At 53.2% G+C, this 66815-nt stretch overlaps 4 protein-coding genes and 2 long non-coding RNA genes across 10 annotated transcripts; 2 read left to right on the top strand and 4 right to left on the bottom strand.

Annotated features, from left to right (window-relative positions):
- Positions 1-4729: 4729 nt before the first annotated feature.
- Positions 4730-8986, bottom strand: TUFM (Tu translation elongation factor, mitochondrial). Its single transcript, XM_012758943.2, has 10 exons — positions 8838-8986; positions 8539-8733; positions 7941-8107; positions 7594-7698; positions 7344-7508; positions 7056-7188; positions 6868-6972; positions 6593-6744; positions 6365-6484; positions 4730-5096 (listed from the first exon to the last, which is right to left on the bottom strand). The coding sequence occupies exons 1-10, from the start codon at positions 8878-8880 to the stop codon at positions 4923-4925; spliced, it is 1359 nt and encodes a 452-aa protein (XP_012614397.1). The 5' UTR covers positions 8881-8986; the 3' UTR covers positions 4730-4922.
- A 15476-nt stretch (positions 8987-24462) lies between these two features.
- SH2B1 (SH2B adaptor protein 1) lies at positions 24463-34693 on the top strand. Of its 4 annotated transcripts, none has more exons than XM_012758933.2 (10): positions 24463-24851; positions 26879-27906; positions 28175-28276; positions 29269-29360; positions 29473-29648; positions 32243-32446; positions 32653-32864; positions 32994-33218; positions 33620-33719; positions 33912-34693. In XM_012758933.2, coding segments are annotated over exons 2-10 (2052 nt in total). In that variant the 5' UTR covers positions 24463-24851; positions 26879-26967; the 3' UTR covers positions 33914-34693. The 4 variants fall into 4 exon arrangements, with proteins under 4 accessions (XP_012614387.1, XP_012614388.1, XP_012614380.1 ...); XM_012758934.2 differs by having other exon boundaries at positions 24467-24851; positions 32994-33165; XM_012758926.2 differs by lacking the exon at positions 33620-33719 and having other exon boundaries at positions 24469-24851; positions 32994-33165.
- Positions 34694-34804: 111 nt separating this feature from the next.
- LOC105868292 (uncharacterized) lies at positions 34805-39684 on the bottom strand. The gene is made up of 3 exons (XR_012913495.1): positions 39549-39684; positions 39107-39201; positions 34805-34935 (listed from the first exon to the last, which is right to left on the bottom strand). It is a non-coding gene; the product is annotated as an uncharacterized LOC105868292 (long non-coding RNA).
- On the top strand, positions 38526-54105 carry ATP2A1 (ATPase sarcoplasmic/endoplasmic reticulum Ca2+ transporting 1). The gene is made up of 23 exons (XM_012758924.2): positions 38526-38843; positions 39196-39213; positions 39586-39668; positions 41059-41163; positions 41884-42022; positions 43876-43956; positions 44855-44940; positions 45094-45391; positions 45577-45743; positions 47905-47993; positions 48219-48321; positions 48567-48698; positions 49808-49933; positions 50059-50277; positions 51180-51515; positions 51636-51856; positions 51960-52162; positions 52354-52439; positions 52525-52658; positions 52772-52889; positions 53046-53163; positions 53425-53468; positions 53887-54105. Exons 1-22 carry the CDS (start codon positions 38726-38728, stop codon positions 53427-53429), a joined length of 2985 nt encoding a protein of 994 aa, XP_012614378.1. The 5' UTR covers positions 38526-38725; the 3' UTR covers positions 53430-53468; positions 53887-54105.
- On the bottom strand, positions 49362-50071 carry LOC142862429 (uncharacterized). The gene is made up of 2 exons (XR_012913494.1): positions 49994-50071; positions 49362-49904 (listed from the first exon to the last, which is right to left on the bottom strand). It is a non-coding gene; the product is annotated as an uncharacterized LOC142862429 (long non-coding RNA).
- Positions 54106-54121: 16 nt separating the features above from the next.
- Positions 54122-66350, bottom strand: RABEP2 (rabaptin, RAB GTPase binding effector protein 2). 2 transcript variants are annotated; one of them, XM_012758936.3, is made up of 13 exons: positions 66197-66350; positions 65473-65682; positions 62675-62832; positions 60126-60236; positions 59691-60041; positions 58460-58555; positions 58262-58360; positions 57320-57475; positions 55771-55948; positions 55645-55656; positions 55495-55550; positions 55120-55233; positions 54122-54748 (listed from the first exon to the last, which is right to left on the bottom strand). In XM_012758936.3, the coding sequence occupies exons 1-13, from the start codon at positions 66255-66257 to the stop codon at positions 54647-54649; spliced, it is 1704 nt and encodes a 567-aa protein (XP_012614390.2). In that variant the 5' UTR covers positions 66258-66350; the 3' UTR covers positions 54122-54646. The 2 variants fall into 2 exon arrangements, with proteins under 2 accessions (XP_012614390.2, XP_020137145.2); XM_020281556.2 differs by lacking the exon at positions 66197-66350 and adding an exon at positions 65938-65987.
- Positions 66351-66815: the final 465 nt, after the last annotated feature.

Here is a 66815-nt window from a genome sequence, read left to right as displayed (position 1 = left end):
GGAGCCGGAGCTAAATTCGGGGTTATGGATGGGACAAGAAGATCGAAGCATGGCATGTGGAAAGGACAACAGGCTTCAGAGGAGGTGTTTTTTCAAGGAGGCAGTTTGGATTTCTCTGTGATGCCTGACCTTGGTTTCCTTTAAAGTAGAGATAATTTCACCTTTACAGACTTGTGAGGATGAGGCTGGTGTTCAGTGGTAGGCAAGGGTGTTTCAGCTTGGACCGCAGCCCAGTAAAATGTGCTGAGACAAGGGCAGGAAGAATGAAGGCTAGATACTGGGGGAGATCCTCAGGGTATGAGGATCTGAAACTTGGTAATAGGTGGGGAGGGGAGAAGGTATATTAAGGAGGGGATTTTACTTGGTAGCCACTTGATTGCTAAAAACAGGGTTGGGGTCCCAAGTGGAAGAGCTCTCCAAAGATTGGGGGGGGGGGCATCAACTAGGGTGAGGAGTGGAGGACAATGACAGAAGCAGCAGGAGTAGGAAAGCCTTCAGTTTAGCTCAGGGTGCCTGAAGCCCACAGGTGTCTGTAGCAATGTGAATGGTGCAGGTGTTGGTGAGCAGTCCTTTTGATGGTTTATGGGAGGATTGCAGATAGGTCATCCAAGCCCCCCCCCCCAAAGGAATGCATGAAACCGCAGATGGTATGGAGCCGTATACATGCTATGTTCTTTCCTATATATACACATACTTATGATAACGTTCGATGTGTTAGGCACAGTACTCATGTACTTCAGGGCCATTCTTAAGTAAAATAAGGATTCCTTGAACACAAACACTGATACCATGACAGTTGATCTGATAACCTTGATGGCTGCTAACAGGCAAAGGGATCATTTCACATCCAGAGTAGAACAGAGCAGAATGGTGAGAGATTCCACCATACAGTGTAAATTTGAAATGTAAGAATTGTTTCCAGACTTTTACATTTGGTATCTTCAGACCACATTTGACTGCAGGTAGCTGAAACTGAAAGCCATACTGCAAATGGGTGGGACTACTGTATATTAATTTCTCATCTTTGAGCAGAAGTCTTTTCAAAGTTGGAAGGGAACTTAGTTTTTATCCAGGGAAGAATTCCCTTGTAAAACCTTTCAGCTTTGCCTTGAACAGAGGAGGAGAAAACAAAGCTGCTCCATCACTGGGCAGTACTTCATACAAAGTGCTTCCTTATATCATCCCTCCTCTCGCTTCGCTTAGTTTGCTTTTGCTGTGGCGTCCCTGATCAGGTTGAGTTTCTCAAAACATCTCTCAGATTGGGCCAGGAGCCTTCTTTTCTGGGGGCTTGTCCATTTGTCCCCACTCCCCACTGAATGCTACTTTTTTGTTTGGGATCAGCATCCTTGCCAGTCATCATTCCAAGTTTTAAAATCTCAGCATTTTGTTCCCTGCATATTAGATAAACAGCCTTTTTCTTCATTTTAAATTCTTGGTAAATGTTGAAAATCAAATTTATTCTTCAACCTCTCTTGTGGTTGGAACCAGTGATATAGCAGTGATGACCCATCAAATATGCTTCAGGAGTAATAATTTGCTGAGATTTTATTCATGTCAAGAGCCTTGGGTAGTAGGTTTAGAGATGAACAAGACACAGGCGTACCTCATTGTACTGCACTTTGCTGTATTGCGCTCCTCAGGCGTCTTTTACAATTCGAAGATTTGCGGAAACCCTGCACTGAACAAGTCTACCAGTACATTTTCCCAGCAGCATGTGTTCAATTCGTGTCATTTTTTCTTTCAGCAATAACGTATTTTTTAATTAAGGTATGTACAGGTACGTACATAGCTTTTTTACTCATGTATTGTATGCTTAATACAGTCAACCTCTGAACAAAATGGGCTTGAACTGTGTGGGTCCATTTATGTGCAGATTTTTTTCAATGAAAGTTGCACTGAGTGTGCCAGTCTCCCCTTCTACCTCCTCCGCCCCTGAAACAGCAAGACCAACCCCTCCTGTTCCTCAGCCTATTCAACATGAAGATGACAAGGATGAAAACCTTTAGATGATCCACTTAATAATAAATGTATTTTCTTGTCTGTGATTTTCCTAATGTCTTTTTTTCTCTTATTTTAAGATACAGTATGTAATACAGATAATGTACAAAATGTGCTAATTGGCTGTTATCAGGTTTCCGATCAACAGATTTTTGGGAAGTCGAGAGTTATACATGGGTTTTTGACTGCACAGGGTGTCAGTGCCCCATACCCCCTTACTGTTCAAGGGTCAACTGTAATATAAATGTGACTTTTATATGCACTGAAAAACCAAAAAAATATTTGTGACTTGCTTTATTGCAGTAGTGTAGAACCAAACCTGCAATATCTCCAAGATACGCCTACAGAGTACCTTATTAATCAAGTCAGTCTAAACAGGCTGGGCATGGTGGCCTCATGCCTGTAATTCCAGAACTCTGGGAGGCTGAGGCAGAAGGATGACATGAGGCCAGGAATTTGAAACCAGCCTGGGCAACACAGCAATATCTGTCTCTACAAAAAAAAAAAAGGGCCAGGTGCACTGGCTCATGCCTATAATCCTAGCACTCTGGGAGGCCTAGGCAGGTGGATTGCTCAAGGTCAGGAGTTCAAAACCAGCCTGAGCAAGAGCAAGACCCCGTCTCTACTATAAATAGAAATTAATTGGCCAACTAAAATATATATATATATATAATTAGCCGGGCATGGTGGTGCATGCCTGTAGTCCCAGCTACACGGGAGGCTGAGGCAGGAGGATCACTTGAGCTCAGGAGTTTGAGGTTGCTGTGAGCTAAGCTGATGCCATGGCACTCTAGCCCAGGCAACAAAAGTGAGACTCTGTCTCAAAAAAATAAAATACCAGTCAGGCAAGCTGGGTGTGGTGGCTCACGCCTGTAATCCTAGCACTCTGGGAGGCTGAGGTGGGCAGACTGCTCGAGGTCAGGAGTTTGAAACCAGCCTGAGCAAGATCCCGTCTCTACTAAAATCAGAACTTAATTGACCAACTAAAAATATATATACAAAAAAAAAAATTAGCCAGGCATGGTGGCGCATGCTTGTAATCCCAGCTACTAGGGAGGCTGAGGCAGGAGGATCGCTTGAGCCCAGGAAATTGAGGTTGCTGTGAGCTAGGCTGATGCCACAGCACTCACTCTAGCCTGGGCAACAAAGCAAGACTGTCTCAAAAAAAAAAAACCAGTCAGGCATGGTGGTATATGCCTATAGTCCCAGCTACTCCAGGAGCTTGAGGTTACAGTGAGCTATGATGACACCACTGCACTCCAGCCTGGCTGACAGCAAGACCATGTCTCTTAAAAAATAAAACTAGGCCGGGCGCGGTGGCTCACGCCTGTAATCCTAGCACTCTTGGGAGGCTGAGGCGGGCGGATTGCTCGAGGTCAGGAGTTCGAAACCAGTCTGAGCAAGAGCGAGACCCCGTCTCTACTATAAATAGAAATTAATTGGCCACCTAATATATCTAAAATTAGCCAGGCATGGTGGTGCATGCCTGTAGTCCCAGCTAGTCAGGAGGCTGAGGCAGAAGGATTACTTGAGCCCAGGAGTTTGAGGTTGCTGTGAGCTAGGCTGACGCCACGGCACTCACTAAGCCTGGGCAACAAGTGAGACTCTGTCTCAAAAAAAATAAATAAAACTAAAGGCTGGGTGCGGTGGCTCACACCTGTAATCCTAGCACTCTGGGAGGCCGAGGCAGGCGGATTGTTCAAGGTCAGGAGTTCGAAACCAGCCTGAGCAAGAGTGAGACCTCGTCTCTACTATAAATAAAAAGGAAATTAATTGGCCAACTAATATACATAGAAAAAATTAGCCGGCCATGGTGGTGCATGCCTGTAGTCCTAGCTACTCTGGAGGCTGAGGCAGGAGGATCGCTTGAGCCCAGGAGTTTGAGGTTGCTGTGAGCTAGGCTGACGCCATGGCACTCACTCTAGCCTGGCCAACAAAGTGAGACTCTGTCTCAAAAAAATAAAATAAAAAATAAAACTAAAAAGTTTAAACAGGTAACTAGACACTGACCTAGCAACTACTCAAAGAAGACCTAAGGTGCATTTGGCACCTGAACTCAGGCCATGCTGGCTCTGGTGGTAACCAAATTCATTCCCAGTATCTCCCAGGAGACTGTTCAACAATACCCTACTGTAGCATTCTACTAGGCAATCACAAAGGCTCACTGGACTAGATTTCTCAAGTTGTTGTAGCAATAATGGTGGCTTTATTTTGTTAATTTTAGTCTTTTTATTTTTTGAGACAGAGTCTCACTTTGTTGCCCAGGCTAGAGTGAGTGCCGTGGCGTCAGCCTAGCTCACAGCAACCTCAAACTCCTGGGCTCAAGCAATCCCTCTGCCTCAGCCTCCCAAGTAGCTGGGACTACAGGCATGTGCCACCATGCCCGGCTAATTTTTTTATATCTATTAGTTGGCTAATTGATTTCTTTCTATTTATAGTAGAGACAGGGTCTCGCTCTTGCTTAGGCTAGTTTCGAACTCCTAACCTTGAGCAATCCGCCCGCCTCAGCCTCCGAGTGCTAGGATTACAGGAGTGAGCCACCGCACCCGGCCTAATGGTGGCTTTAAAGACAGCTTTTCCAGCCTATACCTTAGAGATGGACTCTCGCTGCTGGAGAGTCCATGGGCTATTAAAATGGCTCTGGGCTCTCACAAGCTCCTCATCTGGTCTTCAATGCCTTTTGTATTCCTTCATCTTCCAACTTACACAAAGGACAGACACAAAAGCTGGCTTACTATTCACAGAACAGTTTATTGGCCCACCTCACCTGGCAGACCACCCCTACTGACCAAGGGGAAGTGTCCGTCTAGCTGCACTGCCAGGTTGCAGCTCGTGCCCTCAGGGCACCAGAAGCAGGAGAGAACACTGGCCAAGGCAGCCCTAAATACAAGAGAACGGGGGCAGAGGACCACAGAACCACAGACTCAACTCCACTTGATGTTCTTCTCCTCCTCAGTCATGGCTGGCGTGTCAGTGACAAGGCCGGTGCCAATGGTCCGGTTGCCATCTCGCAGGGTAAAACGCTGGCCTTTCTCTAAGATCATTGGCTGTCGCAAGATTAGGGTGAGCTTCAGGTCCTCCCCAGGCATGGCAAGCTCCTGGAGGGGACAGAGATCATGCATGGCCTTTAGGGTGTCTTCACTCTTACTGTTTGCTGACTGTCTTGCAGGTTAAGAGTCATGGGAAGGCCGGGCGCTGTGGCTCACGCCTGTAATCCTAGCTCTTGGGAGGCCGAGGCGGGCAGATTGCTCAAGGTCAGGAGTTCAAAACCAGCCTGAGCAAGAGCGAGACCCCGTCTCTACTATAAATAGAAAGAAATTAATTGGCCAACTGATATATATATATAAAATTAGCCGGGCATGGTGGCGCATGCCTGTAGTCCCAGCTACTCGGGAGGCTGAGGCAGAAAGATCACTCAAGCCCAGGAGTTTGAGGTTGCTGTGAGCTAGGCTGACGCCACGGCACTCACTCTAGCCTGGACAACAAAGTGAGACTCTGTCTCAAAAAAAAAAAAAAAAAAAAAAGAGTCATGGGAAAATGCAGCAGGGTGATGATTCTGCCTGGGGGCAGCTCCATCTATCCCAGCTGTAGGGAGATGCAAACATATTCAAAACAATGTAAAAGGGACCAGTGACGAGTGCTCCTATGGTATGTTCATGATTTAAAACGCTTAAGGGCTGGGTGGGGTGGCTCACGCCTGTAATCCTAGCACTCTGGGAGGCCAAGGCAGGTGGATCGCTCAAGGTCAGGAGTTTGAGACCAGCCTGAGCGAGACCCGGTCTCTACTAAAAATAGAAACTAATTGACCAACTAAAAAAATATATACAAAAAATCAGCTGGGCGTGGTGGTGCGTGCCTGTAGTCCCAGCTACTCGGGAGGCTGAGGCAGTAGGATTGCTTGAGCCCAGGAGTTTGAGGTTGCTGTGAGCTAGGCTAATGCCACGGCACTCACTCTAGCCTGAGCAACAAAGTGAGACTCTGTCTCAAAAAAAAAAAAAAAAAGCTTAGGAAATTCTGGCTTTATGCAAATCTCTTTATTATAGAGCTTCTGTGAGTTTTCATAGACAGTGAAACACTCAACAAGAGGACCCCTTTTCTAGGAAATCTTTCTGTGGGCAAATGCTGGTATAGCTAAGCTGCTAACCTACTTCAGCCTAGCACAGACTGGATGAGGACTCATTCCCCCTAAGACTGGTCAATATCCCTCCACCTACTACTAGCTTCACTGACAGCAGCAGCATCCAGCCCTTTCAACCAAGGCAATAGTCACCCAGATTGTCATATGACATCTTTGGAACCATGAATGAGGCACAGAGCTAATACGAAGAGTGCCCCCTCCATTCCACATTTCCCACGCACACCGTACCTTCTCTGGTGGCAGGATGATACGACAGGCCATGTCCCAAGTCAGGGAGAACATGACGGGCATGAAGTGGGATACAAAGGGCTTGTGGCGACCACCCTCCTCCTTGGTGAGGATGTAAACCTGGAGGAGATAAAGCAATGACAGTAGAGCTGGGCTTGGCTGCAAGCATTGCCTCTGTGCAGAGGACAGCGTGGCTGGGCCCTGCCCACCATCACCTGGTGCCCTCACCTGTGCCTCCACCTTCTGGTGGGGCTGGATGGAACCTGGCTTGGCCATGACCAGGCCACGCCTCAGGTCTTCCCGCTTCAAGCCTCGGACCAGGGCCCCGAGGTTATCCCCTGCCTCTGCCCTCTCCAGGCTCTTGTGGAACATCTCAATGCCTGAGGCGGAAGAGAGAAAGGAGGGAGAAGGGACAAGGAAGGAGAGTCTGAGGCAGAGGGAAGGCACAAGGGGAAAGGTCATCCTGGAGCCAGCCCCTGGGTCCCAAGGCTTCCTTCCTATACCTGTCACCACAGTACGAATGTTCTTGCTATGTCCTAGGAACTCACAGTCGTCTCCCTTCTTTAAAATGCCACGCTCTAGTGTACCTGTCACCACGGTGCCCCGGCCTGGAAGGGAACAGGACAGCATCAGGGACGCTGAGCTAGGCTATTACTCAAGAAGAGGAAGTGTGAACAAGCACGGTCCTCACCAGGGATAGAGTAAATTGTCTCTACAGGCAGCAGGAAAGGCTTCTCCAGATCCCGGGTGGGCACTGGGATGTAAGTGTCCACAGCATCCAGCAGCTTCTGCACAGACTTCAGGCCTAGCTCAGGGTCACGTTGCTGTTGGAAGACGGTGACAGGACTCTGAAATCTCCATTCTACTCCTCTTACTTACCAAGAGCCATTCTCCAGACACAGCAGAGCTCTGGACACCCATCCAGCCCCATACTCTGCAGCAGCAGCCCTGGCCAACCCCAGCCAGCCCCTGCCTTCACCTCAAGGGCACAGAGAGCAGATCCTACGATGACTGGGGTCTCGTCCCCTTTGTAGCCAAACTCATTGAGTAGCTCCCGGATCTCCAGCTCAACTAGCTCCACCATCTCTGAGTCCTGGACAGCGTCTGCCTTGTTCACATACACCACAATGTGCTCTACCCCAATCTGTAGATGGGAAAGAGACACGCATAGTATCCAGAGTGGCCCAATTCCCCCTTTCTCTTTCCACCCCTACCCAGGCTCCAAGTACCTGTTTGGCCAGTAATAAGTGCTCTCGGGTCTGGGGCATGGGGCCATCATTGGCTGCCACCACCAGGATGCAGCCGTCCAGGGGGGCAGTGCCTGTGATCATATTCTGGGTAGGAGGAGGAAAGAAAACGCTCAGCCTAGATCAGCTCCCTGTCCATCTAGCCAAGTGCAGCAGTTAGAAACTGAGGGTCTACCCCTTTTTCTTCCATCTTCTCACCCACTTTGGCCACAGCCACAAATCTATGATCTCATATCCAAACATCTTGAATACTTTAACCTCTTCCCTCCAAACCTAGCATCCTGACAGAAAGCAGCTTATGACCCAGTGTCCCTGACAACAACCCTCACCTTAACGTAATCTGCGTGACCAGGGCAGTCTGTGTGAGCATAGTGGCGGTTGGCGGTGCTATATTCCACGTGGGCTGCATTGATGGTAATACCCCGAGCCCGCTCCTCCGGTGCATTGTCAATCTCCTCATACTTCTTGAATTTGGCCCCTCCTCCCTCTGCTAGAACTAAAGGATAAAGAGAACACACCTCTCAGCTAAAGTTTCAGAGCTAGAGGCAGAACTCAGGCCACACCCCCAGGTCCCTCCCCTCTTAAATAAACTGTCTCCCTCAAATCTCTAACTTCCTGCAGAGATAACTGCGGGTCAGAAAGAAATGTTAGAGGGCCTCTAGAGGCTGCCCTCTGACTTCTCCAGGGTAAAGCCTCAGATTACAGAGCATTCCCCACGGATAGAGGGAGGCCATTCAGGGCCCCCCAATTTATGCATCAGAGTTCTTCATGTTCAGGGGAAATCTGTCTTCTGCATCTTCCAATCAACCCCACCATCCGAGTTCAGGCTCCTGGGGCCACCCACAATAAACTCCTCCAGCAGCACTTGGCTGGCCCCACCTCCCCAGCTCCAGGTCTCGCCGGACGCCCCACCCAAAGCCTGCTCACTCTTCGTGATGGCTGCAGTCAGTGTGGTCTTGCCATGGTCCACATGGCCGATGGTACCCACATTCACATGGGGCTTGTCGCGCACGTAAGTCTTCTTGGCCTCCACCGCTAGGCCGCGGCACAAGAGAGGCAATGCTGGGGCCTTCAGCGGCCGCAACAGACCCTGCAACAGTGGGATCGGGCCGGCGCTGAGACCTGCTGGGACAGAGGCTTGGAGTCAAGGCGTGAGTCCGACCCCGGATACCAGCGATGCCACCCCACGTGTCCCTGAGCCGCTATCGCCCTCCCCGGCCCCTCACCGCTGAGGCGGGGCGTCGCGCGCAGCAAGGTGGCGGCCGCCATTGTGCTCGTACTCGCGCCCCGGACACGGGGTACCGGGAGCCTGCGCGTGCAACGGAGAAAGGGCAATTGCGGCTAGAAGCCACTTCCGGCGGAAGTAGGGACCTGGAGGGCACGTCTAGGCACCTCTAGCCCCAGTTTCTATGGCCCTCTCCGCCGACTTCCGGGAGGGGGCGCTGGTGTCCCCGGGCGGGGCCGAATCGAGAACGTTTCCACCGCCCACTCCGACCTCACGGCGGGGCGAGGTAGTTCTTTCAGGCGGCGCCGGGGCGGGGGGAAGTGGAGTGTCCCATAATGCACCAGCGCCCCGAAGGCTCGCGGGCCTTGTAGTTCCAGGGGCGGCGGGCGCTCGGGGAGGGAGCCAGGCGGGGCTCGGCGGGGTCCAGAGGGAGGGTCCCGGCCTCCAGCTGGCAGAGCGGCCCCGGCACGGACCGTTAAAGAACGTTCTGGGCCCGGCAGGGAGAGGCCCCCAAACACCCTGGAGTCCGACTCACTGCGCGGTCCTCTGTGCCGCTGCTGGAGGTAGGACCAGGTCCTGGACACCTTTTGAGGGTGGGGTCGAAGTGTAACTTAAATCTCTCCGTTGAGCCTTTGTTTTCCTATCTGTAAAATGGGAATAGTAGTGTCCATTTCACAGGGAGATCCTGACGTCTGGCCCTGAGAGAAAATGAACCGGGCAGGAGCCTGGGATGGGATCCTGGGGCCTCCAAGCCCCGCAGTCATTGACCCTCAAGTTCCCGCCCATCTGGCCCACAACTTGCAGGGACCCTGTACTGCTTGACCTCACAGAGCCAGAGTCCCCAAGACAGCTTTGCTGCCCACTCCTGTAGTCCCTCAGCAGCCTATGATCAAGCAATTCCCTTGATGGTCGCCCCACTCACCCAATTTTACAGATACACTGAGAGTGAGGGGCCAGCTTGGGGAGCCTTTAAGGGCAGCCTGAGTCTGTCTTGTTCCTGCTGTGGTCCCAGCACCTAACACAGGATGGAGCATGCAGTGAGTGTCAATAAATGTCCATTAACTGAATAAGTGCAAGGCTAGTAAATGACCCTTAACTTTCACATCTGTCATCTCATGACAACTTCCTGACATCACCGTAATGTGATAATAGCAGCTGTTTAACCCTGATTTATGTTTGCGAAACTAATCAGAGCCTAAGACTCAATTGACAGTGTTTGTTTCCATGACAGATTCCCTGATACCTCCTCTGGAGGTTACAATTCAGTGCGATCTAGGCACAGACTAGGAAACTATACAGCACATACACACACAGCCTTTTAAGACTCAGAGGTGTATGGGGAACTCTCAACTTTTATTTATCAGGCACTCATATTGAGTCACAGTCGATGTTCTTAGTGCTTCTCTGTGTGGTAGAATCTATTATTTCCCACATTTTACAGGTGAAAAAACTGGCAGGGTGATTAAGGAACCCAACATGACTAAACTCCAAAAAATGTGGACACTACACTATACTATAACTTAACTGTCATTTTACTGCTCAGATAAAGTGAGGAACTTGCTAGGACTTCTGTCCTCCTGGCCCTCAACTCATCAGCTCTTCTTAGGAAAGGCTAGTACAGTTTAAAGGGTTTTCTTTCGTCTTGTACCTCAGTCACTCCACTTCTGGGATTTTATCCTAAGACACTATTAGCTACTAACAAGATGTTAGTTTTTGGAGGTAGTATTTGAACTAATAGTTTCTGTTTTAGTGGTGCCATATTATTTTAATGTGTCTTAGTTTGAAAAATACTGGTATAAATGGTCAAGTGTCACTTGATCACAGGAGCTTGAGAGCCTACAGTGAACTATGATTGTGCCACTGCATTCCAGCCTGGGTGACAAAGTGAGGCCCTGTCTCAAAAAACAAGAAAAAAAAATTATTTTTCTTTTGAGACAGGCTCGCTTTGTTGCCCAGGCTAGAGTGGCATCAGCTGAGCTCACAGCAACCTCAAACTCCTGGGCTCAAGCAATCCTGCTGCCTTAGCCTCCCGAGTAGCTGGGACTACAGGCATGCGCCACCATGCCCAGCTAATTTTTCTATATATATTAGTTGGCCAATTAATTTCTTTCTACTTATAGTAGAGACGGGGTCTCGCTCTTGCTCAGGCTGGTTTCGAACTCCTGACCTGGAGCAATCCGCCCGCCTCGGCCTCCCAGAGTGCTAGGATTACAGGCGTGAGCCACTGCATCCGGCTAGAAAAAATTTTCTTACTGGCTTAAGTAAATATCAAGTTTTAAAACATCAATTTAAAGAATGCTAGTAGATAATATTCTGGGTGGTGTGAATATATAGCAAATTTGGGGGAAGATGGTGAATGAATGACCGAAGTTTGAGAAACACTGTGCTCAAATAAGAGTTCAAAGGGAGACAATTGTCTAGACTGTTGACTGTAGCATCCTCCATAATAGTGAATGGCTTAATCAGGAGACTTGATTTATAGATAACAGATTTTACATTGACTGGGTTAAGCCAAAGAGGAATTTGTTAAGGGTGTTAGGCAGCTTACAGAACTATGGGAGAAATAATGCCAAGGCATAGAATTGATCTGACCTGATAACAAAACTGCTGCTACTGCCACTGCCACCAAACACTAAATGCCAGGATTTAGACTCATTCATAACAGCTATTTCTGGTGGCAATGAAACCACTTCTGCATCAAGAAAGTCACTTCACATTCCTCCAATCTCAAAGCCAGGCAGACTCAAAGCCTCACATGGATGTGTCTTGTTGAAGAACCCTAGATCATGTCAGTGACCAAAGGGGCTGAGAGACGTATTCTAACTTTGATGGTTTTTTTTTTGTTTGTTTGTTTTTATTTCGGCATATTATGGGGCTACAGATTTTAAGGTTTCAATAAATGCCCATTCCCCCCCACCCCCCACAAGTCTGAGTCTCCAGCATGACCATCCCCCAGATGGTGCACATCTCACTCATTATGTATATACCCACCCCCCTAACTTTGATGTTAGAAGCAGGACTGGTAGCAGGGCATTTCCCCAGGTATAGACAGTCTCTTCAAAAGATGTCCAGTTGTACCTGTGACCAATATTATTACACTGGGAGAGTAGAATGGCCACCAATATCCAGTATGTGGATATATTGGCATGAATTTTGACTCAGCCACTATGTGCAATATTAATTGGGTAGGTTCAGAGTTGCAGAGACCAGAGGAGCCAGCCACCCATGAAAACATTTATGAGCAATGTTAAATGAAGAAAAGAAGCTGGCTACTATAGAAAAATAGCAAATGGACAAGGTCAAGGGGTGAAGGGGGAGAGACTAAGGAAGTAAAAAACAATGTGGAAGCCAGGCAAGGCTCAGGTCTGTAATACCAGCACTTTGGGAGGCCAAGGCAAGAAGATCACTTGAGACCAGGAGTTCAAGATCAGCCTGGGCAACAAAGCAAGACCCTATCTCCATAAAAAAAAACTTAATTAGCCAGGAGCCAGGTGTGGTGACCCACACATGTAGTCCCAGCAACTCAGAGGCTGAGGCTAAGGCTGGAGGACCACTTAAACCCAGGAGTCAAAGCTACAGTGAGCTATGATTGCACCAGCGTACTCCAGCCTGGGCAACAGAGTGAGACCCTTTCTCCAAAAAAAAAAGTTACTTTAGGAGGCTATGAATTTGCTTGGGGAAGGAGAGAATTTCTCTCTGTCAAACATTTATTTTAAGGTCGGGCGCGGTGGCTCACGCCTGTAATCCTAGCACTCTGAGAGGCTGAGGTGGGCGAATTGCTCAAGGTCAGGAGTTCGAAACCAGCCTGAGCAAGAGCGAGACCCCGTCTCTACTATAAATAGAAAGAAATTAATTGGCCAACTAATATATAGAGAAAAAATTAGCCGGGCATGGTGGCGCATGCCTGTAGTCCCAGCTACTAAGGAAGGTGAGGCAGCAGGATCGCTTGAACCCAGGAGTTTGAGGTTGCTGTGAGCTTGGCTGACGCCACGGAACTCACTCTAGCCTGGGCAACAAAACAAGACTCTGTCTAAAAAAAAAAAAAATTTATTTTATATGATTTGAGTTAAATAAAGAAAAGTTCTTTGTGCAGAATGATTAACTCTTTAAAAAAAAAAAAAAAAGATGCTCTTGAAATCCACTTTCTTCTGGCTCCCCCAACAGTTGATTCTGCTATGTGGCAGACACTTTGAGCTCCTACTTAACAAAGCCATTTTTGTATCTTTCTATAGTCAGGGTCCTGATTTTTGTTCAGGGTGGCCCTTTCCCGAGTTCCAAGAAGAGATCCTGAGGTCTAGTCCGGTTCTGGTGGTCCAGTTCTCCTTGGCAGAGGGATGTGTTGAGGGTTGGGTATGTCACTCGTTTGGGGCCAGCAATCAGTAAGAGACCTGCTTGGGGGCCGGTGGTGGGAAGTGGTTGTTCCAGGAAAGGACTGTCCCCCTTACGAAGGAGACATGGAAGAGATGGGTCTCCTTCTGACTCTGGATATTCCTCGATCTGGATGGGAACCTGGAACTACTGTGCCCATCTTGCTGCCAGTTGATGTGGAAGCCAAAACCCAGAGGAGGGCAAAGTGAAGAGCATCTTAGAAGACTGGACGGCTTGGATGCAAGGAGATGAATGTCCATAATGTTTAAGCCAGACTGTCAGGATTGTCTGTAATTTGCAGTCAGACACATCCCTGCTCTCCTTATACATCTAAATACATGGCACCATGATTCCCCCTGCCCTTCACCCCATAGCTAACCCATTCCCCAGTCCTCGTGGTTATCTCTCCAAACTGTATCCTGAACGTGACCACTTCTGTCAACACCGTGGTCCCATCTAGGATTGTCTGTCATCTAGGTGACCCCAGGAGCTCTTCACTGGGTCTCTGGGCTCTGTTTTTGTTCCTAGTACCTGTCAAATCCATTCTCCACACAGCAGCCAGATCTGTCTTTAAAATGTGGATCAGAATGAATTCCTCCCTCAATGGCTCCTTATCACACATAGAATAAAATCCAAACTCCTAGTTCAGATGGGTGAATTGTATCTCATAGGGGTAGGTAGTGGGTAAATTACACCTCAATAAAGCAGTTATTCAAAAAAAAATAATAATTCAAACTCCTCCCCAAGGCTCACAGGCCTGAGCAATCTGGCCTCTGCCCACCTCTTTGAACCCTTTAATGCAACTTACATTTCACTCTCTGCCCCCAGCCACACTGGCCATCTTCTGTTTTGTAAACATCCCACAGTTGTTTCTACCTCAAGAGCTTTCCAGATGTTCTTCCCTCTCCCTGGAATGCTCTTCCCTGCCGCTTTCCCCATGGCTTGCTCCTTCTTTTTTTTGTTTTTATTTTTTTTTCTTTTGAGACAGAGTCTCACTCTGTTATTGGGGCTAGAGTGCCATGGCATCAGCCTAGCTGAAACTCCTGGGCTCAAGCGATCCTCATGCCTCAGCCTCCCAAGCAGCTGGGACTACAAGCATGTGCCACCATGCCCGGCTAATTATATATATATATTTTTTTTATTTTTATTTTTATTTATTTATTTATTTATTTTGAGACATAGTCTCGCTTTGTTGCCCAGGCTAGAGTTCCGTGGCATCAGCCTAGCTCACAACAACCTCAAACTCCTGGGCTCAAGCAATCCTCCTGCCTCAGCCTCCCGAGTAGCTGGGACTACAGGCATGCGCCACCATGCCAGGCTAATTTTTTCTCTATATATTAGTTGGCCAATTAATTTCTTTCTATTTATAGTAGAGACGGGATCTCACTCTTGCTCAGGCTGGTTTCGAACACCTCACCTCAAGCAATCTGCCTGCCTTGGCCTCCCAGAGTGCTAGGATGCTAGGATTAGAGGCATGAGCCACTGCGCCTGGTCATAATTTTATATATTTTCTTTTCTTTTTTTAGTTGTCTAGCTAATTTCTTTCTATTTTGTTTGTTTGTTTGTTTGTTTGGTAGGAACCGGATCTCACTCTTGCTCAGGCTGGTCTCCAACTCCTGAGCTCAAATGATCCGCCCACCTCGGCCTCACAGAGTGCTAGGATTACAGGTGTGAGCCACCGCGCCTGGACAGCTTGCTCCTTCTTGACATTCAGGTCCCACCTCAGATGTCACCTCTTCCATCTAAAGTAGTCCCTAAGTCACTCTCTTATGTCTTCTTTGGTTTGCTTCATAGCATCTAAATATCCAAAATTATCTTATTAGTTTGCTGGGATTTTTTTCCTGTCTTACCAGCTCATGACAGTAAAAACTTACTTTTTACTGTAAAAACAATGCCTAACTCTTACGAGAATGAGTATTTGTTGAAAGAATTATTTGTTGAGTCATTTCAGTTGAGCAGTTGTGTTGGGCTTAAGTTTCCTGATCTTTTCAATGGAAAGCAAATTTTGTATTCATGTTCATTTTATAAATAAAGATGAGTCACTGTAACTTCTGGGGCCTCGGCTTCATTATCTATAAATTGGGAGTGAATGTAAACTATATGATCTCTATTTCTCATAGCTCTAAAACAGGCGTCCTCAAACTACTGCCCTTGGGCCACATGTGGGTGTTTTTACCCATTTGTTTTTTTACGTCAAAATAAGATATGTGGCCGGGTGTGGTGGCTCACACCTGCCTGTAATCCTCACACTCTGGGAGGCCAAGGCAGGAGGATCGCTCAAGGTCAGGAGTTTGAAACCAGCCTGAGCAAGAGCAAGACCCTGTCTTTACTAAAAATAGAAAAAAATTAATTGGCCCACTAAAATATATAGAAAAAAGTAGCCAGGCACAGTGGTATATGCCTGTAGTCCCAGCCACTTGGGAGGCTGAGGTAGCAGGATTGCTTGAGCCCGGGAGTTTGAGGTTCTTGTGAGCTAGGCTGATGCCACGGCACTCACTCTAGCCTGGGCACCAAAGCGAGACTCTGTCTCAAAAAAAAAAAAAAAAAAAAGTAAAATAAGATATGTGCAGTGCGCATAGGAATTTGTTCATAGATTTTTTTTAAACTATAGTCTGGCCCTCCAACAGTCTGAGGGACAGTGAACTGGCCCCCTGTTTAAAAAGTTTGAGGACCGGCCGGGCGCGGTGGCTCACGCCTGTAATCCTAGCTCTCTGGGAGGCCGAGGCGGGCGGATCGCTCGAGGTCGGGAGTTCGAAACCAGCCTGAGCAAGAGCGAGACCCCGTCTCTACTATAAATAGAAAGAAACTAATTGGCCAACTAATATATATAGAAAAAATTAGCCAGGCATGGTGGCTCATGCCTGTAGTCCCAGCTACTTGGGAGGCTGAGACAGAAGGATCGCTTGAGCCCAGGAGTTTGAGGTTGCTGTGAGCTAGGCTGACGCCACGGCACTCACTCTAGCCTGGGCAACAAAGCAAGACTCTTTCTCAAAAAAAAAAAAAAAGTTTGAGGACCCCTGCTCTGAAACTTCTAAAAGGAGGATGGGGTCTGGTGTAACTGAAATGAGTACTGGGCTGGCCGAGAACTTAGTGGCAAATTGCAGACTAGGTCCCAGAGCTTTGCCCTCAGTTCCACTCAACAAACCCTTATAGGAAGCTCAAGGGCATCCTTCACTCTTCTGGCCACTAGCCAAACTGGCAGTGCCTCCTCAGAAATCTCTCCTGATAGTCCCCTTGTCATCAGCCCCATTGCACTGCCCTCCGCTGCATCACTGCGCCGGCGTCCTCTCTGCCTGCAGGCATTCAGTCTCCCCAACGCTCTGCGGCTCTAGGCACCTTCCAGACACACCCGTCACACCTTTGTCTCTCTCAGGTGACTGGAGACATCCCAACTGCAAATGCTTTGTGAATGTCACACAAAAGCTACTAAGTAAAAGGCACTTGGGAAGCAGCCATGCATGGCTTCCTAGAGGAAGCCAGACTCCCCTCCCTCAGGTTCAATAATGCACAAGAATGACTCACAGAATGACGGGAAACTCTGTACTTGGGATTAAATTTTTATTATAAGGAATACAAACCAGGATCAGCCCAATGAAGAGACACATAAAGGTGAGTTCTGGAAGGGTCCAAGCACACAGCTCTCATGTCCTCTCCCTGTGGAGTCAGAACATGCCACTGAGAACTGAACTCTGATTTTTTTTTTTTTTGCTAAAAACTCCTTCCTAAGGAGACCAGCTGGGTCAGGCAGACAAATGGTAAATTCCCACTAAGCGGCTTTTGTTAACCAAATAAAGCGGTGATTTACTTCCCAACCTGATTCCGGTATGGCATTAACATCACCTAAAAGATAAGAAGCCCCTATCTTAACTCAAGCATCCTAGCAGATGCCTATTCTTTTTTTTTTTTTTTTGAGATATAGTCTCGCTTTGTTGCCCAGGCTAGAGTGAGTGCCATGGCGTCAGCCTTGCTCACAGCAACCTCAAACTCCTGGGCTCAAGCGATCCTGCTGCCTCAGCCTCCCGAGTAGCTGGGACTACAGGCATGCGCCACTATGCCCGGCTAATTTTTTCTCTATATATTAGTTGGCCAATTTCTTTCTATTTATAGTAGAGACGGGGTCTCGCTCTTGCTCAGGCTGGTTTTGAACTCCTGACCTCAAGCAATCCACCCACCTCGGCCTCCCAGAGTGCTAGGATTACAGGAGTGAGCCACCGAGCCTGGCCCTATTCTTAAATTTAAAGCATCTTAAAACATCCTAGCAGGCACCTATTGTAAATTTAAAATGTCCTCCTGTCTGGACCTCCCAGAGTGCCCACAACCTTATCTTAAAATAAGCATATCCTTTCTGGTCTTCTAGATAAAGTCTAACTCTCTCAGCCAATTGCCAGCCAAAGAATCTTTAAACCCACCTATAACCTGTAAACCCCCCCCACCACTTCGAGATGTCCCACCTTTTTGGGCCAAACCAATGTATGCCTCTCATGTATTGATTTGTGACTTTGCCTGTAACCCTTGTCTCTCTGAAAATGTATAAAACTGAACTGTAACCCAGCCACAGCGAGCCCACTTGCTCAAGGCTTCTTGAGAGTGGCTCTGGGTCATGGTCTTCAAATTTGGCTCAGAATAAACTTCTTTCAGATATTTCAGGGCTTGGATTTTTCCCGTCCACACCACCCTCCCAGCACATCAATGCATTTGCTGACCAGGACAGCATTGAGTGTCAGTGTCCAAAGTTCTTATTGGGGGTCTCATTACTCAGGCATGATTGGCTAAGTCACTAGCCATGTGATTGATTTCAGTTTCCAGGCCCCCTCCCCTCCATGGTGGTCAGTGTGGCTCAAAATCTCCTCAACTCTCAAATCACAAGGTTTCTGAAGCTAACTAGGGGCCTATCAGTCACCTCACCAGCAAAAACTCAGGTGTTATCTAAGGGACTCATGAATAACAGACATTTCTATTACTCAGGAAACTCCAAGTGTTTAAGAAGTTCTGTGCCAGGAACCTGGGACAAAGACCAGACAAATTCTTTATTTCATTAAGTTACAGCCACTGAGGTGGCTCACACCTGTAATCCATGCACTCTGGGAGGCCAAGGCGGGAGCACTGCTTGATGTCAGGAGTTTGAAACCAGCCTGAGCAAGAGTGAGACCCCGTCTCTACTAAAAATAGAAAAAATTAGCCTGGCATGGTGGCATTGTCTGTAGTCCCAGCTATTGTGAGGCTGAGGCAGGAGGATGGCCTGAGCTCAGGAGTTTGAGGTTGCGGTGAGCTATGATGATGCCACTACACTCTAACCAGGGCAACAGAGTCTCGCTTTGTTGCCCAGGCTAGAGTGAGTGCCATGGCATCAGCCTAGCTCACTGCATGCGCCACCATGTCCGGCTAATTTTTTCTATATATATTAGTTGGCCAATTAATTTCTTTCTATTTATAGTAGAGACGGGGTCTTGCTCTTGCTCAGGCTGGTTTCAAACTCCTGACCCTTACTTGTACTCTGAAGGATAAAAAAAAGAAAAAAAATAAAAAAAAACAAACTCCTGACCTTGAGCAATCAGCCGGTCGGCCTCCCAGAGTGCTAGGATTACAGGCGCGAGCCACCACGCCCGGCCCCCAAATCCTTTAATACACAACAGATGATCACTGGGTGACTTAAGCTGAGCTAATGAGATTCAACCCTACTTCATTTGCTGGAGCTATTGGGAAATCTGTTCTTTTTCTGCCAGCATTGTTCAGCTGGTAGAATGCAGCTTGGTCCTGCTGGTGGCTATCTTGCTGCCTATGAAAGAACAACCTGCCTGAGAATGAAGCCAGTCCAGGGAAAAGAGCTAAAAGAGATGGAGATCAAGTTCAAATTGACATTGTTTGAGACTCTGGTACCAGCCATGTCTGAAGTCATTCTGCCTCTGATTTTTCAATTCTTTGAATGCATAAACTTTCCCTCTTTTCATGTTTAAGCTAGCTTAAATTCAGGTTTCTATTACTTGTAGCTGAAAGCATCCTGAGTATTGCATCCCCTGTTGCTGAGGAAGAAGTGTTTCCACCCTTCGTATTAATACCTTGGCTTAACCTGGACCCTTAACCATCCCTACCCACCTTCCCCAGAACCTTGTTCCTTCAGTGACCATCCTCTCTACTGGCTCCTTTCCCCTCAGGCTTCCAGCATAATCAGGTCTCCCTCAGGATATAAACAAACGTGAGCAGCTCAGTGCGGTACCTGTAGTCCCAGCTACTTGGGAGGCTGAGGCAGGAGGATCTCTTAAGCCCAGGAGTTCTGAGCTGTAGCACCTATGCCTATGGGGCACGAGGTTCAGCATCAACATAGTGACTGGCAGTGGAGGACCACCAGGTTGCCTAGGGAGGGGTGAACCAGCCTAGGTCGGAAACAGAGTAGGTCAAAACTCCCATGCTGATCAGTAGCGGGAGGGAGCCTGTGAATAGCCACCACACTCTAGCCTGGGCAACACAGCAAGACCCTGTCTCTTAAAAAAAAATTTAGGCCGGGCGCGGTGGCTTAAGCCTGTAATCCTAGCACTCTGGGAGGCTGAGGCGGGCGGATTGCTCGAGGTCAGGAGTTCGAAACCAGCCTGAGCAAGAGCAAGATCCCGTCTCTACTATAAATAGAAAGAAATTAATTGGCCAACTAATATATATATAAAATTAGCCAGGCGTGGTGGCGCATGCCTGTAGTCCCAGCTACTCGGGAGGCTGAGGCAGCAGGATTGCTTGAGCCCAGGAGTTTGAGGTTGCTGTGAGCTAGGCTGACGCCACGGCACTCACTCTAGCCTGTGCAACAAAGCGAGACTCTGTCTCAAAAAAAAAAAAAAAAAAAAATTTAATCCTAGCACCCTGGGAGGCCGAGGCAGGTGGATTGCTCGAGGTCAGGAGTTCAAAACCAGCCTGAGCAAGACCTCGTCTCTACTAAAAATAGAAAGAAATTAATTGGACAACTAAAAATATATATATCAACACTGCTGCTCTGCTCTGCTCAAAAAAAAAAATATATATATATATACAAAAAATTAACCAGGCATGGTGGCACATGCCTGTAGTCCCAGCTACTTGGGAGGCTGAGACAGGAGGATCCCCTGAGCCCAGGAGTTTGAGGTTGCTGTGAGCTAGGCTGATGCCATGGCACTCACTCTAGCCTGGGCAACAAAGTGAGACTCTGTCTCAAAAAAAAAAAAAAAAAATTTAAAAAGCAAACCTTTCCACCTTCTCAAACCACAACCCTCTCTCTCTCTCCTTCAGTCACATTCCTTCTCCTACCTGGCCTTCCATTCACTCCTCAAACCACTACCATTTGGCTTCTGCTACCACCATGTCCCTAATTACTCTCACCAAGGTGGCTCAGCAATCTCTTCATTATCAATGTCTTCTCTTTTTTTAATGTGATTTTCTCATCACTATACTAATGAGGGATCAATGTCTTCTGCAGCAGACAATGGCAGCACACAGCCCTGATCCCCAGGATCCCCTTTTACCATTTGTGTATTGTTTGCCCATTTCTCCCGACACATGCACATCCAAGACTCCCACACTTCCTGGTCTTTGGTATGTGGTTTTAAGTTAGGATTATAAATTTTTATTTTTGTTAGGAATGCCCTCAGGCTACTGGAGGGCTTTTTTTATTTTTTATTTATTTTTTATTTTTATTTATTTTTTTTGAGACAGAGTCTCGCTTTGTTGCCTAGGCTAGAGTGAGTGCCGTAGCGTCAGCCTAGCTCACAGCAACCTCAAACTCCTGGGCTCAAGCGATCCTTCTGTCTCAGCCTCCCAAGTAGCTGGGACTACAGGCATGAGCCACCATGCCTGGCTAATTTTTTCTATATATATTAGTTGGCCAATTAGTTTCTTTCTATTTATAGTAGAGACGGGGGTCTCGCTCTTGCTCAGGCTGGTTTCGAACTCCCGACCTCGAGCAATCCACCCGCCTCGGCCTCCCAGAGAGCTAGGATTACAGGCGTGAGCCACCGTGCCGGCTTTTTTTTTTATCAAGTACCTGGGAACTGACATCTCACAGGGCATAGTAGCCCTTTGGTCAACAGCTGAGGGATGTTTGTGGGTGAAAAGCCCAGCTCCCTTGTTTCTGGACAAATCTGAGGCATACTTATATCCAGGGCTCCCCTGTGAGATCAAACAGAACTACTCTCCACCTTATATCACACACTTGATTGGCTTCCCCTCCTTCCTTCTCCTGCTTCTCCCACTCCTTTATTTGTTTCTTCTGGAGCTCTTTCTTAATTAATCATTTGCACACAAATCCTCATCTTAAGGTGTTTCTGGAAAACCTCACCCAAGACATTATCTCAGCACTTTCTACTTCTCTTTCTTTGCCTACCCATTTTTTTCTTTCTTTTCCTTTTTTTTTTTTTTTTTGAGACGGAGTCTTACTCTGTTGCCCGGGCTAGAGTGCCATGGTGACAGCTTAGCTCACAGCAACCTCAAACTCCTGGGCTCAAGCAATCCTCCTGCCTCAGCCTCCTGAGTAGCTGAGACTACAGGCATGTGCCACCATGCCTGGCTAATTTTTTATATATATTTTTAGTTGGCCAATTAATTTCTTTCTATTTTTAGTAGAGACAGAGTCTTGCTCTTGCTCAGGCTGGTCTTGAACTCCTGACCTTGAGCAATCCGCTCTCGCTCACCTCGGCCTCCCAGAGTGCTAGGATTACAGGCGTGAGCCACTTCACCCTGCCTGCCTACCTGTTAAATGTTGATTATTCTCCAGACTAGGCCCTAGGCCCTCTTCTCTTTTCTATATATGTGGCCTGGACAATCTCATTGATGTCCATGGCTTCAACTCCTTCTCATGTCTGATCACCACCAAACTGCTTTGCGCAGCTCTGGCTATAAATTCATCTCTGCTGGACAGCTCCACCTAGTTGTCCAAGGATAGAGATACTTTCTGCACTGTCTAGTAGCCACTAGCCACCTGTGGCTGTTTTAATTTTAATTTATTTAATTTTAGAGACAGGCTCTTGCTCTGTCACCAAGGATGGACTGCAGTGGCACAATCATAACTCACTGCAGCCTCAAACTCCTGGGCTCAAGAGATCCTCCTGCCTCAGGCTCCCAAATAGCTAGGATTACAGATATATGCCACTATTTTGTTTTAAATTTTTTCTACAGATGGGGTCTCACTGTTACCCAGGCTGGTCTCAAAGTTCTGGGCTCAAGTGATCCTCCCACTTTGGCCTCCCAAAGTACTGGGATTACAGATGGCAGCCACCATGCCACACCTGTTTTAATTAACTAAAATTGAAACTTCAGTTCTTTAGTCACACTAGCCACATTCCAAGTACTTAATAGCCACATGTGGCTGATGGCTACAATATTGCACAGTGCCAGTGTGATGTAGAACATTTTGGTCATCCAGAAGATTTTATTGGACAGCTTAGACATAACACTTCCAAACCCAACTCATCATCACTAGCCTCTTGCCTTTCTGTAACCGTCAGCTGTGTGTCTCTCTCCTAGACAATGATGGACCAGTCTACAGAGAAAGGGTGTGTAACGGTATGTGGAGCAAGCGTGGGGTGGACCACAGGAATAGGGTCCTTTTCATTGACATCTTCCTCTGAACTGGGAAGAGGTATGAATAAAGCTGGTGTGGGGGCCGGGCGCGGTGGCTCACGCCTGTAATCCTACCTCTCTGGGAGGCCGAGGCGGGCGGATTGCTCGAGGTCGGGAGTTCAAAACCAGCCTGAGCAAGAGCGAGACCCCGTCTCTACTATAAATAGAAAGAAATTAATTGGCTAACTGGTATATATATATAAAAAAAAATTAGCCGGGCATGGTGGCACATGCCTGTAGTCCCAGCTACTCCGGAGGCTGAGGCAGTAAGATCTCTTGAGCCCAGGAGTTTGAGGTTGCTGTGAGCTAGGCTGACTCTACGGCACTCACTCTAGCCTGGACAACAAAGCGAGAATCTGTCTCAAAAAAAAAAAAAAAAAAAAAAAAAAAGCTGGTGTGGGCCAGGAGCGGTGGCTCACGCCTGTAATCTTAGCACTCTGGGAGGCTGAGGCAGGTGGATCGCTCAAGGTCAGGAGTTCAAAACCAGCCTGAGCAAGAGCAAGACCCCTGTCTCTACTAAAAATAGAAACAAATTAATTGCCCAACTAAAAACATATAGAAAAAATTAACCAGGCATGGTGGCGCATGCCTGTAGTCCCAGCTACTCAGGAGGCTGAGGCAGGAGGATTGCTTGAGCCCAGGAGTTTGAGGTTGCTGTGAGCTAGGCTGATGCCATGGCACTCACTCTAGCCCGGGCAACAAAGTAAGACTCTGTCTCAAAAATAAATAAATAAAAATAAAGCTGGTGTGAACAAAAGCCATCTATCTGTGAACTGATGTTAGTTTGGTTAGAGCTAGGGGGCTGAGATTGGCTGGGCCAGGCCTTTCCACAAGTTTTTCCAACTCCATCTGGCAGTCTCAGCTATGAACAAACATTCTTATGAGAGTCAGGGTATCTATCTATCTCCATTTCTTGGGTTAGTTGCTTCTGTAAGGTTCCAGGATGGGCATGTAATCCAATCAGTTGGTCAGTTCTGGAAATTTCATTGGGAATCTCAGAAAAGAAGCGTTCTCCTTCTAGAGTTGCTAGGTTAGTAGGACTTAAATTTGGAGCTATAGAAAGCCAACTTGCCACTAAGAGAGGACACCCTGCCTGAGAGTGAAGCGAAATGCATAGTTAAAGCAGGACCAGAGATGGTGAACCACAGGTTCCTCGTATCTTTTGGCCCCTGTATTCAGCTGTCTGAAAGAAGTTTGATCCACTCTGGACTTTTCAATTACTTGAGCCATAGATCCCCTATTGTTTAGGCCAGCTGGAGCTGGGTCAATGAGAGACAGGATTGATAGAGGACCTCAATATGCTCACGATTTCGACAAACCTGTATACCTTAATTGTTCTCAGTTTCAACTGGCCTTGATGCCTTTCTTGGGCTCTGGGTTGTATGTCCACCTACTTCCTGATGTCCCACAAGCACATCCAAAACTGACCTCATTATTTCTCGCCCCTATCCTTATTTCCCCTCTTAGAGAAACCAAGGTCGTAAGTTCAGGCTCCGCCTCCCCGCGGGGCCTCCCGAAGGTCACCCGTTTCTTTCCTCGCCCATATCCTTGGGGGCGGTGTCCGCGTGCCCCCAGCAGCCAGGTCAGCCAGGCGCTCTAGGCTGCAGCGGGCCCTTCAAAAAGCCTCATCATCTCGCTGGTTTCCGGTACTCGGCGGCTACTCTAGCCTTCAGCAAGGCCTCGGGACTCTGTCGCCTAAAGTGCCCTCTCTATGGTTAACATATCTCCTTTGTCCCGAATGTCCTCCGGAAGGACGTTCTGGTGCAATCCCACCCCTTCCCACAGCTGTCTCTGCGGTCCCTTTTAGGCGCAACGGGAGAAGCCCCTGAAGCCCTACGAGATTCACACCTATAGATCTTAAGGGTCTGCGCGGACTAGGAGGATGGCGGAAGTAAGTATGAGGGTACCCTTCCCTTCACCGCTCTTCTCTATGGTCGCTTCCTTCCGCGACAGGAAAAGGGGTCCTGGCGCCTGCGCAAAACCGGGCTGGGCGCTCGTCACGGAGGGGGTGGGGGTGCGCAGGGAGCGGGAGCTGCCGCCGCCGCCGGAGCTAACCGCGGGGACCGAGATGCAGGTGGGACCGGAACCGGAACCCCCCCTCTTCAAGTGCCTCTTTCCTCTCCGCGTCCCGGCCCCGGCGCCTGAGAACGAGCCCTGGGTGGGAGTGGGCGTGGAGGGCCGGGCAGCGGGGCGCTCGGCCCCGCACAGTGCAGCAGTCAGGACAGGTCCTGAGGAGGCTGTGTCCCCGGGGAATGGGCGGGTGCAGAGTGTCCAGGGAGTAGGGTCGGGTCGGAGTGGATTGACCACCGGGCCCGGAGGGTCCAACCAAGCCAGGAGCGGAGCCTGCACTCTCCACCACCCGCCCTTCGGGAAATAGCAGAACTGAGCCAAGAGGCAGGTGCATCGGGAAAATGTGTCTGAGTCCTGCTTGGCAGAAGAGAAACTGAGTCACCAGCTCAGGAGCCTCAGGGTCAGCGGACCTGAAGGGGGCTGGGTTGCCTGTGGTGCAGAGGGCTGGGTGGGCCTGTGTGAGCTGAGGTGGCCTCTGGCTGGAGATTGGTCTGTGCTGTGTCTACACCTCTTGGCTCGGTTCCCCCGTGCTCCATGACTCCTGCGTCTCCTGGCTGCTTCTCGTTGGTTTGGAGTTATCCCTATGTTTGGGGCCGTCTGAGTGTGTAGGGCTTAGGCCAAGGTGATAGAGGAGGGGTCGCTGACTTTCAGCCTGGCTGTGGGTTTGAGTAGGAGTCTGAGGTTGCGGAGGGTTCAGGGAGACTTTTCTGAGCTGCCCTGGCCCCAGTTACCTTACAGTACAGCTTGGAGGAGCACTAACAAAAGAGCCATCGTTTGTAAATTCCACGCCCAGCTCTGCCACTTTCTAGTTGTAAGGCCTTGGTAAGGGTCTTCCTTTCTTTAATTTCTCTTTTAGACTATTAGAGTCGTGATACTCTTCTCCTCCATGAAGATGGTAACAATGGCAGTCATTTATTGTGTGCTTACTTTGTGTCAAGAACTGACATATTCCACTTAATTCTCCCAACAGTTCTAGCAGGTGGGGATCATTAACTCTGTTTTACAGATAACGAAAACTGAAGCTCAGAGAGGACGTGTAATTTGTCAAGATCACACAGCTAATAGGTGGCTGAGCTGAAGTTTCAGCCTAAGTCTGACATCAGAACCCATGGCCTTTAAGCAGCAGGCTAACCAGCCTTTAGAGCACACTCCCCAGTGAGAGAAGAGGGAGGTGAAAAATCCTAGGGCCCCAGCCCCTTGTGATATTTTGGCCAGCAGAGACTTGCCCTGACCCAACCCAGTCTCTCCTCTGGTGCTGCAGCGTCTGGGCCCCAGGCTGAAGGGGCACCGAAGAAGTGGGCTGGGCTGTAGCTATTCCAAGTCTCCTTCACACAGTGATTGGGTGCTGGACTCCAGGGTGAGCTTTCAAAACAATTGCTATTTCAATCCATCATCCATCCGTCCTCCTTAATGGATGACCTCCCTCCAAAAAGCTGGACCATAAGGTGCATGAGGCAGGGTCTCTAAGCTCTGTAGTCCCAGCTCTTCTCTGGCCCCATGAGAGCTGGAGCGGTAAGGCACTCCCTGGGGACAAGGACAATGCAGTGGGAAAAACAGTAGACCTGGAGTTCTGAAACTTTTCTGAGCTTCAGTTTCCTCATCTGTTAGGCTATTAAAACCTCTTACAGGTAAAGGTAAGATAACCACGTGGAATCCTCTAGAATGTCACATGGGAAGTATGTAATGAATATTGGAGGATCCATCATAAAGAAAGAGGTGATCTGGAAAAGTTGTGGGGGGTGTTTTGGTGAGGGGGAGGAAGGTGCTCCACAGTCATCTGTCAGTTGTGGATCTGAAGCCAGGGGAAGTGGCCGGGAAGGCAGCAGGGTGTGGGCAGGCTAGACATTGGAGCACCAGTTGAGTGGGGCTTGTGGGGTGCAAGGACCTGGGAGAGGGAAAGGCGGTTTGGTTCTCTTCCCCATTGCTCTATGAGGAGTCCGAACTGGCCTAGGGAGTCTCTGGCTTGGGGTGGGACTCTCCACTAGTCCCACCTCAGCAGTGACCAGGTGTATGTGCCTCTCTCTCCTGCAGCTGCTGCCGCTCAGCCCGTGTCTTCTGGCCGCTTCCCTCTTTGCTGCCCCTCCCCACAGGCTCCCCCTCTCCACCTCCTGGGGACCATCATGAATGGTGCCCCTTCCCCGGAGGATGGGGCCTCCCCCTCCCCTCCCCCCCTGCCACCACCTCCTCCCCCTAGTTGGCGGGAGTTCTGTGAGTCCCATGCCCGGGCTGCTGCCCTGGATTTTGCCCGCCGTTTCCGCCTCTACCTGGCCTCCCACCCCCAATATGCGGGACCTGGGGCTGAGGCTGCCTTCTCCCGCCGTTTCGCTGAGCTCTTCCTGCAGCACTTCGAAGCAGAGGTGGCCCGGGCCTCTGGCTCCCTCTCACCACCCATCCTGGCTCCCCTGAGTCCTGGTGTGGAGATCTCGCCACATGACCTGTCCCTTGAGAGCTGCAGGGTGGGTGGGCCCCTGGCTGTGCTGGGCCCTTCTCGATCATCTGAGGACCTGGCTGGCCCCCTCCCTTCCTCAGTCTCTTCCTCTTCTACGACCTCCTCGAAGCCGAAGCTAAAGAAACGCTTCTCCCTCCGATCAGTGGGTCGCTCCGTCCGAGGTTCAGTCCGTGGCATCCTGCAGTGGCGGGGGACCGTTGATCCCCCCTCCCCAGCGGGGCCCCTGGAAACCTCATCAGGCCCCCCAGTCTTAGGTGGAAACAGCAACTCCAACTCCTCTGGTGGGGCTGGGACCATTGGTAGGGGACTGGCAAGTGATGGAACATCCCCTGGGGAAAGATGGACTCACCGTTTTGAGAGGCTGAGACTCAGTCGGGGAGGGGGGACCTTGAAGGACGCAGTGGGGACGGTGCAGAGGGAAGAGCTGCTGAGTTTCATGGGGGCTGAAGAGGCAGCCCCTGAGCCAGCTGGCGTGGGCCGGGGAGGTGGGGCACCTGGACCTACCTCAGGGGGAGGAGGGCAACCTCAGTGGCAGAAGTGTCGCTTACTGCTTCGAAGTGAAGGAGAAGGAGGAGGAGGAAGTCGCCTGGAGTTCTTTGTACCACCCAAGGTGAGCACCCAAGGAGGGTGGGTGACTGGGAGCGAGTGATAGAGCAGCCGGGGTGGTAACTCAGCCCTGCACGTAAGCTGTGGGGTTTAGCAGCCCATCTACAGAGCTTTGCTTACTGTTTGTTTTTAAAGCTAGCTCCTGGCTCTGTGTTAGTAGCTGTGGGCAGGATGGAGAAAGCAGTGTTCTTACCTCTAACTCCCCTAGGAGGCGGAGGGAAAGATGGTTCCTATACACCAAAAACCTGGATTTGTTCTCCCTCCCAACCTAGGCATCTCGGCCCCGACTCAGCATTCCCTGCTCTACGATCACAGATGTCCGGACGACCACAGCCCTGGAGATGCCTGACCGGGAGAACACATTTGTGGTTAAGGTAGGAGCTCCGAGGTCCCCAACCCCTGGGAGTACTTGTGTTGGGGAGAAAGCTCTCAGTACATTTAAGCAAGTGACATTAGCAGGGTGGGGTATGTACATGTCCAGTGCCTTGAGAGTGTGTGCCTGGGGCTGTGGCTTTTTGGGAAGATGATGGAGAAGAGAAGGAGATGTTCCTGTTCTCAAAAACAATGTTCTGAGGCCGGGCGCGGTGGCTCACGCCTGTAATCCTAGCACTCTGGGAGGCCGAGGCGGGTGGATTGCTCAAGGTCAGGAGTTCAAAACCAGCCTGAGCGAGACCCCGTCTCTACCATAAAAATAGAAAGAAATTAATTGGCCAACTAATATATATATATATATAAAAATCAGCCGGGCATGGTGGCTTGTGCCTGTAGTCCCAGCTACTTGGGAGGCTGAGGCAGGAGGATGGCTTGAGGCCAGGAGTTTGAGGTTGCTGTGAGCTAGGCTGACGCCATGGCACTCACTCTAGCCTAGGCAAGAAAGCTAGACTCTGTCTCAAAAAAAAAAAAAAGTTCTGCTCCGAAAGAGTTTAAATGCTTTTTTTTTTTTTTTTTTTGAGTCAGGATCTTGCTCTGTCGCCCAGGCTAGAGTGCAGTGGCATCATCATAGCTCACTGCAACCTGTCAACTACTGGGCTTAAGTGATCCTCCTGCCTTAGCCTTCTAAGAAGCTGGGACTACAGGCACATGTACCATGCCTGCCTAATTTTTCTGTTTGTGTAGAGATGGGGTCTTGCTCTGTTGCTCAGGCTGGTTTGGAACTCCTGGCCTCAAGTGATCATCCTTCCATGTCAGCCTCCCAAAGTGCTAGGATTACAGGCGTGAGCCACTGTGCCCAGCCCGTGTTTTCCTTTTAGATAGCTTACATGTCTTGTACTCATTATGGGTGGATTAAGGACTCAGGATGTGGACATGGCTTGGGGGCCTCCTCCCTGACCCTGTGCTGGGTGAGGCCCTCCTCTTGTGTCCATAGGTGGAAGGCCCCTCAGAGTATATCCTAGAGACAGCTGATGCTCAACATGTGAAGGCCTGGGTGTCCGACATCCAAGAGTGCCTGAGCCCAGGGTGAGGAGCCTGACTTCTGTTACTGAGAGGACCTGGGGGTGGGGGTGGGGAGCAGCCTTGTGCCTCTCACCTGAAGAATTTCCTCCCAGCACCATTTTCCCTGTCTCTGCAGACCCTGCCCTGCTACCAGTCCCCGCCCCATGACTCTCCCTCTTGCCCCTGGGACCTCATTCATTACAAGGGAGAACACGGACAGCCTGGAGCTATCCTGCCTGAATCACTCAGAAAGTCTGCCCAGCCAGGATATGCTGCTGGGACCGAGCGAGAGCAACGACCGCCTGTCGCAGGGTAAGGATGGAGCCTCAGAAGTTGCCATGTGAGCCCCTGCTGTCACTCTTCTCTAGGCTTTGGTGTCCCATCCCTTCCCCCAGCTGCCCTGCCCCCTCTGAATGTTCGTCTTTTGTCTCTGAACATGCTAGGCACTCTCAAGCCACACGGTTCTAAGTTTGCCACTTAGAACTGTCACCATCCCCACTACACACAGGCCCCAAGCAAACTCCATTTCAGTCTTCTACATCCAGCTGTGTCACTTTTATCATAAGTCTCCTGCAGGCCACCACTCTGGCTGGAGATGACAGTTCTCTTCTCCAAGCTGCCAGAACACTTTGTAGAAATCTTTGTTTTGCTCTTAAGTCTGTGTCTCTGTATGTATGTTGATGGCACTGAATTTTGTTTTGACTCTACTTTTTGGTCTGACCAAATACACATACCTTACCCACACTGATATGCATAAAGACATACAGTATCTGGGCCCAACTCACCTTTCCAGATTCGGCTTCCACTATACCCTTTTCTCCTGACCCTCCATTCTGAGTTTCAGCTGCAGAGTGCCTGGCACACAGGCTGTATTCAGTGAACGAACAAATGAACCGTAGAATCTTAGAGCCAGAATGGACCTTACGAGTTATCAGCTCTCAGGCAGCTAAGATCAGGGAGAGGAAAGGGCTTTTCTGGGGTCACCTGAGAGTCATTGACAAAGATAGGGGCTATGCCAGCCTGATTCCTGAGTCACTGCTCTCCACATACACCTGTCTTCTGTGCACCCACTACGTATGACATTCGTGTTGGCCCAGGCCCGCTGCTCCCCAGACACCCAGGAAGGAAGGCCTAGTACTTCCCTGGCCCTGTGCTAGTCTCTGGGGCAGGATGGGGGGCTCAGAGATGCCTGAGATGATCTCCTTTCCCTCCATGAGCTCACGGTCTAACTGGATTGACAAGACATCACTCCCTATGAAAAGCAGGTCCCCAAGGTGGAGAGTCTATGCTTAGTGTCCCTTGAGCAGCACAAACAGGAGGCATGTTGAGAGCTGAGAGGAGGAAGAGAACAGGGGAAGGTGGAAGAGGTGAGAGAATGAACATGACTTGAAGGAGGCAAATGATGAGGACAGAGACCTGAGGTGGGAGGGCCCAGGATATCTGGAAAAATGGGACAGGATGATTGGGCTGAAGTGAAGGATACATGAATACAAGTTAAGGTAAAGATCAAGAGGCTGGGCCGGGCGTGCTGGCTCACGCCTGTAATCCTAGCACTCTGGGAGGCCGAGGTGGGAGGATTGCTTGAGGTCAGGAGTTTGAAACCAGCCTGAGCAAGAGCAAGACCCATCTCTACTATAAATAGAAATAAATTAATTGGCCAACTAATATATATAGAAAAAATTAGCCGGGCATGGTGGTGCATGCCTGTAGTCCCAGCTACTCGGGAGGCTGAGGCAGGAGGATTGCTTGAGCCCAGGAGCTTGAGGTTGCTGTGAGCTAGGCTGACGCCATGGCACTCACTCTAGGCTGGGCAACAAAGCGAAACTCTGTCTCAAAAAGAAAAAAAAAGGGAGGGGGGGCTGGTCACAGAGGCTCACGCCTATAATCCCAGAACTTTAGGAGGCCAAAGCAGGAGGGTGGCTTGAGGCCAGGAGTCCAAGACCAGACTGGGCAACATAGTGAGACCCCATCTCTACCAAAAAAAGAAAAGTTAAAGATGGAATTGGTATAGGTTGGGGTGATTAATAGAAGGAGGATCTTAGAGTTGGGGGTTTTGTCCTATAGTCCACAAAAGATTCCTTTTTAATGTCAAAATATTTGAGGCATTCTACCTCCCACCTCTGCAACAGTTTTTCAGCTGTTGATTCAGAAAAGATAGAGGCATTTGGATTGGAGGACCTCCCTGCAATAACTCAGCAGTGCAAGAAGCATCAAGTTAGGAACAATTGGTGAAAGCCCAGCAGGGGTCACCACCTGCAGAGCTGTTGTTGTTTGGCCCACTCACTTTGCCAGTGCACATGGGGTCAATGCTGGAGGATCTAGGAGACCAGCCCTGTGCAAGACAAGCTTCTTTTCTCTGTCTCTCTGTCTCTGTCTCTCTCTCTCTCTCTCTGTCTCTCTCTCTCTCTCTCTGTCTCTCTCTCTCTCTCTCTCTCTCTCTCCCTCCCTCCCTCCCTCCCTCCCTCCCCCTCTCTCTCTCTCTCTCTCTCTTCCTTCCTTTCTTTCTTCCTTCCTTTCTTTTTTTTTTTGACAGAGTCTCACTCTGTTGCCCAGGCAAGAGTGCTGTGGCGTCAGCCTAGCTCACAGCAACTCAAACTCCTGGGCTCAGGCGATCCTCCTGCCTCAGCCTCCCCAGTACCTGCTACCTGGGACTACAGGCATGCGCCACCATGCCCAGCTAATTTTATATATTTTTTGGGGGGGAGGGGGGTCTGGCTAATTTCTTTCTGTTTTTTTTAGTAGAGATGGGGTCTCACTCTTGCTCAGGCTGGTCTCGAACTCCTGAGCTCCAAACGATCCTCCCACCTCGGCCTCCCAGAGTGCTAGGATTACAGGCGTGAGCCACCATGCCCAGCCCACGAGGAGCTTCTTGAGTTCTCAACTTTGCCCTCCCCGTTTTATTCCAGGGGCATACGGGGGCCTCTCAGACCGCCCCTCAGCATCCATCTCCCCCAGTTCCGCCTCCATTGCCGCCTCTCATTTTGATTCAATGGAACTGCTTCCCCCAGAGTTGCCTCCCCGCATCCCCATTGAAGAAGGACCCCCAGCAGGGACAGTTCATCCCCTCTCAGCCCCCTACCCTCCCCTGGATACTCCGGAAACAGCCACAGGTACCAGAGGTGTGAGTGTGTGTGTCCAGGCCCCCGTGCCTGCCTTCCTGAAACGCCTACCTTGGGATCCTACGGATCTGACCCAGGGGGAGGAAGATGCCACTTGAGGGGAGGAGGCGCCTTGAGAGGATAGCAGGGTTCTTTTCTCCCAGGATGGGGGAGGCTTCCCTGACACCCTGGTTTCCCTCCCTCTCTCCTTCCTGAAGGGTCATTCCTGTTCCAGGGGGAGTCAGAGGGAGGTGATGGGGACCAGCCCCTCTGCGGATATCCTTGGTTCCATGGGATGCTCTCTCGACTCAAGGCTGCCCAGTTAGTGCTGACAGGAGGCACTGGCTCCCATGGTGTCTTCCTGGTGCGGCAGAGCGAGACGAGGCGGGGTGAATATGTCCTCACTTTCAACTTCCAGGGCAAGGCCAAGGTGAGTGACTGAGGAACAGGCTGTGTGTGCAGGGTGTGTGGGTGGATGGGGGGTGCCGTCCAGGGGTGGAGGGTCATGTAACTGGCGGGAGCTGAGGCTCCTGCCTAACTGTGCTTATCCTGCCCTCAGCACCTGCGTTTGTCCCTGAATGAGGAGGGTCAGTGCCGGGTCCAGCACCTGTGGTTCCAGTCCATTTTTGATATGCTCGAGCATTTCCGGGTGCACCCCATCCCTCTGGAGTCTGGAGGCTCCAGTGATGTTGTCCTTGTCAGCTATGTCCCGTCCTCCCAGCGACAGCAGGGTGAGCAGAGCAGGTCTGCAGGGGAGGAGGTGCCCGCGCACCCAAGAAGTGAGGTGTGTGCGCCAGCAAGATGGGGCGGGGGGGCTGTGAGGAGAGGTTTGCGTGGGAGAACAGGGTAGGGAAGGCTCCTCCCAAGGGGTTTGGGAGGGAAAGAACTACGCTGATAGGATGTAGGAAGGCAGAGGGCTCCTTGCTGGAGCGGGAGGCAGCTGAGGAGGGCTGGTGCATCCCCATTCCATCGGACCCCTCTGTTCCATCGTCTGTCTGTCTCCTGGATCCATCCTCCCCGGCCTTGTCTTTGCCCTTTGGGACAGCCTGGCCTTGGGCCTGCCCTCCTTGGGGACGCTCGGTCTGCTCCCCCTCCCTGCTCCCTTGGTGTCTGATGCCCCTGTCTGCTCTCTCCCTTTCCCCCGTCCCAACGTCCCATCTGTCCCCACGTTGCCCCTCCCCCCAGGCCGGGAGCAGGCCGGGAGCCATGCAGGGGTGTGCGAGGGAGATGGATGCCACCCCGATGCCTCCTCCACCCTCATGCCCTTCGGAGCGAGTGACTGTGTGTAAGTGTGGTCCTCCTCTCACCACCGCCCATGATCCATCTTCCATGGACCGGGGGGTTGGGGTGGGGTCGCTCAGGAGATGGGATGTGGGGGAGATAGCACATGGCTCCTGGGGGGACCAGCGAAGGGGAGGCTGCCACAAGAGCTTGCCTCCCTCCACAATCAGTTTGTCTTCTTACCATTCCTATCCAGAATCGAACACCTCCCATGATCCACCCCAGCCCCCTGATCCCCCTTCATGGACAGATGCCCCACATCCTGGGACAGAAGAGGCGTCGGGGGCGCCAGAAGTGGCGGCAGCAACAGCCGCAGCAGCCAAAGAGAGGCAAGAGAAAGAGAAAGCGGGCGGTGGAGGGGTCCAGGAAGAGCTGGTCCCCGTGGCTGAGCTGGTCCCCGTGGTTGAATTGGAAGAGGCCGTAGCACCTTGCACGGAGGCCCAGGGAGGCGCTGGATCTGTTGGGAACTCTGGGGTGAGCCTGATGGTGCAGCTCCAGCAGTTACCACGAGGGGGCGATGGAGAAGAAGGGGGCCACCCCAGAGCCATTAATAACCAGTACTCCTTTGTGTGAGACGCCCTACCCACCCTTTCTCCACTCTTTGTTCCCCAGCCCTTGGTTCCTGAGACTGGGCTGGGTAGGGACATAGAGATAGAAACCCCTCCCACATGCTTCCTGACCTCATTGGCCAAGGGCATATATGTTGGTACAAGCAGAGGTTCAAGAGCCCTGTTGACCCCCCAGTTCATACACTACAGGCGCCCCTTCCCCTGGGCAGAGGATTTGGGCTCCATTACCTCCCTGAGGGGCTCTTGTGGTCAGCCCCACCCCTGGGGGCCATTTCCCCATGAACCACCCCTCAGCCCAAGGAAGGGTGAGGGAGGAAGGGCTGTCCGTGATATTAAGATTGTTGTTGTTGTTGTTTTAAACAAAATGGAGAAGCATAAATAAATAAAAGGGTTTATCTCAGTTCCATCATGATGGCTGTGGCCAGTGTTTGCAGCAGGGACTGGGACAGGCGGGTTGGGAAGGCAGCACAGTGCTGTGAGCTCCAGAGCTGACCCAGGCCTGAGTCCTGTGCTTCCAAGGTTGTTCCTGTCTGGGGCAGTCTTGTTTATTGAAAGGTAAATGCAGAGCTGAATGGTGCTTCCGGGGGTCTCCAGCAAGTTCTCTTAGTGCGGTAAGACAGTGAATGCAGGGCTGACGATCTAGGGCCTTTCCTGCCCTAGGGAGAAGGCAGGCAGACAGTGGGGCATAGCTGTGTTGGGAGAGATTTGAGGTGGCAGAGTCTGGTTCCAAAGGGGCCCAAGGGCAGACTGCCTGCCCCCTCTCAGAGCCAGGCTAGAGGACAGATGACAAAGAGCACTGGCTTTGATCCTCACAATGAGTGGCTTTGCTACTCGTTGGCTGTGAGCTGGGCAAGGTGTAGTCACTCTATGCCTTAATATCCTCATCTGTAAAATGTGACGTTTCCTCTTAAGTCAGAGCTGCTGACATGATTTGTTTGGCCTCGATAGTGCTTCCATGTAAGTTTCACATAAAAATCCAGATTACTGGTTTCCACACAGCTGCACCTTCCACTCCTGCTCCATCCCCACAGGCTCATCACTCACCTGTTGGGTTTGCAATGCCCCCCCCCTGCACCTCCGTGCCCCTCCTCCCCTAACACAGGCTCTGCTCTCAGAGTCCGGCCTCCTGAGCTGTGGCTGTGCTCTCCAACAGAGAGCACCCCTGGGCTTCCCAGCTCTGGGGCTGGGGTGTGAAGAATCCCACCTACTGCACTTGGCCCTCTCCCCAGCTCCATCCAGCTCTGCTTCTTACCATCCTGCCTCTCTCCCTCCAGGCAGCATGGAGCCCGCACCCATGCCGCTCAGCCTCGGCCCCCACCACCACGAGGCCCTACCCATGCTCATGACCTTGCTATTCTGGGCCTTGCGTCCTGTCAGGAGATGGACAGGAGACAGCTGGGCTCACAGGCCACCCAGACTGGGAGCTAGCCCGGGGAAGCCTGCTGGCTCTCCCTGTTGCGTCTAATCCCTGGGGCTCCCCCAAACCTTGGCCTCAGGAGACTAGGGATAGAATTAGCCTTGAAAAGGAGGGGGGATGCTTTGGAGATATGGGTGCCCTGTTCTCCAAGTGAGATGGTGAGTGAAAGCTGTGGCGCCCCAGGGTAAGCAGGGCCTGATCCTCTCCTAATCTAGCAGCAACTGGTGCTCTGAGGCTCCCCCTCCCCCAAACCCTGCCAGCCTTCAGGCACTTGCCTCCCAAAGATGGGGCAGGGGAGGGGTACAAGGACATCCACCCAACAGGCACATCTTGTCTGTTGGAGCCTGACACAGTGTCTCCCTCTAAGCTTTTCTTTGCAGATGGTTAAACCGAAGTTCGGAACTGGCCAGGGATAAGCCAGGCTCTATCTCCACATCCTTCAGAACCAGGTCTCTCCCATTCTCTCAGCTCCAGTCTCCAGGTGTGAGAGGAAGAGCACCTTCCAGCCTTGCGCTTGGAGACCCCCTTGGGAAGGGACAGGACCCAACAGAGAACCTTCACGCAACCTCCCTCCATCCTAGTTCACACCCACAGCCTCTGTGCTGGTGACCCTGCTGCAGCTCTGAGCTGGTGGCTTGCCCTCTCTGGCTTCAAGTTTCCCCCTCTGGGAAGCTGGGGGAGGTAGGAACGAATAACCTTAAAGGCCCCCCATTGGCAGGAATGTCCTGTAAAGCCTGTCTCATGCTCTCAACTCCCTTGAAGCTACCCATCTCTCCTGTCTGCCCTCTCCATATTTGGGCATTCCTGCTGCTGTAAGACAGTGGCCCCTGTCACTCCTCCAGGTGCGGGTGGGGAGAAGCCAGCCTGCGCCAAGTTTTGGCGGGGGCAGACTCCAGCCTAAGACAGTGGGTGCTGGGCCAGGTGGAGATGCCTGGTGATGTGACCGACCCCCAAAATTTACACCCCAATGCCTGACCCCCCCCTCACACTCCAGGTCACAGCAGGACTCTGCTTCAGGGGAGGGGTTTGCTGGAACTGTGAAAAGGGGGCGGGAAGGAGTACCTTGTCCTCAACTCACCCTGGAGGCTGTGCCTCCCCCCAATCCAGGCAGAAGAAGGGATGAGTCTGGGAGGCTAAATCCTCTAGTTCATCCACCCCTGCGGGCCACACCTCCTCCCCAAAAGTGGGGGCTCCCCCTTCTTCTGCCCCCGTGTCTTCTATGATCTCTGCTTAGCAACTTGAGCCTGAGTGAGAAGTAGCCTTAAGAAACCTTTCAGTAGTCCATACTCCTTGCTCATTTCAGGAAACTGAGTCCTGGACAGAGGAAAGACTTGAGCCCCGGGACACCCCGCTCCTTCCCCTCACTAACCTTTCACCAGCACTCTCATCCAGCCTCCTCTGCCTTCCTTTCCTCCCCTGCCCACACCCCATGGTACCCTCCCTCTGCTCCTCCAACAGCTGCCCTGGTGGTAACCAAGAGACGCCCCCATCTTGGAGCAGGGGTGGGGAGGGATGGCTCAGAGCAGCTGCTTCTCTGAGGAAGCTGACACCAAGGCCAGCCGCTCAGCAACAACTTGTGGCTTTGCACTCAGCTCCCTGCTGTCCCTTTTCCCCACTGCTCTCAGACTTCCCTCTGACCCTGGTGGCCCTGTCTCTCTGCTCCACCGCCTCCCCTCACCAGCTCTCTTCTGTCCTCATTTCCCCTAGACGTGTCCCAGAAATCTGCGCCCACCATTCCTTTGGTCTGGAGCCTCTGCTTTACCCAGCTTCCTCAGCCCCCTTCCTCGCTGCCTGTCACCGGGGTGTTCCCAGCTCCGATCACACAGCACAGGCCCGATCCCCATTCCCCTCACCGATCCCCATCCCCCCCCAGTGCCGACAGATGCAGTGGCAGAGTAGAGTGAGGACCAGGCACCCCTGCGGTCTACCATGTGAACCTCTCAGGTTAAAGTCAGTGCAGTGTGGGGTGAGGTGACCCTCTCTCCATGACTTGGGGTGACCCCTGCCCTCATCCTGAAACAGTTCTCCCTCCCTCTCTGCCATCAGCACATTCTGTAGCCTCTTGGGTTACCTGGCTGCCTGGATGTCCCATTTTCTTGGAGGGGGATACCCTGTCAGGGATGGGGGGGCCCTGAGGGCTGTGTTCCCAGAGGCTGAGTTAGAGCAATCGGGGGAGAAACAGGCAGTGCAGCACTGGCTTTGCGCACTAGGACCTGGACACTAAATCCCTTGTTGATGGCTGTGGCAACCCCTCCCTAGGGTAGGGTTACCATCTTCTGCCCTGTCCCCTTGACCCTCTCCCCTCCTTACTTCCCCTGTTCCTCTAGAGCCACTTCCTCTGGCCCCTAAAAGATGTCTCCCCTTCTTCAGTGCCCCAAGGCTTGGAGTATCTCTACCACTCATTCACAACTAGCTGAGGGGGAAGGAGACTGGGCAATGGCAACAGGCTCAGGGCAGACGGGGCTGAAAGGGGGTGTGTGGAATGTGAAAGGTGAGGCCCGGGTATGGAAGAGGGCTTAAGGGAAGAGCTGGGGGATGAGTTTGGAACAGGAAATTCAGTGCAACTGGGGAAGTCAAGGCAACTGGGGGTGATGTCGGTAGCAGATGACAGAAAGTGAAGTCTCCCTGCCCCCCCTTCCCTGGGGCTGGGGCCACCTTTGCTTCCCTCATGAGTGACATCTCAGGCTGCAGCCCCACTGTTCCCCCTCTGTCAGCAGAAATATCTCTCTACTGACCCCTCCTGCCGGAGTCTCAGCCAGCCAATCCTTGACCTAGGGGAGGGGGGAGTCTGGGCCCCCCCCACTCGCTCATAAGGACCAGCTGGGGGCTGGGGGGGTGGCCGGCTGCTGCAAGTGGGACGGGGGTCAGATCTTCATAGAGGAAAGAAGAACGTGGGGGGGGGCAGGAGAGGAAAAGGAGGAGAAACCCAGGCAGACAGGCAGGTGTACACACTGAGGAAGGACCCCACGAGTGAGAACCCCCCAGAAGAACACACCTCGCCCTGGCCCCCAGGAAGGGAGCACAATGGATGCCGCACACGCCAAGACCACAGAGGAATGTTTGGCCTATTTTGGGGTGAGCGAGACCACAGGCCTCACCCAGGACCAAGTTAAGCGGCATCTGGAAAAATACGGCCCCAATGGTGAGTGTCCCTCAGAGGAAAGGCTGGTAACGCCCTCCTGCAACCCCAACACACACACACTCACACACACACGCATATACACAACGCACACGCAAAGTTTCTCCCTCCGGAGTATCTTAGGGAAGAGCTGGGCCATGGTCCAATGATTTCAGGGGGAAGAGGATACTGAGAAAAGAGGGTGCCTGAGATCTAGAGTTTTGGGAAGTTTTATGGGATGACCTTGATGAACCTCAGATGCCCTTTTGGCAGCCTGATTCTCTTACCTTTGCCACAAAGTCCTGGATGTGGGGGGCATGAGGCTGAACCCCAAAATGAATATGTCCTTTTCTTCTTTTTCCTTTTTCCTGGGAAGAGCTCCCTGCTGAAGAAGGTAAGTTACTGGAATCCCTGGGTGCTCATAAATGACCCTCCCTCCTCACTGTGTCCCATTCCCTTCTCCATAGACTCCTTGGGCAAATACCCCTTCCCAGTGATTAGAGTCCTGGGGGCGGGGGGGGGCACTTTCTCCCTGGAGGCATCCAACCATTAAACAACTGCCAACCACTTGGAAGAGCCTGTTTTTGGACTCCTGGCGAGCTCCCTAAGCCCTTCTCTCCTACCAAGCTGCCTACCCATCACCCTGGAGCCTCCCCAGGCGGAACTCAGGGCACTCCAGTCCCTGGACCCCAGCCTGCACTCGCAGTCCCAGACCCTCATCCTCTAGACCTTAACTCCGGGCCCCTCTCCGTGCCTCTTCCCCTAGGGAAGTCCCTGTGGGAGTTGGTGGTAGAGCAGTTTGAAGACCTCCTGGTGCGGATTCTTCTCCTGGCTGCCTGCATTTCCTTTGTAAGTGTGAGAGGGCGTCTGGGGCTGGCTGGGGGTGTGAGCGGGGGTATCAGGAACGTCTGCGCGGCAGAGGAGAGCGGGGATCCCGGTCACCGGCTCCTCTAGCCCAAGCCCCAGCATCCTACTTTACGGATGAGGCAGGGAGGGGCTGAGTCGCGTCCTCCTCTGTCCTCCCCTACACCCCACAGGCAGGTTTTATTTTAAGCTTTAAGGGTGTTCTCAGCCAAAACACTGAAGCTAAGCCACCCTCGCAGCTTGAAGGGCTTGGAGGGCTCGGGTTACCCCCCAAGCGCTGGGCTCGCAGCAGGGCTGTAATGCCGCCTGCGGCTCCCGGGCCACTACCTCTCCCGGCATGCCCCAGGCCGCCCGCTCCACCAATCCCCGGGCCTCCTGGCACCCCTGCCCCGCCCACCCCGGCCTCCTGCCGCTGATTGGTTGAGGGAAAGACTCGCTCATCAAGGCGGGAAAGCTACTGTGCGAGGGTGACTCCAGACACGCCCCAAGGCCCGGCGCCCTGGCCCGCCCCCATCAGGGCTGGGACTCTGGATGGCTCTCCTCTCTGCCCAGCCTGACTCGCCGCTGCCGCTTCCCCGCCCTCCTCAGGGCCTGCCACCGCTCCTGCCAGGGCGCTCCCTAGTTCCTACAGCCCCGCGGCACCCACGACCCCAGCAGTCAGCCTGCGTTTCGGAGTTCCTGCCTTAGGGTCTCAGTCCTGCTGGAAGACAAGACTCTGGGGGCAAAAAAGGCTCCCTGTGCCTTGGTCTCCTTAAGGGAGACGGCGTCGGTCCGTCCCTGGGTACAAGCTGGCAGGGCCTCACTCCTCCCTTCTCAGATTTGCTCCTTGACATTTGCCTGTGTCTGTTGCCTGGCAGTGGCAACAGCTGGGCGGGGCGTATACAGGAGGCCCCAGTAACACTATCCCCCCTCCTGCTCCCTCATGAAATCGGAGCTGCCTTGCCTTGGCCGTGGGGGAGGGCTGGGGGGGGGCAGGCGCCCATGAGGACCACAGGGTTTTTCCTATGGGGTTTTGGCTCCCTCAGGATGGAGGTGGCTGTGGGGGTAGTTGGCCTGGGTGGGCCCTGAGGTTGGCTTCCAAGCCAGCAACACAGCCAGGAGAACCTGAAAGCATTCGCAGTTAATCCCCAAGTTGTGCATGTCTGTGCCCACCTGTTCCCGCTGAATAATGGCAGTGGCGGGCATGCTGAGTCTGAGCCCGGAGTGTGCAGAGCCTCAGACAGATGCGGGGCTGCGGCACCCCCAAGATGCCCTGCCTTGTTAGCGCCTGCACATTGTCTCACCTCTGCAGTGGCCTCTGGAATCCTTCCACTTCCCTTCTTCACCTGTTTTGGGGGCTTTATTACCTGTCATTCTTCTCTCCCCTGCTTCCCAGGTGCTGGCCTGGTTTGAGGAAGGTGAAGAGACCATCACCGCCTTTGTTGAACCCTTTGTCATCCTGTTGATCCTCATTGCCAATGCCATCGTGGGGGTTTGGCAGGTTAGCTTTAAGCTCTCCTCACCCCTTCCTGTCCCAACACTGAACGTGAAGCCAACCCTCCCTCCAACCGCATCCATCACTTCCCCAGGGCTTGCCTTTTCCTCGGGTACTATTGCCCAATTTGGAAGTGGGATGGGGTGTTGGGGAAAAGGTGTGAGAATATGACCCACTGTCACTTGCTGGCTTTATGACCCTGAGCAAGTTTCCTTCATCCTTTTGAGCCTCAGTTTCCTCATCCATAAAATGGGGCTAATAATCCCATCCCTCAGGCTCGTGGTGAAATCAAACAAAATGATGAGTATGTCTGGTATAGACTAGGAATTCAATAGATGCTAGTTTGATTTCCTTCTTCCTCTTATCTTACCACCCTCTACTTTTCCTATCCCCTGCTTTCTGATTTTGTTTGATTCTCTTTTCTTCTTTCTCCAAAACCCTCTCACCTGTTTTCAGCCATAGGTGACAGTTTCCTCAACAGTCCCCCCTAACACACACATATGCACTCGCACACCCCTGCCTTCACATGGGGTTTTGTCTCCTCCTTAGTGCCAAGAGCCAGAACAGAACGGCATGACCCTGCCTCCTGTGCGATGTCCCTGTTTCTCCCAAGATCCTGGCCACTGCTCCTCCATCTCTATGCCCCCACTCCCCAAATTGTCCCCTCCCCTTTCCACGAGCTTCCTTCCTCTGATGGCCTTCCTCTCTCCTGCCCTGTCCCCTCAGGAGCGTAATGCAGAGAATGCCATCGAGGCTCTCAAGGAATATGAACCCGAGATGGGGAAGGTCTACCGGGCTGACCGAAAGACAGTGCAAAGGATCAAGGCTCGGGACATTGTTCCAGGGGACATTGTAGAGGTGGCCGGTGAGTGTTCGCAATGGGTGGTCCAGGATGGGAGGCCATGGGTCTAAGGCCAAGAAGAAGGTGGGGACTGGTCAGCCCCTGACCCTGGTGTCCAGGAGGCTGGTGGAGTCTGCTTCTCCTTCCAAGACTCCTCAGAAGGTCAGCCCAGGGCATTCCGGCCACGGCACCCTCTCGCCGTCAGTCTCGGCAGGAACAGCCAGTCCTGTCCCTGAAGCTGCAGGCAGACCCCCTGCTCCCCCTGCTCTCAGCCAGCACTTGCAAGCAACAGGTGGAACCCAGGCCTTGCCAATAGCCCCGTCTCCACCCCCTCCCGAGGAGGCCTGGCTTCCCTCTCCTTCCACCCACCCCCACGCTTGGTCAGCTTTCAGTCTTGACCTCTCAGTGCCCTTGAGGCCTCTCAGAAGGGAAGGAGCATGGAAGGGAGGAGGCAGGCCGAAGGCTCAAGCCCCCGGCCATGTAAGGGAAACTCAGGCCCGGCAGAGAGCACGGGACCTGGGAGGAGGGGAGCTCAAGGAGGTGCCCCGCCCCTCTGGTGAGGGACACTTAATGCCTGACCAGGGAGGGGTGGGGGCCGGGTGGCTAAGATTACTGGGATTCTGCCCCCTTCAGCGGTTTTTATATTTGCCCTGCACAGGCCTTCGCACAACTCCAGGCCCCTGGCAGGCGGAGTAGACCTCCCTAGGCCTCCTTCCCTCCACCAAACACCCACGTCACTGCCTGGGAAGCTTGAGGAGAGGGAGCAGGGGTGGGCTGAAGACCCCGGTGCCCCATGGCAGGACTGTCCTACCACGGTGACAGTGTGGAGTCAGTGCCATAAGCATCTATAAATATCACTCAGGCTTGGGTGTCAGGGTGTCCCATCACCACCTCCTCCCTCCTCCATCCTCCATCCACTTCCTCTGGCACAGGAGGGAAATGAGGGAAAGGAGAGTGGTGGGACCCTGTCCCCAGTACCATCCGTGGGCCCAGGCGGAATTGGGAATTGGGCAGAGGCCCTGGGAGGTATGGATCCTCCTCCAAAGGCCTCTGAGTCTGGGGGCGTTGGCCTCTTCAGCCCCTCCCAAGGTGGTTTCTGTGGTCGTCCTGCCCCACCTGTGCATCCCCCCAGCTCCTCAGCCTGTGTTTCTTTTCCTCCTCCTCTGCACCTGTCCCGGCTGTCTCCCCAGCTCGCTCAGCCTGGCTCCCCGCCTGCCCTCAGATGCTCAGCCCGCCTGGCATGATTCTCTCACCAACCTGCGCCCCCACCCCATCCCCTGCGCACACCTCCCTCCCTCTCTTCTCTCTGGCTGCACCTCCACTTGTTCTCTCAGTTGGCCTTGATTTTCTCAATTCTCGTATATTTTCTTCTGTCTATTCCTGCCCTCCCCGGCTGTCCACTTCATTCCCTCACGCTGATGTCACTTCTCGCCCTGTTTTCTGAGTCCCTTTCTTGCCTTTCCCTCCCCGAGTTTCTAATTCTCATCTCCCTGTCTGTTTCACCCATTCTCAGTTTTAGTTTCTCGTCCTACAGTTGGACTGTCCCTAAGTTTCCCTTGAGTCACTGAGCGTGCATTTGTCGAGCACATACAATGTGTCAGGCAGGATGTGGGCACTCCCCTCACGGGGCTCACGGTGGGAAGAGGAGCCATTGACACGGGGACAGCAGGGATGGGCGCTGCAACAGGAGTGCTTGCCTGGGCTGCAGGAGCCTATGCGGGGGCCTGACATGAGCCCCAGCGAGGCCCCAGCCCCGGGCCTCCCTGAGACCTGCAGGATTGTTGCGGGGGGAGAGGTCAGACATGGATGGGGGTTTTCTTAGAAAGGAAGAGAACTCCATTCCCAACTGACCTCACTCTTCTCTGCTCTCTCTGCAGTGGGGGACAAAGTTCCTGCAGACATCCGCATCATCTCCATCAAATCCACCACCCTCCGGGTGGACCAGTCCATCCTGACAGGTCTGCTGGCCTGGGGGGAAGGTGCATGGGGGAGGGTGCAGGGAGGAGAGCTGGTGGACAGACAGGGACAGATTCCAGTGGACAGAGAACCCCAGCGGGAGGCCTCTCCTGGCTCCATGGTAGCAGCAGTGTCATCGGTGCTCAACTTTGTACACTCTGTCACAAGCCTGAAACATAAGGGGTCATGGAAGAGAGCCAGATGTTTGTGCCATTCTCTATATGGCCATCAGCCCCCCCTTCCCCATGGACGCAGGGGTGTACACACCCAGAGAACTGTCCTGTCTCCTTCCATGTCCCCAAAAGTCCTCAAGGGAGGAACCATATGATTCCAGGACAAGATGGAGGATTGAGTTACAATTAAAACCATGGCTGCTTCTGTTTCTCCACTGGGAAAAAGAGGGTGAAGAGCAGAGAACATTCTCCATGGCTCTGTGGTTCAAGGCAGCAAGGCTGGGCTGGCCCAGGGTGACTGCCCTGAGCCCTTGCTATTAGGGTGAGGGAGGCAAAGTCCCAAGGACCTGGACCCCTGCCTCCCAGGAATGTGCTTGACAGTTGACAATGCGCTTTCAGACACATCAGCTTATTTGATTTCCACCAAGACATTGCTCTGAAGTGTACACATTCTTGTCCCCATTTTACAGAGGAGCAAATTGAAGTTAAGTGATCAAAGTCACGCAGCTTATAAGCGGTCACGTTGGGTCTACCAAGGTTGTTTTGCTCTAAGTGCAATGGACTTCCCACTACCTCCAGGGACTTCCTCTGGAGTCCAGACATCCTCCAGGATGGCTGGTCCTTATCAGGCCCTGTCTTGCTGAGCAGGGAGGGAGTTAGGAATGGGAGGCCAGGGAGAAGGACATGATGCCATCTGAAAACCCCTTGCTTGGCCCTTTCTCCACAGGTGAGTCTGTATCTGTGATCAAGCACACAGACCCTGTCCCTGATCCCCGTGCTGTCAACCAGGACAAGAAGAACATGCTTTTCTCGGTGAGCAATCCCGGGCCAGCTGTCACGTGCTCCAGCCAGAGACCCTGGTTTGGGAGAAACGTGGCGGCGTGAGAAGAGATGAGGCTCTCAGCGGAGGGAATGTGACATGAGGGCCGCCTCTCACCTGCTTTCTGGCCTCTTCTCCTTCCCCAGGGCACCAACATCGCAGCCGGCAAGGCCTTGGGCATTGTCGCCACCACCGGCGTGAGCACCGAGATTGGGAAGATCCGAGACCAAATGGCAGCCACCGAACAGGAAAAGACCCCCCTGCAGCAGAAGCTGGATGAGTTCGGGGAGCAGCTCTCCAAGGTCATTTCCCTCATCTGCGTGGCCGTCTGGCTCATCAACATCGGCCACTTCAACGACCCCGTCCACGGGGGCTCCTGGTTCCGTGGAGCCATCTACTACTTCAAGATCGCTGTGGCCCTGGCTGTGGCTGCAATCCCGGAAGGTACAACAGCTTCTTTCTCCTCCCCTTTGCTAATCTCACCTGCAAAGACCCTTTTTCCAAGTAAGGTAATATTTCTGGGTTCCAGGGATTAGGATCTGATATCTTCGGGGGCCATTATTTAGCCAACCACAGTAGTCTCCCTCCCTCCCTGCATATTGTCCACTCACCTCCCTCCTTCCCCACAGGTCTTCCTGCTGTGATCACCACCTGCCTGGCCTTGGGCACCCGCCGGATGGCAAAGAAGAATGCCATTGTGAGGAGCCTGCCCTCCGTGGAAACCCTGGGCTGCACCTCTGTCATTTGTTCCGACAAGACAGGCACTCTCACCACCAACCAGATGTCTGTGTGCAAGGTCAGGAGCAGTGTGGGCAGTGCTCACTGTCAGGATGCCTTTGGGGCTGATATGAGCTCTCCCAGTTAAGGGGTTGTCCCTTCATCACCAGCAGCTTCTCATTTTGGCCTGTGAAACGCTCAAAGGGCAGATAGAGCAGCATCCTGCCAGCTATGCGGGGATCAGAGAGGACCTTTGTGCAACAACCAGAAGGCTCACTGTGGCCACCGTCTGTGTGCCAGGCACTGCCATGTGTGGTTTCTAAACCTCCATAACAGCCCGTTCAGGGGAAAGTCTCTTTAACCCCAGTTTTCAGAGGAGGAAACTGAGCTCTGGGAGATTTGGTGACTTGCCCAAAGATCCACAGTTAATAAATAGCAGAGTTGAGTTTCAAACCCAAGTCTGTGTGGCCCCGGAGCTCCTGTCCTGTGCAGCTCACTGCTCTTGAGAATGGTCACCCCACGACAGGCCCAGCAAGCTGGCCAGGCTCATCTTGTATAGCATTTCCTAAACCAGGGCTCTTTTTTTTTGTTGTTCAAGACAGAGTTGCCCGGGCTAGAGTGCCATGGTGTCAGCCTAGCTCACAGCAACCTCAAACTCCTGGGCTCAAGCGATCCTCCTGCCTCAGCCTCTGGAGTAGCTGGGACTACAGGCATGTGCCACTGTGCCTGGCTAATTTTTTTCTTTTTTCTTTTGAGACAGAGTCTCACTTTGTTGCCCAGGCTAGAGTGAATGCCGTGGCGTAAGCCTAGCTCACAGCAACCTCAATCTCCTGGGCTCAAGCAATCCTGCTGCCTCAGCCTCCTGAGTAGCTGGGACTACAGGCATGCACCACCATGCCCGGCTAATTTTTTTTTTTTTTTTTTTTTCAATAAAGCGCTGTCAGAAGACCCGGCTAATTTTTTCTCTATATATTAGTTGGCCAATTAATTTCTTTCTATTTATAGTAGAGACGGGGTCTCGCTCTTGCTCAGGCTGGTTTCGAACTCCTGACCTCGAGTAATCCCCCCGCCTCGGCCTCCCAGAGTGCTAGGATTACACGTGTGAGCCATGGTGCTTGGCCACCACCTTGTTTATTTTTATTTTTATTTTTTGGCACAGGTGAGGCATTTCCAAAAGATTCCACCTTATTTAACCCATAGTTTTCTAGGTTTTTATTTGACTATAGAACCTTTTTTCTTGGGATCCATCTTAATCATTCCTGTTCTTGAGAATTAAAAGCCTGATTGGGCCGGGCGCGGTGGCTCACGCCTGTAATCCTAGCACTCTGGGAGGCAGAGGCAGGCGGATTGCTCAAGGTCAAGAGTTCGAAATCAGCCTGAGCAAGAGTGAGACCACCTCTCTACTGAAAAAATAGAAAGAGGCTAATTGGCCAAATAAAAAAATATATATAGAAAAAATTAGCCGGGCATGGTGGCGCATGCCTGTAGTCCCAGCTACTCGGGAGGCTGAGGCAGCAGGATTACTTGAGCCCAGGAGTTTGAGGTTGCTGTGACCTAGGCTGACGCCACGGCACTCTAGCCTGGGCAACACAGTGAGACTCTGTCTCAAAAATAAATAAATAAAGTAAAAAAAAAGAAAAAAGAAGCCCTTTTGCGCTGGCTCTGGGTTCAGGGTGGACCACTGATCTCTGGGCACTGCCTTCTCCCCAGCTCTCTGAGGCACAGGCCGCAAAGCCAGGCCATAGGCTGGTGTGACTCAGCTCTTAACGTGGTTCATAAAAATGAATTCATTGCCCACGTTTGAAAGTCAAGAGATTCAATAGGAAAATAACCTGAATTTCTAGCTCTTTTTGCAAAACTGGAAGATCTGGCCACAGGGGGCTGGCGCTATAGATGGGCCAGGCGCTTAACAGGTGGGCTATTAGCCGCAGTCCTCACCACACCTTATTATAGTCCTCTTATTTTATTGACGGATCTGAAGAAGCCCCAGCATGGCTTGCAGTAACTTCTGTTTTAAGGCCAAGGACACAGAACATGGACAATGGTTGCAGAGGTGTGGTGGGAAGGGGGTGATGCAGGGAGGGGCAAGGACAGCCAAACGGCGGGGATGATAGGACGTTCGGTTAGTTTGCTGGGAGGGTCAATGTCCAGAAGTGCGCACAGGCCTCCCTTGATGCAGATGCCTGCCTTCGGCCATGGGGAGAGGTGGACATCCCTGAGCGTGCCCTTCTCCCCTGCAGATGTTCATCATCGACAGGGTGGATGGGGACATCTGCCTGCTGAATGAGTTCTCCATCACCGGTTCCACCTACGCTCCAGAGGGAGAGGTGTAAGTTGCCCCATGTCCTCTCCCAGGATTCCTGCCCCTGCCCCCCCACCAGCTCTCTTCCCGGACCCTCCTCCTGGTCTTGTCTTCCTTCCTTCTCTGACCTGCTATCTCCCCCTCCTGATGTCCAAGTTGCCATCTCCCCACCTGTCCTTCTCACTTTCCCTGCGCTCTCATTCCCTGTTCTTCACTGTCTCTGCGCCTTCCTCCCTCCCCACCTGCTGCCAGCTTGAAGAATGATAAGCCAGTCCGGACAGGGCAGTATGATGGGCTGGTGGAGTTGGCCACCATTTGTGCCCTCTGCAATGACTCCTCCTTGGACTTCAACGAGGTAACACTCCAGCCCCAAAGCAGCCCTCCTCCTCCTTCTGATTGGCTCAGAGTCTGGGCCTCATCCGCAGGCCAGGAAGAAGGGGTCAGAGGCAGGGGCCCAGGACACCAAGTCCTCTGCTGGGTTGCGAGGGAAGGGAGTGGTTTGCTTCCTTCTCACTCTAGGTTGGGAGGAGGTATGGCAGGTGGGAGCAGGGGACAAGCAGCTCAGGTGCCAGCTTCCTCTTCTTCCTCTGCCCAACTCAGGCCAAAGGTATCTATGAGAAGGTCGGCGAGGCCACTGAGACGGCACTCACCACCCTAGTGGAGAAAATGAATGTGTTCAACACTGACGTGAGGAGCCTCTCAAAGGTGGAGAGGGCCAATGCCTGCAACTCGGTGAGTCTGGGGACCCCCTGCCCTGGGGGCCTTCTTTGCCCCATGTCATGCAGATCAGGACCTAAGCTACCTCAGGAGGCAGAGGCGGGGCAGGCTGGGCAGGGCCTTGTGCCTGTGCTGGGACCGCAACCAGGCTGGTAGACAGGCTCCCGTCGCTTGTCTGGGCCAGGCCGGCTGTGGGTGGGACCTACTGCCCCTGGAGCCTGGCTGCAGTACCCTTGTTGGATTTAAGATCAGTCTGTCTGGTGTGTCCCAAGTTGAAATTGATAGAGCTGGACACAGAAACCACAGTGACCCGTCCTGGGGCAGCCCTGATTTCAACTATCATCCCTTTGTGTCTAGAAGCAAGCTCATTTTCAGAGCTCAAGTCCCAATTTAGGATTGGGAAATACGGCTGCTGTACCTACAGGGGGAGACTTTCCTTGTTCAGACGAACCAGGCTAATTCTGTTACTGTCACTTTGATATTTGTTGAATGTCTATATTGAGTTCCTCTTGCTAGGGAACTATATTCCCCGCATCTCTCATTCTTGTTTGTTTTTTGAGTTTTTTTGTATATGCAAGATGCTCATTGCTGTTTAATATAACAAAAACCTGAAAACTCAAATATCTATCAATAGAGGATTAATTTTAAAAAAATTATAAATGATAATACAAACATACATTTGTTATTTAACTTTTTGTTATTTTTATTTTGTGGAGAAATATACATGATGCATTTAGTGGAAAAAATGCTTTCATTCATTTTTATGAAGTACTTATTTATCACCAGGCACGAGGCCTGCACCATCCAATACCACACATGGTTATTTACATTTAAATTACTTCAAATTCAAAAAAAGTAAAAATTCGGTTCTTTGATCACACTGGTCACACCTCCAGGCCTCCACAGGGATTGCTCCGTTACACCATGCGGGACAGTGAGGATTAGAGAACATTTCTACCATCACTGAAAGTTCTGGACACTGCCACGTGAGGCCGTCCTATTTCTGTTGTGCTTTAGACTGGACACAAGCCTTGAAATTCTTTCTTCTCGGGCTCAGCTTGCAGTCTGTTCTGACCTCCAGATCCTTTTTGATAATTTTAAGAGGCCTGTCATCTCTCTCCCAGGTGATCCGTCAGCTCATGAAGAAGGAATTCACCCTGGAGTTCTCCCGAGACAGAAAGTCCATGTCTGTCTACTGTTCCCCAGCCAAATCTTCCCGGGCTGCTGTGGGCAACAAGATGTTTGTCAAGGTCAGAAATAGGATTGTACCTCAGCCCTCTCTTCTTCCTAATCCTGGACCCTTCTCCTACCTGTGCTTTCTCTCTGCGCCCTGGAAGACAGGTGGGCGTCTCTGAATGCTGTCCTTGTCTCCCAGGGTGCACCCGAGGGGGTCATTGACCGCTGCAACTACGTGCGTGTCGGCACCACCCGGGTGCCGCTGACGGCGCCAGTGAAGGAGAAGATCATGTCGGTGATCAAGGAGTGGGGCACTGGCCGGGACACCCTGCGCTGCCTGGCGCTGGCCACCCGAGACACGCCCCCCAAGCGGGAGGAGATGGCTCTGGATGACTCTGCAAAGTTCATGGAGTACGAGGTGAGCTGATGGGACCCTCCTTTGTCCTGGAGCTGGCCAAGGGTCAGGTTTCCAATCGTCTGCCTCATACCCTCCACTACCTTGTCAGTTCCTACCTTGTCAGTCAAATCAACGGGTCCGTAGCAGAGGCCACAGGATCACAGGACATTAGAGTTTGAAGGAACCCTGGGAGTTGTCTAGTCCAGTGTGATCTGGGAGCCAGGCACGGTGGCGCATGCCAATAGTCCCAGGGACTCAGGAGGCGGAGGCAGGAGGATCACTCGAGCCCAGGAGTTTGGCGTTGCAGTGAGCTATGATTGAGCCACTGCACTCCAGCCTGGGTGACAGAGTAAGACCCATCTCTTAAAAAAAAAAAAAAAAAAGTGGTTTTTTTTTTGTGTTTTTTGCCTCACCCCGTCAAAGACTGTGGACTAGTCTTTGACGGGGTGAGGCGTTTGCACCAGAACAGGAATTGACACACTGCAGGGCTTGGAGGACGTGCTTTCCACAGTGAGACTGCTCAATGCTGCTGGCCTGTGTTCTGGCGCAGCTCCTTACTTGTGGGAGACTGACAGCACCAAAGTCCACTCCCTTAATTTTACAGAGGGAAGACAGGGTCCCAGCCGGTAACAGGGGATTTGCTCAAAGTTGTGGGCCAAGTGGTGGCACTGAAAGCAGAAACCACTGCCCTCACTGCCAGCTCGAAGTGTCTTTCTATGAAAGACATGATCTGGCCCTGTGATGGGCCTGGCACCACCAGCCCCTGCAAGTACACAGATGAAAGAGAGAGACCTCTTGCTTCTTTGACACCAGGCCCTGAGGTTGAAGCCCAGGGCTGAGGCTCTCCCCACCTTCCCAATCTTTCACCCGATCCTATGCCACCAACTCCCTCCCTGACCTGTTGCTCCCTGCTGTCTCCTCAGACGGACCTGACCTTCGTTGGTGTGGTAGGCATGTTGGACCCCCCTCGCAAGGAGGTCACCGGCTCTATCCAGCTGTGCCGGGATGCTGGGATCCGAGTGATCATGATCACTGGGGACAACAAGGGCACAGCCATCGCCATCTGCCGACGCATTGGCATCTTTGGGGAGAACGAGGAGGTGACAGACCGGGCCTACACAGGCCGAGAGTTTGACGACCTGCCCCTGGCTGAGCAGCGGGAAGCCTGCCGACGTGCCTGCTGCTTCGCCCGCGTGGAGCCCGCACACAAGTCGAAGATCGTGGAGTTCCTGCAGTCCTACGATGAGATCACAGCCATGGTGAGACGCCCACGGGGCTGCGTGACCAGCATGGGGAGGGCGGGCCCAGGGGTGATGCATGGAGAGGAGATGGATTCAGACCCGGAGGATTCAGGCCCTGAGCCCCCCCACCTCCCCTAGACAGGCGATGGCGTCAACGATGCCCCTGCCCTGAAGAAGGCTGAGATCGGCATTGCCATGGGATCTGGCACTGCCGTGGCCAAGACCGCCTCTGAGATGGTGCTGGCCGATGACAACTTCTCTACCATCGTGGCTGCCGTGGAGGAGGGCCGCGCCATCTACAACAACATGAAGCAGTTCATCCGCTACCTCATCTCCTCCAACGTGGGCGAGGTGGTCTGGTGAGCGTCCAGGGCGGGCATCCCAGGGGAAGTGGGGGCTGGGTGGGAGGGTGGCCATAGGTCTGGGAGGCAGGACAGACGTGCAACCACCTCCTTCCGGCAGCATCTTCCTGACAGCCGCCCTGGGGCTGCCCGAGGCCCTGATCCCTGTGCAGCTGCTGTGGGTAAACTTGGTGACCGATGGGCTCCCTGCCACCGCCCTGGGCTTCAACCCACCAGACTTGGACATCATGGACCGGCCCCCCCGGAGCCCCAAGGAGCCCCTCATCAGTGGCTGGCTCTTCTTCCGCTACATGGCAATTGGGGGTGAGCAAGATGGCACCCCACAATCCTTCCCAGCCTTTGGGACTGACCTCCTCTCTGAGACACCAGCTCTCTGCATGTAGCCACCTCGATGGGTCCCCTTCCACCAGTTTTCTGTCTATGGCTGTGCGAGGCCCCCTGAATGCCTCCCACCTCCCCAGCCCTGACCCCCGACTCCCTTCTCCCTGCCGCAGGGTACGTGGGTGCAGCCACTGTGGGAGCAGCTGCCTGGTGGTTCCTGTATGCAGAGGACGGGCCTCAAGTCAGCTACAGCCAGCTGGTAGGGGGAAGACGGAGAGGCAGGGACCAGGGGTGTGGCGTGGGGGCGTCTCTGGGCTCTCAGACTCCCGTCCCTTCCCCTGCAGACTCACTTCATGCAGTGCACGGAGCACAACCCTGACTTTGAGGGTGTGGACTGTGAGATCTTTGAGGCCCCCGAACCCATGACCATGGCCTTGTCCGTGCTGGTGACCATCGAGATGTGCAATGCGCTCAACAGGTGGGCCCGCCCACCCTCTCTGGCTGCCATCCTGAGGCCTGTCCTCGCCCTGGCCTGCCTCCCTCCAACCCCTTCTCTGTCTTTGTCCTGTGTCTCCTGCCCACTGCCTGCAGCCTGTCTGAGAACCAGTCCCTGCTGCGCATGCCGCCCTGGGTCAACATCTGGCTGATGGGCTCCATCTGCCTCTCCATGTCCCTCCACTTCCTCATCCTCTACGTCGACCCCCTGCCGGTGAGCCTCCCCCAGTCCCTGGCCCCCACTAAGGAGCGCCTGTAGGGGCTGTGACCAGTACCACTGGAGGTGCGGACAGGGAGGAAGGTGGGACCCAGCTGGACAGGGCGGCTGGCTCCTGTCCTTCCTCATGCCCTGCCCCACTCCCACCCCCAGATGATCTTCAAGCTCCGGGCCCTGGACACCACCCAGTGGCTCATGGTCCTCAAGATATCACTTCCTGTCATCGGGCTTGATGAAATCCTCAAGTTCGTTGCTCGGAACTACCTGGAGGGTAAGGAGCGCGCCTCCCTGCCCCTGTGGGCCCGGCCCCCACACAGCCCCCGCCCTCTGCGCTGCGAAGCGCCCGCCCCACCCTCTTCCTTTTCAGGTGGGTAAGTTCTCCTGGGCTCGGCAGGACCAGCGTCCACCAGGGAGGAGCCCCATCCCCTTCCCCCTCCCTCCGTGTCCGGGGGGGGGGCCACCTCCTCAGCCCTCTGCCCCCACGCTGCCTCCCCTCCTTGACAACAGTGTCTCTTGTGCTCTCTGGCCTTAGGATAACCGTTCCCCCTCCTCCAACTCTTTGAACCCGTGTCACAGGTATCGCCCCCCTTCTTGCCCTCACCCCAGCTGCTGTGTCCCAGCTACTCTGCCCCTGCCGCATCAAGATCACTTGCGCTCGCGGCTCCACCCAGAGCCACTGCCGCTGCTGCCACTGCCGCGCTGCGCGCTTCCAACCGGGGTGGGCCTCGCCCACTCCCAGACGCCCGCCCGGCAGTGCCAGGCCTCTGGGCGCCAGTGTCTGCCGTGCTGCGCTGCGCCGCGCTGGCTGGGCTGTCTCTGCTGCTGGGGCTGCGGGGTGGGAGGCAGGGTCTGGGGACACAGGTGAGTAGGGGAGAATGGGACTAGGGTGACCCCGCAGCTGGCCAGGTGAGCGTGCCGGGGACGCAGCTGGGGAGGACGTCTCTACCTCCCGCCCACCCTGCAGACTGCTTCATCCCTCTCTTTCTCCTTCCAGATCCAGAAGATGAAAGGAGGAAGTAACCATCCTTTTGCCCCATCTTCCCCACCCCCTAGTGACGCATCTTCAGCCAGAGCTGTGGCACAGAACCCCCCTCTCCCCTGAAGTGTTTCTGTTTATAAACACAATGTCCCTTCTCTTCTCCTTCCCTCTTAGCAACCAACCCTCCCCTTCACCCGTGTAAATCCCCCCTTCCCGACCCTGAGGGGCTTGCAGGGACAAGGCGACCGACTGAGCTGAGCTGCTTATTTATTGAAAATAAATGACAGAAAAGTCTGGCCTTGCCTCTGTGCTCATCTTGAAGCCTGGGTCGAGCCCCTGTGGACAGGCGTCTTAATGTCATGCAGACCAGAGAGCAGCTGCCTGTCCCGGGGCCCAGTACAAGGGCCCCACTGACACAGGGCGGAGGCTCCCAGCCTCCACGGGCCGGCTGTGCGGGAGCAGGGGACGCTGCTGCAGAGGCTGGGAGCTGGCTGGGAGTGGTGGCACAGCAGCCAGAAAGCCGCAGGGCTGAGCCTGCACCTTTGGTTCTGGGAGGGGGTTGGGACCCTCACCCGGGTGTCATCCCTGAGAGCAGGAGGCCCAGCCACCCCTGGGAGCAGATGCTGGAGGAGCAGGACAGTAGCAGCCCTGTCACCTCAACCCCCGGCTTGGAGAGGGTGAAGACTCCACCCGAGACCCCTGAAGCCCGGGCCTCAGGGTGCGGGGGTGCAGAAGAGAGTCCTCCCCGGGTGGGGGTGGTCCTCGCCCTGGCCTCTCAGGTATCCCTGATGTCCCTGACGTCCTTCGGGGGCGCCTCGTCGAGGATGCCGTGCACCTGCTCCAGAGTCTCCGCCTGGCGGATCCGCTCCAGGCGCACCTGCGAGTCGGGTGGGGAAGCAGAGGCTCCCGGTGGTGACACGCAGCCTCGACCCCACCGCCAGCCCTCTGTGGTGGCCGCCCACCTTCCCCGACTCGTGAAACCAAGGACAAGGAAAGGGCCCAGTGAGAGCAGCCTGAGCAGGTCAGGGGGTGGAGGGGCTAACGCCAGGAACGCACCGCTCACCCACACATCGGCCCGCACGAAGGGCTTCACGTGACAGGCCAAGAGGCGCACAAAAAAGCTTCAGTGTTTTTGGAGCAATAGCTCAGAGAGAAGGACCATGTCGGTCCCAGGAGGAAGGGACTCCTCCAGTTGGGGGACTGTGCTTGCAAGTCAGCCAGCCTGCTGGGGCAGGGGACACGCCATACCTGTAGGGCCTGGGACAGTCGCACAAAGTCCCTCTGCACCTGTTCGCTGGTTTCCAGCTCTGCCTGCAGCCGCATCACCTTGACCCTCTGTTCCAAGAGGTCTGGGGGCTGGGCCTGGGGGACAGGACACCGAGGCAGGCTGGCTCAGCCCTGGGCCAGACAGGGGCGGGGCTGTGTGTGGCCAAAGCAACAGGAGGTCTGGACAGGGCTGCCCCTTCTACACCTCCTCTGCCTGGCAAGAGGCTGGCTGGCGGCTGCCCCAGGCCTCCCTGCCACTTGGCTTTAGGGAGATAAAGTACGGGAGGGGCTGGTGAGGGTCTTCCCTGCACAGCAGCCCTGTCCCCAGTGGCCTGGCCCACCCCAGCTCAGCCTCACCTTGCTCTGTTCCTGCTGGATCCGCTCCATCTCTGTCCTCAGGCTGCACAGGGAGGCTGGGAAGTCAGGCCAGGGCCAGACGTCACGTCAGGCCCACACACTCTCTCCTCCACCCGCCCCAGCCCTGGGAGGATGTCAGTCCAGACTCACCCTCCAGCACCTCTGTGTGGGAAGGAAAGAAGGAGAGGTCACGGCCAGGGCTCCTGCCACCTCCTCTCCCCTCCCGTGCCCGTGATGGGCCCAGGCGGTCCCCACAGGGAGGTCGGGTGCCCTCACCTGTCTCCTCCCGCTGCACCCTCAGCTGCCCCTCCAGGCTGGCCCTGGCGGCCGTCTCCTCCTCCAGCGCCTCCCGCAGCGTCACGATCTCAATCCGCAGGCGCTCGGCCCCGTGCTCCTGCGCCTGCTGCCGGGCCCGCGCCTCCTGCCGCGTGTGGCGCACCAGCAGCTGCAGCTCCTGGAAGGCACTGGAGTCACCTGCTGCGCTGGGCAAGGGGCAGGAGGGCAGGGGCCAGGGGCCCTCCAGCCAGATGGAGATTGCGGGGAGGAAGGGAAAGAAAGGAAATGGCTAAAAAGGGGAAGAGCCCAGATGCCCACGGTCGGGAAGACGGAGAACGCTCTGCGGTACGGCAGAAGTACATGAGCCACAGTGCCCGTGTGGTGACACTGGGAATGGTGCTGAGTGAAAGTTCCAGAAGACTACCTAGAGCAAGATACCCTCTTGCAAAGCCCCAACAACTCAAGTTAAGCAGCACTCCGTTGTTTATCTAGGAACACTACGCCAAGGGAGAACAGGAATGCCCAGCACAGCCCAGGAAACACGGGGTGGGGTGCTCAGCAGCAGATGCCAGCTGCAGTTCTCAGAGTGGGGGGTCCTGGGTGATCATTACGATTTCTTTTCTTTCTTTTGAGACAGAGTCTAGCTCTGTCACCTTAGCTAGAGTGCCATGGCATCATCATAGCTCCCAGCAACCTGAAACTCCTGGGTTCAAGAGACCCTCCTGCCTCAGCCTCCCGAGTAGCTGGGACTACAGGTGTTCACCACCATGCCCAGCTGATTTTTCTTTTCTTTCCTTTCCTTTCTTTCCTTTTCTTTTTTTTGAGACAACAGTCTCACTCTATTGCTGGGCTAGAGTGCCGTGGCATCAGCCTAGCTCACAGCAATCTCAAACTCCTGGGCTCAAGTGATCCTGCTGCCTCAGCCTCCCGAGTAGCTGGGACTACAGGCATGCGCCACCATGCCCGGCTAATTTTTTCTATATATTTTAGTTGGCCAATTAATTTCTATTTTTTTTTTTTTTTTTAGTAGAGATGGGGTCTTGCTCTTGCTCAGGCTGGTCTCCAACTCCTGAGCTCAAGCAATCCTCCTACCTCAGCCTCCCAGAGTGCTGGGATTATAGGCATGAGCCACCACATCCGGCCTATAATTTCTAATATGTTAACTTATTAATAAAACACAATATTGATAAAGTCAACAGAGGCCATGCATAGGTCAATGACAACAGGTTGCTATGAACCAAAAATGACAATGGATTCAATATTTTGGATCTCATGTCACTTCAAAAGAGCAAGCAGACCAGATTGCCGCTTCCTTTGGGTCAAGCATTCTGTCAGCTCACGTTCCCTTCATGCCAATGCTGGGAAGCGTATAAGGCCCCATTTTTCAGATGAGGAAACTGAGCCTTCAAGAAGTCAAATGAGTAGGCCAAGCTAACAAACAGCAGCCTGGGGCTGCTCCCAGCCCTGTGGTCCTGGCCAATGCCTGGCTTTGCCCAGGAACAGGGGCCCTCACGGGCACGCCGGCTCTGAGGGCCCACACCCCACTTACAGGCACCAGGCTAGGCAGCGGCTCCCCCTCGCCGTCGTCCTGCTCCAGGCCCTGGGGAGCTGAGGATGGTGGCTGCTCTGCCCGGAGCCCTTGGTTTTCCTCATTCAGCCGCTTTACCTCGTGGTGCAGGCACTTGTGGGAGGTGACCAGCTCTGCCTGGGGCCAACAGTAAATACAAGGCAACGAGGGTGACATGGCATCTCCTGTCCTTGTGAAGCCAAACCCTGAACCCTCCCCTCCTTCTGGACTGACAGCCAGAAAGCCATGCCCCCGTGGCACCGGAGACAGGAAGGAGCATCCTTCACTGAGCGCTTCTGCCTGCCAAGCTCCTTAGGCACCCCCTGCTGACTTCAGGGTCACACACTGGCCGCCAGAGCCCAGCCCGGCTATTTTATTTGGCCCATGTTATTTTCAAGCCTTAAAGTAGCTGCCAACTTTTAAAGGTGGGAGACAATACACAAATATCCAGATTCTAGTTTCTCTTGAAAAATCAGAAAATCTGGCAGCATCGAGCCCAAGTTCCCAGGTGGCCCCAGTCAGTGGCGCCAAGGAGCAGCAGCCCCTGTGCGGGCCTCTCCTGCCAGGCTGCCTCCCCCTTCTTGTCCTACACCTGGCCAGACTCAATCACCTGCAACTCCTCTCCCATCTGGGTATCTGATTTGCTTTTGATCCTCACGACTCTACACACTAGGCCCATCCATTATCTCCATTTTACAGATGGGAAGGTGGAGGCTCTGAGTGTGTGGCATTAGCTCGTGATCACACAGTTCTTGTGATTGCAGGGCCTGTTCTGGCCATGGCGCCGGCTGCCCCTGAAACCCTCTTCCCTACCTGGCACCAAGTCCAGGATGAGGCCTGGGCAGCTGCAAGGACAGGTGCCTCAATTTCCCACATGCTCCAGCCAGCCCCCATCTGACCCCTTCCTCCCTCCCTGGCACTCACCATCTGCAGCTGGACCCGCTCCTGGGCTTGGCTCACCGTCCCCTGCAGGGTCCGCAGCAGCTGCTCTGAGTTCTGAACCTGGGCCAGGAGAAGCTGCACCTGTGTGAGGATGGAGGGCGAGAGTGAGGCCAGGGCGACCCCAGGAGGCGGCAGGCAGCCAGAGGCCCTGTGCAGGCTCAGGCAGAGGTGGGGACCCACCTGCTTGGCACAGTCCTCATTGCTCCGTCTCAGGCCCTCTTGCAGCTCATCCCGCTCACGGCTGACGCTCTCTAGGTCCTTCCGCAGCTGCTGCCCCTGCCACAGAACCTGACCTCAGTCTCGGTCTCCAAGGGGGAGGTCCTCCCTGCCCATCACAGCAGGCCCCGCCCTGTCTACCTCCAAGCAGATTCCAGATCCACCCACTACCTTCCACCTCTGCTGCCATCTCCTGGCGCCAGTCACAACCTCTTGCACTGTAGTCCCTGCCCCAGCACAGGCTGCCCCTACACACAGGCCCAAGTGAGCTTCCAAAAGCCTGGAGCTGGGCGGCTTCTCCCTGAGACGCTGCCCACTTCTCCTCCACGGCAGGCCCATGAGGCCCTGCTCATGTGGTCCCTGCCTTCTTCCTGGTCTCCGCTCTACTCCTTCCTCAGTGGTCTTCCTGTTCCTCAGATATGCTGTGGTCTATCCATCCTCAGGGCATTTGACCTTGCAGTAGTACTTTCTGCTCCTGATCTTTTTTTCCCTTCGAGACAGGGTCCTGCTCTGTTGCCTAGGTTGGAGTGCAGTGGTGCGATCACAGCTCACTGTGGCCTCTAGCTCCTGGGCTCACGTGGTCCTCCCACTTCAGCCTCCCGAGTAGCTGAGACTACAGCATGCACCACCATACCCAATTTCTTATTTTTATGTTTTTAGAGATGGGGTCCTGTTATGTTGCCCAGGTTGGTTTCTGAACTCCTGGCCTTAAGTGATCCTCCAGCTGCGGCCTCCCACAGTGCAGGGATTACAGGAATGAGCCGCCACGCCTGGCTCTGCCCCCAATCTTTAACAGAGTCTCCTTTGCGGGAGGGGGGGCATGGGCAATATACATAACCTTAACATTTGTACACCCATAATATGGTGAAATAAAAAAAAATAAATAAAAAAGGGATGTAGTAAAAAAAAAAAAAAAAAAAAAAAGTCTCCTTCTCACCACCCGGGTCTTGGCTCTAGCCTGAGCTCAGGTTGGCCTCACTCGTTGCCAGCCTCTACCCCATAACCCTATTCAATTTTGTTCTGAGCATGTCCCCATGGCACTGTCTTCCTTGTGCGTCCCCGTGCGTGTTTACGTGTGACTCCTTTCGCTAGGAGCAGCTGCTGCTCTTCTCCCCCACGGAAGCCGCAGCCCCGGCTCAGTGCCTGGGTGCGGGCGGCGCTCGGTACGTGTCAGCCACTCGACCACGCCACTCACCTCCACCTGCAGCTGCTCCCACTGGGTGTCTGGGACAAGCTGGTAGCCAGGAGGGGGCAGATAGATGCCTTCGGGGACCAGGGTACCCGTGGACACCAGAGAGGCTGTCTCTTCCTGCTCAGCGCTCAGGCCCTGGCGGCTGCGGGGCAGGGAGGCGCTGCTGCCGGCCCCGCCACCCAGGGAGAAGGAGGAGATGGAGGCACTGTCGTCGCAGTTGTGGGCAAAGGCCTCGGCTGCTGCGCCCCCGTCGCCACTCAGCTCCTCCAGAGGCTCCAGCGGGGGCGACGGGTCCCGGGACAGGGGCAGCAACTCCGTGGAGCCATGCAGGGAAGCGGGCTGCTGGGGCTGTCTCTAGGGAAGAGGCAGGGAAGAGGCTGGGGGTCCGGGGTCCGGCAGGGCCCTCCTTCCCTCAGCACCCCCTGGCCGCCCCCTTACCTGCATCTCTTCGATCACCTCCTCCGCCCTCAGCAGTTTCGCCTTCAGCTCCCTGATCTCCTGCTCCATGGGCAGCACGATTTCCCGCAGCTTCTCTGAGTCCTCATGGGCCTGGAGGCGGGGGTGGGGGTTGGGGGTGGGCAGCAACAGTCCCCTGCCGCCCCTGCTGCTGGACCCCTTGGGTCTGTTCAGAGCTGCCTCCGCCCAGCACATCAGCTCGCCTAACCCTCCCATTTCAGAGATAAGAACACTGAGGCTCTGCAAGCTTACACGACTTGCCCCAGGGTGTAAGGTAAAGGGGCCAATGTCATGACTTCCTCCTGTGGCCCACTTACTCACCATGCCTTTCTTCCCCAACATCCATTTTTATTTTTGTTATAGAACCTCATATTTTCAGTTAGGCATGTGGCCTAAATTCTAGAATACTGTCCACATTTCTTAGCTTCCCTGCAACTAAACACAATCATCCGACTAAGTTCCAGCTAATGAGATGGAAGCAGATGTGCCAAGGGCCTCTTCCAGGACAACTCCATAAAGGAAGAGGGTGTGCCTTTCTTTACTCCTCCTTCTTTACTCTTCCTTCTTGTTAGCTGGAATGAGGACATGATGGCTGGCACTCAAGCAGTCATTTCAGACCATGAGGCAATCTGCTACCCATGGCAAAACAGCAATATAGGAGAAGCCTGGGTCCCTAATGACTTATTGAGCTGCTACACCAGTTCTGGAATATCTACCTCTGGACCGTTTTTTTCAGATAGAGTCTCACTCTGTTGTTGAGCCTAGAGTGGCATAGCATCAGCCTAGCTCACAGCAACCTCAAACTCCTGGGCTCAAGCAATCCTTCTGCCTCAGTGCCCAGCCCTCCAGAGTAGCTGGGACTACAGGCATGTGCCACTATGCCCGGCTGATTTTTTATGTATGTATTTTTTAGTTGTCCAGCTAATTTATTTCTATTTTTTTAGTAGAGACGGGGTCTCACTCTTGCTGAGGCTGGTCTCGAACTCCTGACCTCAAGCGATCCGCCCGCCTTGGCCTCCCAGAGTGCTAGGATTACAGGCGTGAGCCACTATGCTTGGCCTTTCTTTATAGATATGGGATCTCACTATGTTGCTCAGGCTTCCCTCAAACTCCTGACCTCAAGCAATCCTCCTGCCTCAGCCTCCCAAAGTGCTGGGATTACAGGCCTGAGCCACTGCACCTGGCCAACTGACCATTTTTTCCCATCTGTTTTCAAGCTTGGGATCTTGCTGAATTTATGTAGCCTCTGGACAACTACACTTGGATGTCACATAGGTTCCTCTGAACTAACTCAGCCAAGACTGAACATCTCACTGAGGCTGTTCCTCCTGCCACTGCACTAGGTCAGCAGGAATGGCCCTGCCAGCCATTTGCTGTTCAAAGCAGAAATCTGCCTGTCATCCTTGTCTCTGTCACCACCTTCTTCCAGCTCATGCCATTTCCACCTCTTTAATCACTCAAAAACTTCCCAAACAAGCTCAACTCAACCCTCCAAATAAATCTGTTATATGAACAATTGCAACAGGCAGGGTGAGCCTGTGTGACCCAAACAAAACCCCTCCAACCCCATCTGGAAGCTTGGAACCTGTGCTGTGGACATCCTTGCACAGATGGGCAACGGCTGAGCACAGGGGTTGGCCAGGACACGAATCCGGCTGGCCACAGACTGGCTGCTTCACTGTGCCAGGTAGCTTTCGCTGGGCAGGGCTCTCTCCTTTACCACCCTGTGGAAGTGTCCCCTGAGGAACCCTCTGGATGCATGTGGCAACCTCTGCTGGGAAGCTGTGGGCTGAAAGCCTTCCTTTCTTGGGCTCCTGTTTTGATCTTTGTCTTTCTAAACGGGTCATTCATTCCATCTCCCTGAGCCTCGGTTTCTCCATCCACGAAATGAGAATATTCATTTTTCTTCGGGAGCCGGTGACCGGGCTTCAGCACTCAGACTGCAACCTCTAGGATATTAATTTTTAATTTATCTATCTTACAGGCTGCTGTGAGGATCAAATGAGGTGACGACATAAATTTGCTCTGAAGCATTGGATAACACGTACTTCCTGTTATTGTTCATGACAACAACAATAGTAACGGAGATTCTTTAATCACACAGATTAAGAACAAAATCTTTGGGACCAGCCTGCGTAGATTTTAAAATCCAAACTCTGCTCCTTTTTATGCGCCTAACTCAGGGAGAACTACTCACCTTCTCCGAGCCTCGCCTGACTCGTCTGTTAAATGGACATAATGGGCGTCCCTGCCTGGCAGGGATGGCTGGGGAGACTGACTGTGTTGAGAACTGAGCACTCACACATCGGTTCCCTTCCCTCCACACCACTTACCTTCATTCTGGAAGCAAATGAACCGGGTCGCCCACTAGCAAGGGGCAAGCCGGGACCTTGGCGAGCGCAGAGCCAAGCCCTCAACACCACGGCTAGCTCTGTGCTATTCCTGGAATCATGACTGGGGGCCCTGAGCCCGGTGACCAGGGAATGGGACAGCCCGGGGGGAAGGGGTGAGGCAGGCGTGTCCACCCCAACCTTTTCCATCTGCTTCTCCAAGGAGTCCAGCGGGTGCGTGCGGGCCAGCAGCTGCTTCAGGCGGACCAGCTCCCGCTCCTTCTCCTCCCAGTCCTGCTGCTGCTGCTGCCGCTCCTGCTTCAGGGAAGCGATCTGGGCTTCGTAGCTGCCGATGGAGTCTGGCGGGATGGGAAGGGGGGGTTGGTGTGCCAGCCTGCCTGTGGGCGCACAGGGGGCTCTCGATGCACTGAATCTCCCTGCGAGGCAATGCCACATGGCTACCATGGTGGGCTTTGCAGAGACAGACCCGGGAGATCACTTAGCTTTCTGGGCATCACAGTCTTCAGATGCAACATGGGGCTGCTACTGACAACCCTGCTTGGCTGCTATGGGATTAAATAACATATGTAAGCCCTGTCCCTGGTACATAATAAATGCTGAAGAGATGGTATCTATTCCTATTAACATATTCCAGTAACAATATTTAATAATAAGGTCGGGTACGGTGGTTCATGCCTGTAATTCTAGCACTCTAGGAGGCTGAGGCGGGTGGATTGCTTGAGCTCAGGAGTTTGAGACCAGCCTGAGCAAGAGCGAGACTCCATGTCTGCTAAAAATAGAAAAGAAAATTAGCTAGACAGTAACTAAAAACAGAAACAAAAAATTAGCTGGGCATGGTGGCTCACACCTGTAGGCCCAGCTACTCGGGAGGCTGAGGCAGGAGGATGGCTTGAGCCCAGGAATTTGAGGTTGCTATCAGCTAAGCTGATGCCACATAACTGTAGCTTGAGTGACAAAGTGAGACTCTATCCCCAAAATATATATTTACGTATTTAATAATAGTAATAGTTATTTACTCTGAAGTAGACTCTGAGCTGGGCTCTGGAAATACAGAAATTAATCAAACAAACCTGCCAGCAGGAGCTCACAGACCAAAGGGGAAGGCGGCCATGGCCATGGTTAGGATGCAGTGTGAGAAGAGTTAGAGGAGACGGCAGTTCCTGGGCTTGTGGGTCCTAGTGGAAGGAGCCCTCACTCTGCCGGCTTGGCCAGGAGAGGACACTGGTAGATGGTGAAGGAGGGAAAGGACACATTAGGTAAGAGCACCAGCATGAGCAGAGGAAAAGTGGCTCCTGCATCTGGAGCATGATGGAGCATGTTGGAAGAGTTGGAAGAATGAAAGTAAGAGAAGCTGGAAAGGTCGGCAGTTGATGGCTACCAGGGCCTTGAATGCCACGCCAAGAGGTTTGGAACTTATCCTACAGGTCTGTGGGAGATGCAGGTGATATTGGTGGAATACGGACATTTTTTAAAATTTTCGGTAGGACATGGTCATCTTTTACTTGCATAGGTATTTATTAATGTGTGCTAATGTCAGAAGTTAAGATTCGGCTGTCAGACTGCCCAAGTTCAAATCTTCTGCCACTTTCCAGCTGTTTGAACTTAGACAAATTATTTAACCTTGCTGGGCCTCAGAGCCTCCTCTGTAAAATGGAGATGGATAATATTCCTGCCTCATAGAGTTTGTTATGAAGAGTAGATACTCAGAGCATTTAGCTCAGTGCCTGGCTTAATAAATGCTAACTACTATTCTTATTCAAGACACATCTAGTTTTTTTTTATACAGTAGAGATAAGAAATTTCCTTTAATAAATGTATGTAAGCTTTTTTTTTTGAGACAGAGTCTCACTCTGTCACCCCAGCTAGAGTGCAGTGGCATCATCATAGCTCACTGTAACCTCTCAAACTCCTGGACTCAAGCAAACCTCCTGCCTCAGCCTTCCAAGTAGCTGGCACTACAGACGTGCACCACCGCGCCTGGCTAATTTTTCTATTTTTTTGTAGAGATGGGGTCTTGCTCTTGCTCAGGTTGGTACTGAACTCCTAACCTCAAGCAATCCTCCCACCTCAGCATCCCAGAGTGCTAGAGCTTTTAAAAAGTGGACCTGTTTAAAGAACAAATATTAAATAACTAGCAGGGTGAGCTGTATGAGGATACAACTACATTGCACAGGTGTGCAGATGCCTGCAATGTGGGAAATACAGCCCCAGAGTAGTCTGGAGCAAGGACTGGTTGTTAGAAAGTGAAATGGCATGATGGGATGGGAATTTTAGGAGATTTGCTTTGGAAGCCAAGGTCAAGGCCAGACTACAGAGAGAGATCTGTGAGAAGGCTGGGGCAAAAGTCAAGGAGAGAGCTGACCAGAGCTCGACTACAGCAGGGGCAGTGGTGGCAGAAGGGTGTGGGCAGCTCTGACATCTGTTTCAGAGACTCTGGTCTCAGCTAGAGGAGAGGGAAGAGAAAACAGAAGAAGCTGAGGCATCTGGGGTCCAGGGAGATAGAGCTTCCCAAGCACAAAAAATGTGAGGTGGAGGGAGAGGAGCTGGTGCATGGGAATGGGGGCAGATGTAGGGATGTCTGGGGAAGGATGGAGACCACAGGATTAGACTCACAGAACCTGGGCCCAGGGAGGAGTCTGAGCCCAGAGGCCCACACTAAAATGAGGCTGGTTCAGGGAACTGAGAAGTTTTTTCTCATCTTTAGGGTTGATCAGTCATCAGTGAGGCACAAGAAATGACACTGGGCAAGGGAACAGATAGAAGCTAGGAGCTAAACTTAGCTGTAACTTACAGAGCTGCTGCTGCTATCTATGCAAATTAGAAAAGGGAGCCTCTTCCTTTGGGCCACAGGCATGTCCCTTGCTAGGCAGCCCTGCTAACCTGCCCCACAGCTTCTCTGCGTCCCCAGACCGGGTTCTCTCTCCTCATGCACTTCCCTCTGTGGGGCTGATGGGGAGTGGGGGGAGCTCTGGTCTCACCTTTCAAGATGGCCTGCAGTGAAGCCACCTCCTCTTGGCACTGCCGCTGCACTGCAGCCACAGCCTCGGCCTTCGTGCTCTCGCTCACCTCAGCCACAGCCTTCATGGTCTCCATTTCTGCCAGGGCGCCTGCCAGCTCAGCCCGAAGCCGGCCCAGCTCACCTGACTCGGCCTCAGCCTTTGCCCCGTCCTGGGGCTGCGGGTCCAGCGCTGTAGGGGACAGGAGTCAGCCTCTCTCTCTTTCCATCCCTTCTCGGAGTCCCAACACCCCAAGCCACCCACCAAATCAGCAAGTTCTGCAACCTAGTAATGCGGCCACGGCCACGGTTACACCACCTTCACCTGGTCCAGCCTGCTCACCTGGCACTGCCCTGCTCACCTGGCCCCGCCCCTTCCCTGCCTCCTTCCCAACTTGCTTGGCCTTGTGTTGCCCATAGCCCACTTCTTCCGCGTTTCCCGGTTCACCTAGCCCCCTCTTTACTCGGACGCGATTCCTCCCTTACAGCGGTCCCGCCCTTTCCCTCACCGGGCCCCACCTCTCACCTGCCACTGGCCCCGCCCCTTTCGCCCGTGGCTCCAGGCTCCGCCTCCCCCTTTACCCAGCGGCGCGGCACGGCCCCGCCCCTTTCTCCACTCGCCCCTCTCCACCCCCACCCACCAGCCGCCGAGCTCCGCCCTGCCCCAGCCTCACCGCCCCCCGCATGCATGGACGCCCCGCACGTACCGGCCCCCGGCTGCCGCCGCCGCCCGTCCTCGCCCGCGGCCACCGGCGCAGCTGCCGCCATCGCCTCGGCGCAAACGGCGGATTCCCGCACTCCGTGGAGACGGCTCACCGCTTCCGGGTCCTCTCGGCTGTTTCCGGATCCGCTCGGCTGTTTCCGGATCGGCCCCGGGGGCTGAGGGCCCCGCCGGAGGCGGAGGGATTGCCGAGCCTCGGCCGAAGATGCCCGAGTGGGCAGCGGCCCCGCCCCTCTCCCTACGTGGCTGGGCCGCGCTGGTAGTGTGGACGCCTGCTCTCCGAACCCAAAGAGGTTTTCTTCTTCAGACGCCTTCCCTAGTGTCTCTCCGTGACCTTGGAACTTCTGCTCCGATTACACCTCCTTCGGGACGCGAGTGGCCCCGGCCTGGAGCACGAGGCGCGCTCTCCCTCTCCCCCAGGCTGGAGCCGCGCTCGGATCGGCGCTGGCTACGGCGACCCGGGGCCCGGCCCTCCCTGCACCTCCGCCCTCGTGGAGCGTCCCTCGGGGCAGGGCTGGGTTGGCTTCATTTTTCTGGGCGCCTCGGAGTCCCCGTGTCGTCGTCAGTCGTAGAAGTCGGAAACTTGCACGTCCTCACCCCCATGT

The sequence above is a fragment of the Microcebus murinus genome, chromosome 19 (genome assembly GCF_040939455.1).
Source record: "Microcebus murinus isolate Inina chromosome 19, M.murinus_Inina_mat1.0, whole genome shotgun sequence".
Taxonomy (NCBI): domain Eukaryota; kingdom Metazoa; phylum Chordata; class Mammalia; order Primates; family Cheirogaleidae; genus Microcebus; species Microcebus murinus.
This window is presented reverse-complemented; position numbering and strand designations above follow the sequence as displayed.

Coding starts and splice junctions, on each gene's coding strand:
- TUFM (XM_012758943.2), bottom strand. CDS start 8,880: ATGGCGGCCGCCACCTTGCTGCGCGCGACGCCCCGCCTCAGCG. Junction 7,699..7,940: donor GTCACGCAGATTACGTTAAG/GTGAGGGTTGTT, acceptor CCTCCTACCCAG/AATATGATCACAGGCACTGC. Junction 6,745..6,867: donor CATTCGTACTGTGGTGACAG/GTATAGGAAGGA, acceptor CTTCCGCCTCAG/GCATTGAGATGTTCCACAAG.
- ATP2A1 (XM_012758924.2), top strand. CDS start 38,726: ATGGATGCCGCACACGCCAAGACCACAGAGGAATGTTTGGCCTATTTT. Junction 39,669..41,058: donor TGGCTGCCTGCATTTCCTTT/GTAAGTGTGAGA, acceptor CCTGCTTCCCAG/GTGCTGGCCTGGTTTGAGGA. Junction 43,957..44,854: donor GGACCAGTCCATCCTGACAG/GTCTGCTGGCCT, acceptor CTTTCTCCACAG/GTGAGTCTGTATCTGTGATC.
- RABEP2 (XM_012758936.3), bottom strand. CDS start 66,257: ATGGCGGCAGCTGCGCCGGTGGCCGCGGGCGAGGACGGGCGGCGGCGG. Junction 60,042..60,125: donor AGGTGATCGAAGAGATGCAG/GTAAGGGGGCGG, acceptor CCTCTTCCCTAG/AGACAGCCCCAGCAGCCCGC. Junction 58,361..58,459: donor ATGAGGACTGTGCCAAGCAG/GTGGGTCCCCAC, acceptor ATCCTCACACAG/GTGCAGCTTCTCCTGGCCCA.
- SH2B1 (XM_012758926.2), top strand. CDS start 26,968: ATGAATGGTGCCCCTTCCCCGGAGGATGGGGCCTCCCCCTCCCCTCCC. Junction 32,447..32,652: donor TACTCCGGAAACAGCCACAG/GTACCAGAGGTG, acceptor TCCTTCCTGAAG/GGTCATTCCTGTTCCAGGGG. Junction 33,166..33,911: donor GTCCTCCCAGCGACAGCAGG/GTGAGCAGAGCA, acceptor ATTCCTATCCAG/AATCGAACACCTCCCATGAT.